This window comes from Vombatus ursinus, unplaced genomic scaffold (genome assembly GCF_900497805.2).
Source record: "Vombatus ursinus unplaced genomic scaffold, bare-nosed wombat genome assembly UNPS02010548.1, whole genome shotgun sequence".
Taxonomy (NCBI): Eukaryota; Metazoa; Chordata; class Mammalia; order Diprotodontia; family Vombatidae; genus Vombatus; species Vombatus ursinus.
In genome coordinates this window covers 3763504-3835592 of record NW_020950326.1, presented here as the reverse complement: position 1 = coordinate 3835592, position 72089 = coordinate 3763504, and the positions used below count along the sequence as shown (strand labels likewise).

General features: G+C 38.8%; 2 protein-coding genes across 2 annotated transcripts in view; both read right to left on the bottom strand.

Moving 5' to 3' along the window:
- Nucleotides 1-3728, bottom strand: part of LOC114037772 (5-hydroxytryptamine receptor 5B-like) — a 20671-nt gene extending 16943 nt beyond the window's left edge. Inside the window, exon 1 of the mRNA XM_027854724.1 lies at nt 2943-3728. Coding sequence (XP_027710525.1) covers nt 2943-3728 — 786 coding nt within the window. The remainder of the gene's footprint in view (nt 1-2942) is intronic.
- Nucleotides 3729-29755: 26027 nt separating this feature from the next.
- On the bottom strand, nt 29756-54518 carry DDX18 (DEAD-box helicase 18). Its single transcript, XM_027854714.1, has 14 exons — nt 54327-54518; nt 50736-50933; nt 46712-46846; nt 44882-45017; nt 44234-44334; nt 43884-44083; nt 43676-43790; nt 42105-42244; nt 39202-39363; nt 38107-38259; nt 36935-37048; nt 31916-31972; nt 31465-31642; nt 29756-30368 (listed from the first exon to the last, which is right to left on the bottom strand). The coding sequence occupies exons 1-14, from the start codon at nt 54415-54417 to the stop codon at nt 30223-30225; spliced, it is 1926 nt and encodes a 641-aa protein (XP_027710515.1). The 5' UTR covers nt 54418-54518; the 3' UTR covers nt 29756-30222.
- Nucleotides 54519-72089: the final 17571 nt, after the last annotated feature.

Genomic DNA, 72089 nt, shown 5'->3' with positions numbered 1-72089 from the left:
AAGTCTGAGCACTGTTGGTTACCCTCAATCTGATTTAACCCATATGCTGAAACAGTTTACTGGGGTGTGGCCATTAGACATGCTACAGCTTCTTGGAGCTACAGGCGAGGATTGGGTGAATCAGATGGGCATCCAAGGTGGATGAACAGCCCTGAAAAGAGCTCAGTAAGCCCTCATACCAGAGGTGCTAGTTCTTCCTAACCATTCCATACAGCCTGGAACTACAAGTGATCCTTATGTTACCTGAAAATAGAGACAGGATCAGAGGATTTCCACAGCACAGTGGAAAGAGCATTGGAGTTGCAATAGGGAGACCTGGGCTGTAGTTCCCAGCTGAGTCACTATTTAAGGTATGTGGCTTTGGTCAAGTCTCAGTCACTTTGAGCCTCAGCTTCCTCATTTGTAAAGTGAAAACAATAATATCCTCCGTCTCTCCCTCAGAGTAATGAAATTAAGTAAGATAATGTGAAAGTGCTATCTATTGAAACTGCAAAGTGACACACAAACACCATAGGATCATAGATCTAAGAATGGAAGGGATCTTTGAGGCAGATGAGAAAAATGAGGCATGGAGGCAGGACTCCCAGTCTAGTACCTTATCCAGTGAGCCATGCTACCACTCTTATGGACAGTGAGGAGATTGAGGCCTAGAGAGGCTAAGTCAATTGCCTAAGATCACATAGGTAAGTTATGTTTGTAATTGTGGATGTTTATTTGTGTTGTAGTTTAGTCAATCAGTCATGTCTGACTCTTCATAACCCCATTTGAGGTTTTCTTGGCAAAAATACTGAAGTGGTTTGCCATTTCCTTCCCCAGCTCATTTTACAGATGAGGAAACTGAGGCAAACAGGGTTAAGTGACTTATCCAGAGTCACACCATTAGTGTCTGAGGTTGGATTTGAACTCAGGTCCTCTAGACTCTAAGGATACCACTCTACACACTGTGTCACCTAGCTGTCCATGTTGGATAATGTTGCCTATTTGTTAAAAATTTCTGCTTCTTGTAACAGCTCAAGTGTCTATAGCCTTTGAAAGTTTACAAAACTCTTTGACACACGTTTTCTCATTTGAACTCATTTGAACCTTCATTAAGAACTCTGTGAGTTGGGTAAGCACATGTTGGCAGACCATTTCACAGATGAGGAAACTGAGGCTCAGAGAAATTAAGTGACTTGCTCAAGGTCACTCAGCTACTAAGTGGTAGAGCCAGAGGTCAAATCCAGGTCTTCTGAACTACAGCATCCTACTTCTAAGGAGTTTTTTTTTCCACAAGGCTTTGAGAGATTTAGGCTCACAGAGGGTCACACAGTCTAAGTCAGACTCAGAACTTGAGTCTTTCCATTCCAGATATGGCACTCTATTTATTACACTACAGTTCAGCATAAAACCACTACAGCTGCAGGTGGGGAAATGCCATATTTCCAAGTTTGTTGAGTAGGTATTTAGGCTAAGCATAAAATGAGGGATAAATGGAGTGAGAAGAATGGAGGAGAGAAAGTAATTCAGGCATCTCTTGACGTAAGTTACTTATTCTCTTAATATTTAATCTAAAAAATTACCTGAGAAATTATCTGGTCCAAACTCATTTTATAATTGAGAAAAATAAAGCCCAGAGGTTTCAGTAATTTGCTGAATTTCAAATGGCTAGCTAGTTAAGAGTGGAGCTTTCTTTCAGACCACACTGCTACTTCGGATTTGGTTTTGTTTTGGCCAAGGTCCAGTTTCAAGAAAAACAGCTCCCAGTCTCTAAAAATCAGTTTTCTCTGTGCAGGTTCACCACCATTACTCTTCTGCCTACCAGGCTGGAATCCAAAATGATTCTTCTCAGATCACAAATAAAAATCTATACAAATCCTTAGCAAGTCTCTGCTCTGGGGGTTTACTTCTCAGCATTTTCTTTGGGTGATGGATGGGAGTTTTGCTTCTTATACTATCTCCCTGGAAAGCTATATCTGCCCCAAGTAATACCAAGAGACTTTTCAAAGAGTATGATTAATTCTGAATAAGGTACCCTCACAAACAGTTAGCAATTATCTATGGTCCACATCCTCTGCAACTGAATAAAAAAAAATCAGAGTATTTACATTACATTGGTGCTCCCCTTCCCTGCTCCTCCATCACACCTGGCCATTAAACTCCTAAATAAAAACTTTCAAACGAATTCTTCTCCTCTTCCTTATAACAGAGTTTTCCTCTGGCATGTTTCAGGGGTGTGTTAAGAATCATCTTCGTTGGCCTACATTATTTTAAACTCTGGCTGGGTCTTGTTAATAAGAAACTTTGAAATCTCCCCAAGGGGACTGCTTTGAGTTACAGCCTGGAGATGACTGTGGTTTAAAGGGGGGGGATACCCCTTAAAGCTGAGAGGATGAGAATACAGATCACTGACCATGACCAGTGCACCCTGAAGACCATGCCCTGGTCCTAACCTTCCCGTTTCAGGGAAGACAGGAAAGAACTGTCCCACATGAAGACAAAAGTGTCTAGCCCAGGACACTGGCATACACCTGTACCTCCCCTGCCCAATAGGGATAGATAGTTTAAAGGAAAACAGTAGTTGAGAAGGGACTAAAGCAAAAATTAATCTAAAAAGTGAGGCCAGTTGCAGAATTTGGAGATGGTAGAAGTGGAGAGAGAAAATGAGGGGAATGTGAAAAATAAAGCACCTACACGTCTGAGATCCCAAATATCACCAGACCTCCTGGCAGTTAGACTCATCCTACTCTAGAAATAGCTTAATCCTTCCTCTATCACCTCTGTATCAGCCCAGATGTGAAGGCTGGTGTTTTCTTATCTCGTACAGGGCAGTGTGCAAATCTCCTCTATCTCGTTCTCCCCGCCCCCCCCCCCCCCCGTGTTTTTCCCACTTCCCAAAAGCCAATTGCTTTCCTACACCTTCCAAAAGTCCCTGGTGACTCAAGCGTCTTTTTCCTTCTCTTTACCTGAACTGTCTCAGGCAGAGGCAAGACTGCAACTCGACGTTTCCCGATACGAAATTTGGCCGCCTTATAGATCTTCCAGTAGACGAAAAGTACTACTCCGAGGGGGACGTAGAAGGCGCCACAGGTGGAGAAAACAGCGTAGGAGGGCTCCTGGCTCACCTGGCAGCGCTGGAGCTCAGCACTATACACCTCACCCCAGCCAAATAGCAAGGGAGCAAAGGCTATCAGAGCAGACAGGGCCCAGGTGAGGACGATCATGAGGTTGGAGGCGCGGCTGCGGGTGCGCAGGGTGTACTGGATGTGGCGAGTGATGGTCCAGTAGCGGTCCAGCGCGATGGCCGCCACGTTCCAGATGCTGGCAGTGCAGCAGAGGACGTCGAAAGAGATCCAGACGTGGCACAGGGCGCGCCCCAGCCGCCATCGCTTCCCGGTAGATACCTCGCTCACCAGGCTAAGGGGCATGACCAGCGCCGCCACAAGGACGTCGGATACAGCAGTCGAAGCCACCAGATTGTGGGGGACACGGTGGAAGGCGCGCACCCTTAGGATGGTGGCCAGGACCAGCAGGTTCCAGAGGAAGGTGGCCACAATGAGGAGTACTAACAGCGTCAAGATTAACACAGTGAAAATGGAGAAGGGGGACTCCTTGCTGTGCAAGGTGCCCGCACTCTCCCCGACGTCGCCCTGATCTCCAGCAGCTTCGAGGGTGCTGGGGCTACAATTGTAATCCTCAGGCACCGACGTGAAGGTGAGGGCTGAAGGGGTGGATACGTTGCTGCTCTCCATAGTGCGCTCCTCGCCTTCCTTTGCCTCCCAGACTCTGGGCACCCAAACTCAAGCTTTCAATTGCATAGGCACGAAGCCGACGGGGAGAGTAGGATGGTGGGAATGGGCAAGAGGAGTATGCGGGGGAAGAAGAAAACGAGAAAGGTAGAAACCGCCCAGCCTACTGAGCTGGAGCAGCGCTACTGGTATTGCTCGCCCCCACTGAGCTGGAGAATGGAGCTGTTTTCTCGTGGCTAAACTCGACCCCGGAGATTGTGGCGGGGGAAGAGGCAATCAGGGAGAAGGGCAGAATCGGACTTTCTCCACAAATGCGTCTCGGTCTTCTCTCCAAATCTTCTCTTCATCCCGAAGATGGTCGGGCAGCAGGAGACACGCGAGGCTGCTGGAGTGCAGCGAGGTCTGTTCGCTGGTTGAAGCAACTGGAACAGCAGCGAGCATGGATGGGCGCCTTCCCTCTTTGCCTAGGGGTTAAGGGCAGCGGGGAGGGGGGAATGTGGCGCACCAACCAATGGGAGTCCAGCACACTCCCCTCCCTCAGCTTGTTTCCAAGCGTTAGTCCCTCTCTGTGTGGTATTATCAAGTCTGCTGGTGTTCTTTTTGGAGAAGAATGTGCTACCATGGGCTAATTCTGAACCCTTCGCATTTGCAGATCCTGTAAACGGGTCGTGACTTTTGGCTGTATATTTGGAAGTTGGTGGAACAGGTACTTTTCATTTATTTATTTGTTTGTTTGTTGCCCCATCCCGGATCTCTCTTGGAGACCCAGCTGATGGCTCTCGGCCCAGCATGAAGTGGGAGAACAAAGGGTTCAGGTGCCTTCTGGATTTGAAATGAAAAACTCAAGATTACTGCCTCATTCCCTCACCCCAAGCACCCTTGCGCTATGAGAAGAAAAATTAGGTCGAATAAATTGGACTTGCCTGAGAAGGCCTTGAGAAATCTGATAATTCGCGCACACTCCCACCTGAACTCCGAGGCACATTCATTCCGCTCTTCCCAGGCCCCATGAAGACAGTATCCTGCCCTTCTGAGATTACCTTTCTTTTTACAACGTATACATCTTGTGTGTACATAGATATTTGCATGTCTTCTCTCCCATTACAATGTGAGTTTCTTAAATGTGAGGACTGGGGGTTTTTTTTGTTGTTGTTGTTGTTTATTTTTGCCCTTTTTTAAAATTCCCAAGCACATTGAACGTGTTTAGTTAATAAATAATTGTTGGGCCAGGTAGGTGGCGCAGTGGATAGAGCACGGGCCCTGGATTCAGGAGGACCTGAGTTCAAATTCGACCTCAGACACATAACACTTACTAGCTGCGTGACCCTGGGCAAGTCACTTAACCCTGTCTAACCAAAAACAAACAAACAAAAAATAAAGACTTGTTGACTTGACTGTTGAATGAAATTCCCAATCCCCACCCCCATTCCCAACTTCTAACATTCAGGTCTAGAAATTTGAGAGGGAGGAATGGTAGGATTAGTGCTTTTAGATCCAAAAGGGACATTAGAGACCATTGATGCCAATCCCTCTCATTTTACAAGTGAGGAATTTGAGATCCAGAGAGTTTAAATGGCTTGCCCAAAGTCTCATTGATAGGTAAGTGGCAGCTGCAGGATTCAAACCTGGATCCTCTGATTTCAAATCCAGCACACTTTCCACAGATTCCGCAGTATTCTTTGACATCTCATCCAGCTAGGTTATTTTTAAAATGTGAAAACAGATGCTGAAAGTTCAAGACTTGCCCAAGGTCACACAGATAGTATCCAAGTTGGTACTAGAACTAGTTGTTTGGAATCCCAGTCCAGTGAAGAATCAATGTTGAGTAACTCAGATGTTAAAAGCAAAACACCTTGAAACTCATTCATTAAGAAACAGAATTTGAACTCAACTCTTTTGTCTCCAGCATCAGTGCACCTTCCACTATGTTGTGCTTAGTTAATAACTCACAGATAATTATTTGAGATGTGTAGATAGAAACAGTCCTGTGGACCACATCACTAGTAAGGCAAGTTTTGAAACCAGGTCTTTCTGACTCTAAGTCAAGCACCCCATCCACTAAGACATGCTGCATGGGAAATGAAAAAAGGCAAAAATATTAAACTTGAGTGTACTATTGTTTGTTGTTGTTTGTCTCTCATTTTCAAAGAGTTTTCAACTATAATCACGGGGTGATGTCTTGACTTGTGAATAGGGTGGATTTAAGTGAGATAGAGTGTGAAAAGTCATCAGCCTTACTCTCTCTTCCAGAGTCATGGAAGTCCAGTGCCAAGACAAAAGTCAGAATTGCTGGTAATGGCCCAGGATGTAGTGGATGACCTTGGTGTCTTTGATGTCTGACCAAGCTCTTGAATATACTATTTTCTTTCTTGAAATGTAAGGGAAGGGAGCAGAATAAGCATTTATATGATATCCATTATGTACAAGGTACTGTGTTAAGTACTTTATGAATATTACTATACTAGCCATCATTATGACTGGCAAATCAACAAGTATTATTCAGCCCTTACTATGTGCCTGGCATTGTGCACTGGATTACAGTATACAAGCAAAACAAACAAACAAAAACACAACACAACCCCAGCTTGTGAACATTAAATTCAATTATTTGTATTACTCCAAATTTCATTTTGCATTTTGTTATAAATTTTGTAAACAGTCCTCAGTCTTCACAGTCTCATGTTTCCCTCAAGAATAAAAGAAAGGTCTTTATCACTGCCTTCCCACTGGGACTGTGGTTCTAGGGAGCCGTTTTCTCCACCATATACTGGTTGCTGGACTTACCTGTATTCTTAACTGTATCACACATGCTGCATTACTTAGACTTACCTATCTATGAGCAAAGAAAACTTTAAAATTAAAAAAAATCAACCCCACAGACCACAAACTATATAAAGCTATATATTATGCCTGAGCGTTTTTAATTTGGGTCCCAGTGGCTATCACAGAGAAATTAATTAAAGCTCTGTCTATTTTTTATATAAGAAAAGAACCCTAATGTATGTTGCAGCCACCTTGAACATCTCAATAAAGAGCACCACATGCTGCGGACCACCTAAAAATAAATAAATAAATGTATATGTATAGGTAGCTGATTTCACACAGCTATAAATAACGTATATCTTTGAGAGAATCTAATCCAATCCATAAAGGGCCTGAAGACACTTGAAGTGATTTTTCATAAGGGTCTGAGTACAATGAAGGGAGATTTATCTTTTTCTTCCCTTGTAGCCCAAATCTGCCCTCCTCATTCTCTACCATCAGAATACCATCAGTCCATTCTCCACTTTAAGGAGAGAATTCATGATTTTACATGAAGAAGTTTTACTAAAAGAAGGGAGAAAAAAAAACCAAATCCATAAATGAGCAACTTTTCATTACAAAGAGTTATCTAAATAAATCTATAGCATGTTTTAGTCCCCCTTGTCTCTTTATCTTCTTCTCTCTCTGTCTTTCTCTACTTCTCTCCCTCTTTCTCTTTTCTCTCTCTTCTCTGTCTCTCTTCCCTTCACTTTCTATTAGTTTTCAATCTCTCCCATAACCATTAGTATCTTAGGCTAGATTCATTTTATCTTCCCAGTTACCCAAATGGCAACCAATTTCATTTGTGTGTGGTATTGGTGCTGGCCATGTTCAATGCCTTCAAGTGAAAGTATTTATAATATATAAAAAAAAAGATATGAGGTTTCTAAGTAGTGTATGAACCTTTGTCCTCATTCATATGATAAACCATAATCAGAACCTTCAAAGTACTTTTTGACAACCAACCTTTGCATCAAAGTCAGTGACATCATAGCAGTGCTAACTTGGTCTGAAGGTTCTTCATAGAATTTCTATGAAGTTCTTGGTCAAGTTCTTCATAGAATTTCTATGCCTCATCTTTTGTGACAGATATTGGTACATAAGCTGCAAGTACTTTGGTGCTACTTACATCATGAACACGGAAATATGAGCTAATCAAGTGGCTCATAAGAGGGTTTCTTAATGTCTTCAGCACATAACAAACCGATAATACCAGCTTTTGTTTGCTTCTCCAGGGAAAACTGTTAACCCATTGCAACTATTATCTTCTCTTTAACCTTGGAATGCTTCCATATTTCTCTATATCTGTTTTATTCATGTCAGTTTTTTTGTTGATATTTTCTTTCTTACATCACCACAATATCCCATCTATTCTTCTCCCTCTCTTATCCCCTCTCCAAAGCCATCCAGTATGACAAATGGTATTTTTTTTTAGAGAGGAAAAGCACAATTGATCAATGCATTGAAGAAGTCAGAAAGCATGTGCAATGTCTAACGTCTGTGGACTTCTTACCTCCATAAAGCGGCAGTTTGTCAGTGTCTTCTCATCTCTCTTCATTGAAGTCCTACTTGATCTTTCTAATTTTATTACATTTACTTTTGATTTGTGTATGTGAGACTGTCCTTTCCATTTACATTGTTGTAGTCACTGTGCATATTGTCTTTTTGGCTCTGCTTACTTCACTCTGCATTAGTTCATATATATTGTATGCTTCTCTGTAGTCATCACACGCATAATTTCTTACAGCACAGTAATAATCCACTAAATTTATATACCACAATTTGTTTAGCTATTCCCCAATTGATGGACATTTGCTTTGCTTTCAAATTCTAAGCTGTCACAAAAAGTGCTGCTGTAAATATTTTGGAGTATATGGGCCTTTTTTTTTCTTATTGATGTCTTCCTTGGTGTATAAACCCAGTAATGGAGTCTCTGGTTCAAAGGGTATAGATATTTCAGTCATTTTATTTGCATAATTCCAAATTGCTTTCCAAAATCATTGTACCACTTCACAGCTCCATGATGTATTAATGTCCCTATCTACACACCTCTCCAGCATTGACTGTTGACATTTTTTGTCATTTTTGCTAATTTGCAGAATGCGAGGTGAACCCTGAGGATTGTTTTGATTTGCATTTCTCTTATTAGTGATCTGGAGCACTTTTTCATGTGTTCGTGAATATTTTGCAGTTCTTTTGCAAACTGTTCATATCCTTTAAATATTTATCTATTGGGGAAAGACTATTAGCGATAGGTTCATTTATTATTTCTATATCTTGGATACTAAGCCATTATCAGAGAAATGTGATACAAATTTTTTCTAATTCAACCACTTCTTTTTATCCTAGAAGCATTAATGTTGTCTGGGCAGAAGCTTTTCAGTTTCAAGTAATCAGAGTTATCTATTTTAGTCTTCTGTAATTGCCTCTATCTCTTGTTGGGTTAATAATACAACTATGCATAGCTATGAGAGGTATACAATCTGTTTTTCTTCTGATTTTTTTAATAGTATGATCTTTAATATGGAATTGTGGTGTGTGGTATAAGGTGTTGGTCTAAGCCTATTTTCTGCCAGACTGCTTTCCAATTTTCCCAGCAGTTTTTATCGAGTAGGGAGATCCTTATTTCTGCTGAGAGCAGCACCATCCTTCCGGTCACCTAAGTTTATAACATCAAAATCAGTTATGTTCCTATATCATCTCTTGGATCTGCCTCATTCTCTGTTCTCTCATAGCTACTACACTAATCTATATCTTTCATCACATTTCATCTGGACTATTGCAAAAGTCTTCTAATTGATCTCTCTGATTCCATTCTCTCACCTTTCTAATTGGTCCTACACATAGTTGCTTACATTAGAGGTGTCTAATATGCTGCCCTATCTGTAGCCCTCGACACTTCTAAATATGACTCAAACCAGATTAAGATGTATTTGGAAAATATTTAACAAAGTAAATGTGAATACAATAAAACTTAGATAATGTTAAGTTTTGGTTTTCTAAGTCAATATGTAGCCAACAGAAATTGTTATGTACGTTTTAGTGGCCTCTGTTTTATTGAGTTTGACACCCCTGGCCTACATAATAACTTAGTGTTATAGTGAGAGTACTCTCTGTAACTCCCTAGTGTTAATTATCTCCACAATTGATTTTGTTTTTTCCCTTCTCACATATTCTTGGAAATAGTATGACTCAGGGGAAAGAGTATAGGCCATAGAACAAAGGACCTGGGTTCTAATTCCAGCTTTGCTACTTATATCCATGGGCATCCTTCACCTGTCTGGGCCTTAGTCAGTTAGTCTACTAGAATTTATTAGGGTTTTACTATGTGCCAGGCACTATGCTCGGTGCTAGGGATAAAAAGGAAGGCCAAACACATTTCCTGCTCTTAAGGAGCTCACAGTCTAATGGGGGAGAAGAAAACACACAAACAAAAATGTACAAACAATACCCAATTTTCTCATCTGTAAAAGGAAGAGATTGTACTTAGATAATGGAGGTGCTGGACTACCTCTAAATCTATGATCCTAGAGCATTTTTGTTCTCTCTTGTATCTCATCCCTCACCTCTTTTAACACTTATCTGTGCATGTGTCATATTTTGTGTTCTTGCTCCCAGTAGAATATAAGGTCTTTAAAGGCAGAAAGTGTTAGTTTTTTTGTCTTTATACCCAAGGTTCTTAGCACAGTGCCTGACATGTGGTGGGAGCTTAATAAATGTGTTGAATTGAATTCCAATCTGTGTCTTCTCCAGGTTTGTATTTATTAAAATGACATTTCAAAATTAAATTTGCATGTGTCTTTAAAGTACTTCTCTCTCTTTTCCCTTCACCATCCCAAGTTGGTATCAAGGGGCCTAACTTGGGGGCCTTACTTCTGATGCTGTAGCTGTGGCCATCAACTTCTTTTCCACTCTGTCTACATGTAAAGGCAGATCTTTGATCTGGGGCTGCAGCCACTGTCTGCTGAGTCTAAAGGTTTGTGACCTTCTCTCAGAGTCACAGTCATCAGAGACCTCTTCTCAAAATAAGCAACTGGCATGTTTCCAAATCAAAATCAAAGCAACATTAATGATCAGATGGTGATGGCAGGGAGGAACAGAATGTGCTCAGGAAAATATGGAGGGGTAATTGGCATTTAGTTTTTAAATATGGAGAGATTTGAAGCTAATTTGTTTGTAGGAAGGAAAGGGGTGAGGGGAGCTTTAGAGTGGTATGAATTAGAGTAATTGGGAACTAAAAATCTCTTGCCCTTCCTCCTGCTGTTCTTGGTGTCTTAATGAGGCAGGCAGGCACTGTATTTCATAGCTGATTTCCTTTATGTAGCCAAAGAGAGAGAGAATAGTTTTTCATTTGCACATGGCTCCATCCATCACACCTAAAAAATATTCTACTTGCTTATCCCTGGGTGCTACAGAAGGTCCAGAGCTGCAAAAGATCACCTCTCCCAACCTTCACAGTGAAATAAGAAAAAAAATCATAGTAAATAAAATATCATCTCTGCTCTCACCACCCACTGAGTCCTACTCGATGCAAAGCATTTCACTCTTTGGTGTAGGGGAGTAGGAGAAGGTAGGTTAGTTCTTTGGGATTTCTTATGGCCTTAGACTTCTCTCCTCTCACTTTCCTTCCCATTTGGGCCATTTTATTACTGGTTGGTCACCTTGGTGGTCAAAGGAAGGAAGGAAGGAAGGGATGGGGAAAGTGAAAGAAATCATTTTGCTGCAGCTTAGCCCATTGAACACAAGGCAGGTTTGCCAAGGAGGTAGAAAGCAAAAATTTGGGCAGTCACTGGTACTAGGAATATGCAAAGAAAGCCATTTACTCAGACCAGAGTGACAGGTAAGTATAGCACAATGAGAGGTGCTTTTCAATATTTTTATAAGTTTTTTAAAATTTTTAATGCTAGAAAATGGAGTATAGCTATTTATTTAGTGATAGACAATGATAGAAAGACATTTATTAAATAAATATGTAATGCTTACTATCTACCAAGAAGGATTTTTAAAATAAAAAAAATATACAAAAACAAAACCAAAACCAAAAATAAACACCATCTCCAGAAGCTAAAAATGAAATAGTAGAGATGGCATGAACACAACTAGCAATAGTATGAGGCAGAGTTTGGAAAGGTTATATGGTGACAAGATTCCTGGCTTTGGAGTCAGAGGTTCTGGGTTCAATTTCCTCCTAATACTCATTTCCTTTGTAACCCTCCCCAAGTCATTTAATTTTTCTGGGCCTTAGTTTCCTCATCTATAAAATGAGGGAGTTGGACTAAATGATGTCTGAGGATCCATAACTGGCTGTATGATCTCTTGATTCTGTGGAATTCTGGATTAGGCTGCTAACACACTGTGTAACTTTGGGAAGAGTCAATATCTCTTGGGCCTTGGTTTTCTGAGGGGGAAAATGAGGAGGTCAGACTAGATGATTTCTAAGGTTCCTTCTAGCTCCAACCCCTCCTCTGCTCTGTGATATATCATAAGGGAAGTCCAAGAAAATTGTTATGGAAACAAGGAAGAGGAGGAAAGATCATATCTGGCTGATGGAAATCATGGAAGGCTTCATGAAAGAAGTAGCATTTGAAGAGATTCTTTAATGTTGTTGTTGCTGTTTGTCCTTTGTTCTGGAAGAGGACCATGACTTTAGGGAGGTGATGCCATGATTTGCAAGTGAATTGGATTTCAGTGAGGGAGGGCTGTGCAAAGTCACCAGCCTCACTTTCTCCTCCAGAGCCATCTGGGTCCAGTGGCAAGATATCAATCCGGACGACTGGAGGTGGCCCCACTAAAGGACTAATAAGATTTCACCAGATGGAGATGGAAGGGAAGGGCATTCCAGGTAAAGTGAATGCACATACACACTCAGGCATGAATATTTGGAACCAGAAAGAATATACAAATGAAAATGCAACTGCAAAAACAAAGTCTCAATTTAGTCTCAATTTAAATGAGGTGGGAGTGACTGTGGGGTTTTTTTAGCCTCACAGGGTGGAGAAGCAGTAGCGCGCACACACACACACACACACACACACACACACACACACACACACACTGTAAATGTTCTTTAAACAGACCCTTCCTTCCTGATTACCTGATCACTGCTTACATTCCTTTAACCTACTAATATGCATCATTGATAAGAAAATTAATAGATACTTCCCCCCATCTAATGGTTTACCTAACCCAGGCTACTGTCTCCATTAGGGATGCCTAGCAGATCAGTAGTCTATAATCTGACCAAATGAGAAATTGTGCTTTTGGTCCCAAGACTGAATAAATGTCAGAGGCTTTACGACCACTGCTTTTGGTATGCTAAAGAAAGAAAACCTAGAAAGGACAAAGTATTATTTTAAAATCAAAAGTTTCTAAACAGGCACATTCTACTGACTTGCTGGCTGTTGGTGAACATAGCCAGAGATAGTTAGGCCATTCATTAAAAACTCTTTTTTAAATGCCCTAAGTGCTTAGAGCTTTAAGAAGCTTTAGAGGTAATCTAGTAGCCCCCCCCCCCCATGTCATCCCTATTTTACAAGTGAGAACACCCAGGCCCAGGGAGATGTAGTGAGTTGCCTAAAATGTGAAATTATTGCTGAGTAAAGATTTGAACCCAGGTCCTTAGGATCTGAAGTCAGAGGATTTAGGTCCAAATCCTGATCCTGTCTCTTATTTTAAATTTATGGTCTTGGAAAAATCACTTAACCTTCCTGTACCAAAGTTCCCTTATCTTTAAAATGGGAGGGGTTGGCCCTGATAACCTCTTTCATTCTTCCAGCCCTAAATCCATGAACCTTTGATCCTATGAAGGTTCAGTGGGTAAAGAGCTAGGTCGGGGTGGGGGTGAGGTCCTCAGTTGAAATCTAGCCTCACACACTACTAGACCCTGATCAATTTATTTAACTACTGCCTGCCTCAGTTTCCTCAAATGTAAAATGGGGATAATAATAGCACCTGCTTCCTAAGATCATTGTGAAGACCAAATATTAATTCATAAAATGAGATATTTGTAAAACACTTAGCACAGTGCCTGGCATGAAGCAGGTGCTTAATAAATGCTTATTTCTTTCCTCTCCTTTTTTTCAAGGATCTGATGACTCCATTCCCAGTGTTTTTTTTTTTTCCATTATGTTACCTTGCCTGTCATTATAAATCCATTAAACAAGTAATAGGATCGGAGACATTGAGATTATCAGCAGTGAAAAGAAAGATCCATATCAGGGTCTGTCACTCTTTGAAGAAGCTAGCCAAAATACAGGTTCTAAGACCAACCCTTCTTTCGTCATCCTCCCCGTCTATCTGAGATGGTGTTAGACCAAGCGAGGTTAATAGATATCTGGCCAGTCACAAACCCAGTCATTGACCCAGTCAGAGGAAAAATGAGGCTGTTGAAGGTTTTTCTGAGGGGTGAAGTCCAGAGAATGAGACCAAGAAACCAGAGCCAGAGAGTCATAGCAGAAGTAGCAGAATTAAAACTTGAATGCAAGTGTCCTCATGCTTCCAGATTGAATTTGCAGGCCCAAAGCTGCATGGGCCATAGGCAGCTTTTATAGATACTGAAGCCCTGGTCTATCAGACAGTCCTTGGCATCTGAAACTCCCCTAGAATTCCTAATGAAATACCTGATTCTCTCCCACCATCCCCTGGAGCCACAAGTGTTCTGATTTGGCAGAGTACTGGGTATTCCTCCTTTGTTGATCTCAACCAGATAATCCACTTGCATTTATTGCTGGATGTTGCAGTGGATAGATCATTGGACCTGGAGTCAGGAAGACCTGAGTTCAAATCCTGCCTCTGATTCTTACTCACTGTGTGACCATGGGCAAAGTCATTTAACCACTGTCTGACTCAGTTTCCTCATCTGCAAAATGAGGATAATAATAGCACCTATCTCCCAGGGTTGTTGTAAAGATGAATTGAGATAGTACGTGTAAAGAACTTTGTGAACCTCAAAGTACTATATAAATGTATATAAATATATAACTATTGTTACTATAATTACTGTTATTATTAGTTAAGTGTGTGGCATTGTTCTAAAAGTTACAAATATAAAGACAAATATGAAAAAGTCCTTGCCCTCAAGAAGCTTAGATTCTAAAAGGGGAAGTGATATGTCAGTGCTAATTCTTGGGTGGCCATGAAAGGTCTGATGATTCGGCGGTTCTGAAATGTCCCTCATAAGTGACAGAATTAATTCTACTTTCATATAATTTACAGTATGCTTAGCTTGGCCTCTGTTTTCCTCATGTTATCTGTGGTTTTGATCTTTCCTTCCATTGAAATATGGCTTTTTGGCAGGATACCAAGGACAAACTTCTTCTCAGAAGGCACTTTGACGTTAGGATTTTATTTTTTTCTTTTTTCCGTTTTTGTTTCTGTCCAATCCATGCATATTCTTTTATTTCAGCAAGTCTATACTTCCATATCTATGGTTTTTAGGAACTCTAACCCCCAATTACTATTTGAAACATAATAAACTTTGCATGGAAAAACATCGTTCATGCTCTAAAACTTGTACCAGGAGATTTCCTTTCAATCTTAAAAATTAAACAAAAAAATAAAAAATAGAAGAGCAACACTCAGGATGTCTTCCCTCACTTCATCTTTCATAGCATCACTCTATCCAGCCTTCTACCTCAGACAAATCCTTTCCCCTTTCTGGGCCATGAGTTTCCTCATCTGTAAAAATCAAAACCTTTTGGATTCAATCAAACTTGACACAAATATCTACTAGTCATGTGACTCTGGTTAAGTTACATGACCTTTCTGAGCCTCAGTTTTTTCTCATTTGTGAAATGAAAGGGTTAGACTCGATGTCTATCATACCTTCTAGCTCTGAATCTATTATCTCATAAACTAAATTTGACTTAAAAAATTAAGTTATTCAAAATTTGGTTGCTTTCTCATTCATATTTGTCTCTCCATAAGTCTCAAAATGTGCTGCCTTCTCTTGCCAGGCCCCTTTTTACACAATCCTTCAAAAACCTCATATTGTTTGAGATGTCCTTCCTTCGTTTCTCTCCTAACCAAACTGTACCATCTTCAAAGTCCAGTTGTCCTATGAAGCTTTTCCTGAGCATTGAAGACCACAATGATCTCCTCCTTCTGGGTATTTATTTTGGCAGTTGAAGACACAGTGCCTTGTATTGTTGTTTAACCACTTAATGTGTATATGAGTGTATCTTATCTCCCCAGAGAGCTTATTAGTTTCTAGAGGCCAATGACTGTGTTTTACATACCTTCTATAATTCCCAGTAATACTTTCCTCTTTATGCCCTTAATGCCAAGGAAAATAGTAGACTGTTAGAGATGAAGACATAGCAGACATTCAGTAGATATTTGTTTTAATGAATGTGTTTGTTTTTCCCACTTCTTGGCTGTCAGAGAGGACACGAGGTAGGTGTGTTGCCATAGTTGGAAATCCCACTGTTCTGGGAGAGGAGGAACAGGGACATTCTACTCCAACCTAGGTTTTCTGACTCCAAGTGAGTGCTGTGATTTGGAACCATGTTCTATATGTCTGTGGCCTTTATGGACATCGAGTTTATCTCGATGCCTGAAAAGTCTCTTTGGAATAAAACTCACAAAGGAATCAGTAGAATGCAACAGAACAGAACTTCTGATGGGTTGCCATAAAGCCATTCACAAACTTTATCCAGGCCCCTGGAGATGGTCCTTGGGATTAGAATTTTAAAGTCTGTCCCCAGGACTGAAATATGGGCAGCTAGGTGGCTCAGTGCTTATTCTGCTGGGTCTGAAGTCAGAAGACTCATCTTTCTGAGTTCAAATCTAGCCTTAGATACTTACTAGCTAGGTGACCCTGGGCAAGTCACTTAATCTTGTTTGCCTTAATTTCCTCATCTATAACATGAACTGGAGAAGGAAATGGCAAACCACTCCAATATGTTTGGCAAGACAACCCCAAATGAGGTCATTAAGAGTTGGACATGACTGAAAAATGACTAAACAATAAAAGGACTGAGGTACAGTCTGAGGCTTTGGATCAGGGATTCCTTCAATTTGAAATTAACTGACCCATACTTAGGGTTTGTTTGTTTGCTTTGGGTTGAAAAGAAGTGGGGACAGAAATCTTGGTCTTATCACAAATTTGCCAGAGGATTAGGATTAAGTCATTTTGAAGAGGTTCAGATATTGTAGTATGCTATTCTCATTTCCAAACTTTCCACAGCTTCCTAGAGAGTTTCATCGGGGAGTCTTTCCTTCTCTGCCTTTAAAAAATACTTTTAACTTTCAAGAGGGTTTTTATATTTATGAGCTTATCTGATGCTTACAAGACCCTTGCGTGTTAGACTTGGCATACATTATCAATACCATTTTACATATAAGGAAACAAGAAATTAAGTGGTTTGACCAAAGTCATAGAGATGGCTAGTGGCGGAGCCAAGATTACAACTCAGGTATCATGACTCCCAAACCTATGCACTTTCTGTTGCATGACAATGACTTTCATAATTGAGACTCTTCTTTAAGGAAATACATTTCAACCTTTTCCCTTTCTTGGTGTTAGATTGAGGGCCACTCAAGACCAGCCCAGTGGTAAGACCTGGAAAAAGACCAGGAAGACTAAGAATAATCAGATCAATAACAGCAGAACACCAGATGCCTTGTTTTATTTCCTTCCTGAATATGGCAGCCTGGCACATGGATCACTTGAGGGAAGGATTGTTTACCACATTTACAGCCAAAGTGCTACAATAATTCTATTGCCCTCTACTTTTAAAGAAATCTTTTGTTTTCCTCTCTTTTCTCTGTAGCTTTTCCCCTAATAAAGTTTACAACTCTAGTTCTGTGTTAGAATTTCATTCAAGTACAGAATCATAGTTCTTAGAGCTGGAAGGAATCTCAAGACATCAGATGTTCCTGCACCCTCACTAGCCAGCTAAGGCATTGTTATCCCCATTTTATAGGCAGGACAATTGAGGCTCAAAGGGGTTAAGAAATTATGGTCAAATCACATCACTAGTGTAACTAATAGTCATTGTCTCCAAGCCTTACTTTCCACGCCTCTAGATATAGGCAATAGCATAATTAGGTAGAGACTTGGACATCATTTGATTACTAGATCCAAGTAGTGCATGTTAATAGGCAAATGTGAGCTTGGAAGGAGGTTTCTAGAAGAGTCTCAAAAGATATATGAAATGAAAGTGATAAATGACATGACCTCTAATGTCCCTTCCAGTTCTAGAGTGATATAACTATGATCTTGATAGTCTAGAATGGAAGGCTGAATCTGAGATGAAATTTAATCAGGATCAACATAAAGTTCTAAACTTGTATTCAAATCAATCAATTTGTCCATAAATATTTATTAAGCACCTACTATGTGCCAGGCACTATGCCAAGTTCTGGAGGTACAAAGAAAGGTAAAAGATAGTTCCTGCCCTCAAGGATCTCACAGTCTAATGGAGAAGATAATACATTAAAAGATCTGAAAAGGGAGAAAGAAGGGTAGGAATGCAACTGGGTGGGAAATGAAGAGATGACTGCCCTGGACACCTTCCTTAAATGGAGGATCTGGGAGGACTTCTCCAGTCCCTCTAAAGAGAGGAAGGTGGGGAGGGGGCAGCAGGTAGGGGTTACTGACAATGTGAGTTTGAATCCTAGCTCTGCCATGTAGCATGTTAACTAGCCTTCCCAGCTTATGCAAATTCGACAAACATCAATGACTTTTTGGCCTACATCCAAGTTATTGATGCAAACACAGAACAGCCCAGGGTCAAGGACAGATTTCTAGGGGACTCTTCTAGAAACCTCCTTCCAAGCTCACATTTATCCATTAGCTTGCACTACTTGGATTTAGTCATTAAATGTCGAACATTTACCTAATTATACTATTGTCTGTATATAGAAGTGTGGAAACTAAGCCTTGGAGATGACTATTAATACCACCAGTGATGTTATCTTCCAGGATGATGAGATTTTGGAGAGTGCTGATGAAGTACAGAGGAATGCAGCCAGGTGGGAAATGATCAAACACCATGAGAAAAAGAATAGGGGGAGGGGGAGAGGCATGGTTGGACAACAGCTAGTGTAAAAAAGATCTGGGGGTTTTTCAGTTGTTTTTCAGTCCTGTCAGACTCTTTGTGACTCCACTTTGGGGTTTCTTGGCAGAGATACTGGAGTGGTTTGCCATTTCCATCTCCAGCTGATTTTACAGAGGAGGAAACTGAGGCACATGGGGTTAAGTGACTTGCCTAGGGTCACCTAGCTACTAAGTATCGGAGGCTTGATTTGAACTCAGGAAGATGAGTCTTCCTGACTTCAGGCCCTGCAGTGCTGAGGGTTTTAGTGAACTGCAGATTCAAAACACGTCAGCAATGTCCAAAAAGTCCTTGTTATCCTGGGCTTCATTAAGAGAGGCAGCATCCAGAAAGAGGGAAGTGATGGTTATTCCATGCTCTGTTCTAATCAGACTACTTCTGAAAAATAATGTTCAGTTCATGGCCAATATGTTGATTTATTTTGCTTGACTGTATGTATTTGTTACAAGGGATAAAATCTTTGGGAGGGGAGGTCATGTATAGTAACAGATATGCCAAAGAAGCATCAATGAAACATTTTTTTTAATGCATAGAAGAAAACAAAAAGTACAGAAGGGTACACCAATTTTGTTACTACCTTATTAAACTATATATAATATAACTTTTAAAAACTATGTAACGGGTTCATAGTTCTTTCTTCTACTTTGTGTATATCTAGCATGGATGTGGGATTTTAAGGTTTGCAAAGCTCTTTCTGTGTTATCTGTCAGACAGTTAATAAACATTGAATGAGTGTTTACAATTTGTCAGGCATGTGCTAAGTGCTAGGGATATAAAGATAAGCAAAATATAGTCCTTGCCTTCAAAGAGCTTATAATTTAATGGGGAAAGGAAACACAGAAAAGAAAGCTAGAGAGCTGGGAAGGGGAGAAGGGAAAGGTACCCAGTGCTGGGGCATGATGGAGAAATCCAGAGGAATGCCGCCAGATGGAAAATGAAGACCTGTGGGGCCTTATAGTACTCCTTAAATAGAGGTTTTGGGAGGAGGTTTCTATGATCCGGTCAGAAGGAAGGAGGGAGGGGTTCCATGCAAAAGGGTACTTGAGTTCTGGGGCTGAAGCGATCTTGTAGGCTGATGAGATCCCCTGGGGCACAATGGAAAAAGGGGAGGAACTCAATTGAATGAGAAATGAAGATCCTTACAACCACCGTAGGAGGTCAGACCTATATTGACATGTTTGTGCTTGCTGATGATTCTGAGTTCACAATTTTTTGTTTGTTTTTGACTTGGTCAGTGAGGATGCTTCTGGTGAGGAACTATAGACTGGCTCCTTCTCTGTAACATACCCTTAGAGAGGTGCTCTGGATACAGAGAGGTTAAGTGACTTATTCAGGTTACACAGACAATAAATGTCAGTAGGAGGATTTGAACTCAGGTCTTCCTGACACCACAACCATCACACTGTCTCTCACAATAAAAAAAAAATTATAATAATAAATGATTATGTTTAATTCTGAACACCATGGTGGCAAAATGGAGGGCATTCAGAGGAGGGAGACCAGTATGGGATGTAGTCTGGAGGCCATGCCTTATGAAGATCAATGGAAAGGTTTAAGGAGTAGGGATTTATGGGGAGGGTGTGTTGGTTGTCTTTCAGTATTTGAAGTGCTGTCCTGTTATATGTCTTGTTGGCACATATTTCTTTGCATGTTGCCTCTCCCCTTCAAATTCAAGGTCTTTGAGGGTAGGGACTGTCTTCTGCTTTTCTTTGTATCTCTAGCTCTTTGCACAGTGACTAGAAAATAGAAAATACTTAATAAATGCTAGTTGACTTGATTTGACTTTGGCAGAGGACAAGGCTTATTCTGCTTGGATCAAAAAGGCAGATAAGAAATGAGCAGAAGTTATAAAAAGCAGATTCTAGATTGATATATGGAAAAACTGTCTAGTGATTAGATGTATCTAGTGATTAGTGGATCCTTCATCACTGGAGGTCTTCAAGTTGAGGCTTAAGCTGTCAAAGGTATTATTGAAGGGATTGCTGTTCAGGTGTCAGGTGAATGAATGTTGGATCAACATGCAACAAATATTTGTTGAATACCTTACTGTGTGCCATACACTGCTAGGTTATGCATGAAACATTTCCATAGGAACTAGAAAAAATTCTAAGAACTCGTCTAAGTCATCTCCCTACCTCAAGGCAGGATTGTCACTCATCTCTGATTGGCTGTTGCTCCATTGAAGTCTCCTACTTCCCCTAGGCCCTAGTGGTAGGGGAGATTTCACTGGGTAATTCTTGAAAAGAGAGAGGCATTCGTCATAAAGCCATGTGGAGTGGGAGAGGGAGGGAGACTGTCAGCAGTTGGCATCAGCTCATCCTTAATTAAGTTAAATGTGAAAGGAGACAAGGATAGGAGCAGCTCCTTATCTTTCTCAACAGGACAGAAATGTCACTCAGGAAGGACAGCAGGGTCTACTTGTATTTTCTGACTAGATGGGTTTCAACTGTCAAATTGCATACACTGCTGAAAGATCTCTGCTAGGGACACACACAGCTAATGGAAGACATAGACAGACAGTTGAGACAGTATTGGGTAAGCACCCAGGTTAATTAGCTGAATGAAACAAATATTGAGCAAACATCAACAAAATGACCCAGGCAGGGAAGAATGATAAGCAAATTAATGAATAAGGGTAATACTTTTGTTGTTGAGAATGTTCTTAGACCTGATCAGTTTTACTTCTTTGACTAATTAAGGCTATTAGTAGTGACCGTGAATAAATGAAAGTATGTTTGATTTTCCACAAGTTTATTTGAATCTCGCTATCTTTGAGTTTCCCAGCAGACACAGACTCCAGTATTTAAATGTGCTGAGTCCAACAACAAAAGTACGAGGCTGTCCTTAGTGCCGACAAATGGCAGTAGATATTTTCACAGACTTGTCCAACTGATCTCAGCTTCTTCACTACCAAAGATCGTTGGCAGTTGTGAATTTTGCTTTGTGGCACATCAGTCTGGATGATGTTGGAATGTTTTCCTATAACATTTGATAATTTAATTTTTTTGTTGTTTCTGCATATTCTTTCCCCATTATCGTCAAAGGATTATGAAGGAAGTCTGAAAAATTTCATCCTACCTTGGCTTAAAATACATCAACAAGTATTTATTAAGCACCTACTATGTGTCAGACACTATGCTAGTCTGCTGGAGATGCTGGAGATTATTTAGTCCAGGGATTCTTAAACTTTGTGTCAAAGTCTGGTGAAACCTATGAATCCCTATATATGATTACAAAGAAAACTGGTTATATTAAAATACAGATATATACATATACATACATACACATATATATGTGTGCAAGTTCACAGATTATAAGCTGAGAACTCATGATCCAGTTCTTTTCCCTCATTTTACAGGGAACAGACTGGAGTAAAAATAACTCTTAAAGTCAAACAGCAAATTAGTAGCCAAGTTTCCTGCCTCTTAATGAACATGTCTCTTGCTGCTGAGTCCAATGTTCTTTCCTCTAGGCCACTGTGCCTTTTATGAGGAAAGAATGTAAGCTTTTTGAGAGCAGGGGTTGTTTTATTTTTGTCTTTGCATCCTCAGCATCTAGCATACTGCCTGGCTTATATTAAGCAGATGCTTACTACATTCTTGTTGATTTGAACAGCATACATGAATGAATGAATGACAGACAAAAGCATTTATTAAGCACTTCCTCTGAGCCAAGTGCCATTTTCAGTTGTGTTCGACTCTTTGTCACCCCTTTTAGGGTTTTCTTAGCAGAACTACTAGAATAGTTTGCCATTTTCTTCTCCAGCTCATTCTACAGATAAGGAAACTGAGGTAAACAGGGTAAAGTGACTTGCTCAGGACCACAAAGCTAGTAAATGTCTGAGGCAGGATTTAAACTTAGGTCTTCCTGTCTCCAAGTCCAGCTGTCTATCCATTGTACCACCTAGCAGTGCCACTGAGCTAGGTGATTGGGATAAAATTAAAAAGTTAGACAGCTCCTGCCCTCTAGGGATTTACTTTCTATTGTGAATACCTTGAAGACAAGGGAGGTAAAGTCAGAAACTCAAAGAGAGGTTTTAAAAAGGCAATGCCTAAATGTTTTGAAGTAACTGCTAGTTAGGCTTCCTTGCCTTTAACTCAACATCTATGTGTCAGAGACTTAGCCTCCAAATTGTGCATTCTGCACCTGGAGCTTTGTGAGGTACAGCTGACTGTTAGTAATTCAGGAGTCAGTTATCTAGTCTGGGGATCATCCATTCTAAGTTTCATCTGTTTTGCTTTTTTTTTTTTTATCTGATTGTTGTCCTCAGTTGGTCAGTTCCCTAGTTGGTTATATGTACTGCATAATAGGATAAGGAAGGGAAACTCCAATCAATTCTTTTCAATAGGTAGGATACAAGAAGTTTGTGGATATTGGTATATTTGTTATCCTTGCCTTTGTTGACATTTCTGTTTTATGAATACTCAAGAATTGGTGATAGCATTTCTCTTTCATAATAAGGTTGAGTCCGTTCCCACTTGCCCAGCTTTACAGAATGATTGGAGTGGTGGGACCTTCTCTGTATGTTATCAATTATTTTTCTCCAAGCTATATCAGTGAAATATATAGTTGACCTCTTGCTCAAGGAAGACTTCTATGGTAACTAATCATAGTATTTAAAGAAACCATGGATACTCGGGAGAAAAGTTTGAAGGACATAAAGACATTTAATCACCATACATAGCTAAAAGACAATGGAAATATCCACAAATGTGAGAACCATTGTGCTTTTATTTATTTATCAGAAAAGGTCTGTTGAATGAATGAATAAGCATTGTTTACTATGTGCCAAGCACTGGTCTAAGTGGTGGTGTTACAGATAGGAAAGCAAGAAGTCCCTACTCTCAAGGAGTTTGAATTGTAATTAGGGTGATAGCACATAGAACAGGGGTTCCCAACCTTTCATAGTTCCCTTCCCTTGGCTTTCAGTAAACCTTCCCAAACCCCCTATTCAACATGAAAAGAAGTAAATTCTAGAGTATACCATTTATTTGCACATAAGAAATAAAAGTGGAATAATTTTTCATAAAGAAATTTTTACTTGGTACACAATATTTTTCACTGACACTGTACTTTTGGAATATTTGGAATAGTTAACATGGTTATTTACTAAAGGTTTCTTGTACCCATCTGACAAGCTTTGCATATTCCCTTGGGGTATGTCTAGCACAGGTTGGGAACTCCTTACATATAGGATGATTCATCAAGGCAAATGGAAAGGCCCAGTGGTCCTTAGGGTTCAGCAACAAGTCAGATAGTAATATATCATGATCATCTTTAGTGTCATTTCCACCGATAAGACCCATATCTCCTTCTGATGCTGAACAATTTGACACTGTCAAGGACATTAAAGGCAAGAAGGTATTATTTCCTGGGTTTATTAACTCTGGCTGCTTGAGGAGCCTGCGGTTATATCCCCAAAGGCAACTAGTTTACAGGTCCTATCTCCTCAAGAGTTGCCCCTCTAGGTGATGAGCCAGGCTGGAAGTAGGGATGATGGCCTAGAGAACATAGGTATTCCTAGGGTTCTTGGGTGTAAGATCCTGGGATGCCTCCACCAATGGCAGAGGGGAGGTGGTGGTTGATGTGGTAGTCTGGTGGTTTGGCCTATCTAGCACATGTTTGTTTATCGCTCTACATACCTCATCATAATATGAAGGTGACCCTGGGTTCTTGAAGGTCATGCTCAAGGAAAACAGGTTCTGTCAGGTCTGGCCAAACTAAAATAGTTTTGAGCATGAATTTTACAATGGATTTGTGTATCTGTCATCACTAGGTGGAATGAATTTAAATAAATTTAGTTAAATTTGGAGAGGTCAATGACTATAATGCTGGCCACAATGAGAGCGGTAGAAAGGACAAAGAGTTACTCAACACTAATTCTTCATGGGGCTAGGAATCCAAAGACCTGAGTTCTAATCCCAGTTTGGTTACTAACTTGCTGTGTCACTTGGGTAAATCTTGAACTCTTGGAGCATTGGTTTCCCCACTTTATAATGTGTAAGATGGAAGAGATGATAAAGAACATGGCATTTACAAGATGGCACATTAGAAAGGAGATAGATCAGAAACTGAATTCTTATTTTTTTTTTTTTGGCTAGGCAATGGGGTTAAGTGACTTGCCCAGGGTCACACAGTTAGTATTTTGTGTCTGAGGATCTGAACACAGGTTTTCCTGAATCCAGGGCTGGTGCTCTATCCACTTTGCCACCTAGCTGCCCCTAGAAACTGAATTCTGACTCTGCCTCTTACTACCAGTATGACCTTAGGCAAGTCACCTAACATCTCTGGGCCTCACTTTCTTCATCTGTAAAATAAAATTTTTCAAGGTGATCTCTAAGGAATGCATAAGAAACAGTTATTAAGCACTTACTTTGTGCCAGATGTTATGATAATATTAATAATAAAAATGAACATTTCTATAGTGCCTACTATGTGCCAGGCACCGTTAAATATTATCTCATTTTATCCTCACAACTCTAGGAGGTAAATGCTATTATTATCCCCATTTTACAGGTGAGGAAACTGAAGCAAATAGAGGTTTAATTGACTTGTCCGGGGTCACAAAACTAGTAAGTTTCTGAGGCTGAATTTGAACTTGGTTCTTCCTAACTCTAGGCCTAGTACTATGGTGCCACCCAGCTGCCCTAGGAATACAAGTATAAGCAAGCGAGAAAGTTCCTATCTTCAAGGAGCTTACATTCTAATAAAGAAAGTCAACTTATATAAGTGAGGGGAAGTCAGAAAGGTATATTTTGGATAGGAAAGTTACAGGGACAGTGATTCAAGTCACAGGGTATTTAATTGATACATCCTTCCACGGAATGGTAGTGTTCATTTGATTACTGTTTATAGAGCTGGGAGTGAGGGGTGGGGAGGTGAGAAAGGAAGTAACATAATAGGGCCTAGGTCTGGGCTCATTATGGTGAATGCTCATTAGTCAGAAGCTCAGGTTCCCACTGTGGGAACATGAGTTTCAGGCTAGAGGTAGACATTGCAACTATGGCAGTTTCCAACTCTGAATCTATGATCCTAGGATCCTGTCACCTCTAGGGTCCTTTCCAGATCCAAATTTCTGATCCATTGATCTGTATGGGGGCTTTGACTTTCGACATTCTGATTCTCTGAACTACTTAGTGAGAATGAGCACTTCTCACTGGCAGGTGAGAAGTAACTAGTAGACCTCCTCTAGCTTGCCATAGTGATGCTGCCTAAATGGCTCTGTTTAGAAACTGTATGAAGCAGAGAAGATGAACCATACATTCACCTGGCTGATTTCGATGCCTTTGGAGCTTTAGCACAGTACATCAAGTTTCATGCTTCATATCTAAACACCCCAATCTAAGGCTACAAGCATCAATCAATTAATCTGAGATGATTCACCTTCCCATTAGCTTGTTGAATAACAAATGATCCTCATAAGCACCATTTTCTTGCAACACAAACATTCAGAGAATCAATCAGCTTCCAGTGCTTTTTAAGAAATCAGTATTTGGGTAGACCTTTTTTTCTGGGTAAGCAATCTGACCTGGGGGCTCAATTGATACTTGTTGATATAATGCTCTCATTCAATGGGGGTGATTTTAGAATCTTTGAAATGGAACTGACCTAAGAGCTGAAACAATTCAATCCCTACTTGAGTCAAGACCCTTTTATATAATTAACCATCCAGTTTCAACTTGAAAATCTCTAGTGATGGGGAAACCCGTTTACCCTGAAAGCAACTCAGTTCATTTTGGGATAGCTCTAATTGTTGGCAGATTCTTCTTCACAATGAGATGAATCTTCTTACTGTTAATTTCCACTACGGGTCCTTTTTTCTACCCTCTGAGCCAAAGCAGAATAAATCCAATCTCTCTTCCCAGATGCAGGTCCTCAGTACCTCATAACTGGACTACTGTGACAGGAGACCGATTGATCTCCCTGAAGAACTGAGGAAGAACTGAGTCCATATCCAACTTCAGACATTTAGTAGCCATGTGACCCTGGGCAAATCACTTAACCCTGTTTGCCTCATTTGTAAAATGAACTGGAGAAGGAAATAGCAAACCACTCCAGTATCTTTGCCAAGAAAATCCCAAATACGTCATGAAGAGTTGGACACAACTAATTGACTAAACACGTGAACCTATGAGCAATAGCATCATACTTGGGCTCAGCAAGGAATATGGATATATTCCTTCTCTGTCAAAGCTGGGGAAACCACTTTTTCTAGTCTTCAGAGCTACCCGTTGAATCAGGCTTTCCTGTGGATAGGGGTGGGTATGGAGATGAGTCTTTGCTCATCTACCCCACCTCCTCCTTCTTGTAGGGTAGCTGACTGGATCATGAAGGCCAATAATTCATAATTAGTACTGAGTTCAGAAGATGATCATCTATCTTCTATTTCTCTCTGTTCCCCAATTTGCAAGGTCCTCTGGTGGGGAAGAGAGTGAATAGCAGAGTCATTTTAATTGTTGCTTTAGAAATATATTGGAAACTTAGGCTCCTTGGGCTGGACCACAAGGGACCTTGGAGATCACCTGTATGCTTTCTCATTTTACAGATGAAACTGAGACCCAGAGAAGGGAAATGGCTTGCTCAGTGTCACAGGACCAATTAATAAAAGAGTAGGGGATCAATTCCTTCCCACTATACTGCCTACTTGGAAAGATGTTTGTCTAGAGATGCCCTGTAGTTCCCCTTTCTACTTGTTCTTTACTTTGTGGAACACAAGTTACTCCAGTGAGAGGGAAGTGTGGGGACTTCATGTCCCAGGAACCTCTTCATCCTGCAAGGGCATTTCATCCCTGGACTCACATTTCATCAGTACCCTCTGCTTCTGGGGCCCCATCCTCTTACTGGAGGGTGAGGAGGTTCTTCCAGAGCTTCCATTTAAGGAGGGCATCCAGGCCAACCACCTATTAATTTCTGCATTCTGTTGGACTTCTTTCTCCATGAAGCTTCATGGTTACCTTCCCACCCCCTCTGTCAGCTTCCTTTTGTGCAGTGTCTCCCTCCCTTAGAATGTAAGCTCCTTGGGGGCAGGTTCTATCTTTTGGCTTTCTTTGTTTCCCCAATGCTTAGTGCAGTCCCTGGCAGTTAGTAGGGATTTAATGTTTCTTGACCAACTACTCTTGATAGACCAATTTAGACTCCCCCTAAGAGCTTTGCAAACATTAAAACGATATAAATGTAATTTTTCACCTTAGAAATTTAAGTTTGTGTTTACTCAGGGCTTCTATGTGACTTTGACCAGGCACAACTTTTTATGCAGATCATGGGAGAAGGTGAGATGTGGTGGGAGAGGTGATTAAAAATGAGTCTTTTTGCCTCCTTAAATTCCTTGCTTAACCTAGACAACACACTGACTCATGAAGGGATTGCATGTACTTTTTAAAAAAACAACAAAGCAGTGTCTAACCTGGTTAATTTGAGATGACTGCTTGCTTCAGTCCCTCTTGGCTTCCATAAGATGCACCACAGAATAGATATTAAGTATTTTACTCTTCTGCATGTTACATGCTGCATGTTTTCTTGGAAATCGTGCAAGGGGCTCCTCCCTAACCCTGATTTTGTCTTCTGTCATTGCTCTCATTGGATCCAGACGAACACCTGGGGAGGAGGTACGGTTTCTGAGGCCTATCCCCTATCATAGCACCAATATGTATATCCATGATACACAGAATTATTTAATTATGAAGAGAAAAGCTTGCCTCCCTTGTGTTCTCACATAAGCAGTACAATGCCTTGTGATGCAAGGGCAAGACTGTTTACCTTCTGTTCAAGAAAGGTGCCGAGTTCATAGAAAATATCTTATCACATTGTCTGACACAAAAAAAACCATCTAGTGAAAAAGTCTATTCTTAAGTTTTTTATGCTTGACATTAATTTCTCCCATTTTCACCCCCAAACTCCTTTCAACTTTATGCAACTATGACACAGGTAATTTTCCTTCCAGAAATTAGCAATACTTGGAATTCAGCGTTTTATGGTTGTGAGCCCATGAATAACTTGCCTTTTTTTGTTTTAAAAATATCGCTTTTATTGAAATGTTGTTTTCATATCCCCTATATTTCTAAATCTATCCCTCCCAATCTCTACCACTGAGCTATCCCCTGTAACAAAAGATTTTTAAAAAAGATTTAAGTAGTTCAGTAACCAGCCCCTCACCCCCCCCCCGCCCATACACTCCCTAGGCCTTCACTCTGCATGTCTCTATAATTACAGCGTTCACATTTCCCCCTCTTTTCCATGTTGTCGTCATACATTTTGCTTCTCTTGTTCTGCTTATTAGGATCAGTTCACATATAACTTCCTGTGGTTCTGAGGTTTTCATATTTGTCATTTCTTATGGTGCAGTTAATATTTATTACATCCATTTAGCACCATTTGTTTAGCTATTTCCCAAGTGAAGAGCATTTATTTTGTTTCCGGTTCTCTTGAATTTGCTTTTCAAGGAACCTAAAGTAAGTGTGCTGATCTTACTAAAATTTAAAAAAATTTGTGTTGACTGACTGATGCAAACATTGGAGGCTTTTACAAACAAGGTTTTGTTAAATAGAAGCACAATATTAACAGCTGATATTTATACAGAATCTTAAGATTGTCAAGTACTTCACCTATATTATTTCAGTTGATGCTCACAGAGGAAACTGAGGTTCAGAGACGTTATGTGACTTGCTCAGGGTCCAATAAGAATCTGAGGTCCAAATGGAGCCCAGGTTTCCATAGAGCACCCCAGTTTAAGCCTTGGTATAAACTTTATGATGATTTGTTTGTGGGGCATATTTTATTTTCACAGAGTACCATAGATCTGTATAGCAGTGGAAAGAAATGGATACATTATAGACGCTTCTAATGAATCAGGTCAAAAGTAAAGAAGCTGAAATATCTTCTTCACATTATCTATTACTATGGTAATAAGTGCAAACAGTCTCTAATTTATGAAATTTGTTAACAAGTTCCTATAGGATCATGTTTTGGGCTAGAAGAGAACTTGGAAGCCCTTCATTTTATAGATAAGGAAACTGAGGCCAAGAGAGCTTAAGGGGACAAAGCTTACAGAGAAGTAGTCTGGATTTGAATTTTGGTCTTCTGACAGCAAATCCAAAACCAAAATGTTATGGATCCTTTGATTTTGCAGACAATATTAAGAATGGATAAAGACAATTTGTATTATCCAAGAAATAAGCAGAACAGACTGAGGCCTTTATTTGTATAGCTAGCCAAGAAGACCCTCATGTCCCTGAATATGTTATAAGATCATTAATATTGCAATCTAAGCCACAGAGTTCTAAAAATACAATGGTAAGGAATGATTGGATATAAGACCAAGACAAATGCTCTTAAGAGAAATGGAACTGTTTACACTTTGAAAATATAAGTTCTTTGAAAAAATATAATTTACAGTTAAAATTTTGTTTTTGTTATGTCCACTGAAAAGAAAATGTCATTTACCTTTTAGAAGCCAAGATAAACTTAGCTTCATCTCACTGTTTTTTAGTAAGAAAAACTGGTCGAAGCCACTGCACTTAAGTGTGGTAAATGAGATTGTAATCCAAATCCTGAAGATTGTAAATATTCCACGGTTAGTGCAATGAAGACAAGTCTTTTATCTGAGGACAAAATTATTGAAGATTAGAAAAGTTGCTGCCTCAGTGAGAGAACTGCCTGCCATCAGATTTCTTCTTGCTAATGTGTTTGAAGATTTTGGACTTGTGGACGTTCTTGGGCTTCTGGTAGCCAAAACCACCACCACCACCTCTTTTCTGCAACCTCTTCCCCTGGCTGCTGTTCAGATCTGAAAAGTGAATGTTAAGGAAAGCAGACAATAGAAAAGTACATGACTTCCAATCTAACATTTACTAGGTAATAGTAATAACCAGTTGCTCCAAACCACAATTTTGTGGTCTTTCATTATGGATGTGATCTTATGAATCATTTAATGTAGCCTCTGAAACAGGTGCAAAGAGGATAAGGGATCTACCTATCCAGGAGGTAAATAGCAGAATGCACATTACAAACAGGGTTTTTTTTTTTTTAAACTCCAACTCCACTGTTTATTTAACTAAACCACGCTACTTTTCTTGCTCCAAATACGACAAAGCGAATAAATACAAATAATTTACATACGTACAAGACTATGCATAATAGCATACCAATGATAACTTGCGACTTTGAGCCCAGCACACCTGCTGATATTTCCACTACTTACAAAAATTTACTGTTAAAACTACTCTCCTTAAGTCCTGGGATAAACAGCTGAAGTGTGCTGACATATATTCAAATAGCCTCAATTTGCAGATAGGTGGTTGTTTCTGTTTCTCATGGGGGGGATTAATTCAGAACACACAGTCACATAAAGAAGCAATTCTTTTCCATGTATCATCTCCCCCCAATTGCACCAAAAGTTAGTTAGATGGTGTCCTCATCTGAGCTGGCTGAGATGACACAGTTCAAGGAGGCTGGTGCACCAAATTCCTTTCACTTAACAACTGTGATAGTGATAGAAAGACCTCCTTTTCCTATCATAAATACTACACAATGCTAGCTTGTGTGGTTCCTCCTTCTGCAAACTTAATGATCTTCTTAAGAAAGTAGCTGGAAGAATTGACTCTGTCCTTTCTCTTATGTCCAAACCCCTTGATATTACATAATCTCCTTTAAGTTATCTTTCCCATGTGTGTAGCACAGGACATGACAGGTCACATGAATGGCATCCATACTCAGTAGTATAAACACCCCAAGCAGAAAAAGACTGGTGATTTAATACTTACCCAGAAAGCACCCAAACCCAACTATTAGGACCAAAACACACGAACTTGCCAGTTGAGCCTAGCAGAGTTTCATGCACAAACTAAGATTTCAGGTTGCTGACATAACACAGCAAAGGATACTTAGGTCAACAAACGGAGGTACTTTGAAACCAAATGATAAAGCGACTTGAGGTAAATTTAAGCTGTTCACATTGTAGATTTGCTTCAGAGAATGGGAATCATATGCTCGAACATAGGATTTATATGCCTCCTGTGCCGATTTATGAAGGAAGTAGTTCTTCTCAATTAGTTTTTCCAACTGAAATTTTAAGAAGCAAAACACTTTGTAATATCCTAGGATGCTACTTTTCTCAAATACACAAATTTCAGTATGTATGCAGTGATACTATCTTGCCCAACCCTCATCCATTCAAATTTGCCAAATAACTCCAAATATCCAAAAAGACTTTCAAACATGTTATCACAAAGACCAAAGGTTTTTAAAGACAAGTTCAATGCAGAAGATGGATATCCAGGGGATATAGGAACTGGGCATATAAAAAATACTTATTGACATTTAAAAATGAAATACCTGAGACTGAATGTCAGAAATTTTTGACCAGGAAAATTCAAATTCACTTAATGGTACCTAGAAAGAGGGGGAAAAAAGCCAATACTAGTAAACCAAAATAAATCAAAGACTTAAGTTTAAGATAACGGTGAATAATACTTTGGTATGTTCCTGTGGGGTTGCAAACCCCATGGGTTTTTGAATGTTTTGGGTTGGATCACAAAATGTTAGCCCTAGAAAGGACTTAAAGAGTTCATCCCATCTATCCTCTTTCATTTCCTATGTGAGGCAAATGAGGCATGGAGAAAGGAAGTAATTGACTCAAAGCCATCTAGCTAGTGAATGGAAGCACTGGGATTAGAATCCAGGTGTTCTGGCTCTGGGTCCATTGCTCTTTCAACTACACTATGCTGACTTTCAGGAGAAGATCACTTGTCCTTAAGTGCTGCTATGAAAGCTGAGGAAAGAAAAGGGGCAGAGAAAGACAGGAACATGTGGAGATCGTGTATATGGTTTACTTTACAGGCTCAACTTGGCCAAATTTTTTTAATAGGAAGTCTGATCTACATTACATTATCTTCTGGAGACATAAAATAAACTTTTCTGTAACTAGTGCTCCAAACTACATGAAACATCTGCTTATTGGTCTGAGCTGAGATAACTTGTCTTGACCAGAACCTAACCAAATCCTTTGTAGGGGACCAAAGTCACAATGTCTTCCATACTTTAGGGAGGGAAAACTTCTTGTCTGAGCCACAGAAGTAATGAGCTCAATCTCGTGAAGAAAGGAAAGCAGATAAAGCCCTTCCCAAATAAACATCCATGATAACTCATAGGCTATTCTAATATAGGTTTATGTGCCAGGCATTTGATGAGGGGTGGTAATTAGCACCAATTCTAACTTATAGTGATAATAAACTCCTGCCTGGAGGGCAGGTTTTGTCATTGGATAACCACTTTGTGAAGTTACGGCACAACCCTATGCATAACTTAACTATACATAACTCCTCTTATTAGAAACCTGAGTCTCCCCACCTCTGTTCCTGAGACATTGCTAAAATCAGCATCCTTTTACACTTTGTGTATGCTTTATCTCAGGCCTGGCCAGGTGGAATGTGGTGGAAAAGCATTTTAAAGATGGAATTGAGATTCTAGAGAAATATGGAAACTTGAGTAAACTATAGAGCATTGGACAGTTCTGAAAAACAGATGAAAATATGGCATACAACTAAATCGCAGCCTAAGTTTAAAAGGGTTTACATGACCCTCTCCAAAGAGGTCTTGATTGCTAGCCATAAAAACATCTGTTGGGGCAGCTAGGTGGCGCAGTGGATAGAGCACCGGTTCTGAAGCCAGGAGGACCTGAGTTCAAATCCAGCCTCAGACCAAACACTTGACACTTACTAGCTGTGTGACCCTGGGCAAGTCACTTAACCCCAATTGCAAAAAAACAAAAACAAACCAAAAAACAAAAAACAAACAAACAAAAATCTGTCACCATCATAGACCTAAATGTATTAGGCGTAGGGTAGCCCTGGCTCCCCCTGAGGGGCTGAGCTTTCAACAGGGTCCTGCTAGCTGCCACTGCCACCTGCAGATACACAGTCTGCTTGATCCTCCTGGAGCCCATCATCACTAGCAGAAAAATGAGCCCCAACTCTCTCCACAGGCCCAGGCAGGTAAGGGCCACCATCACCACGGATGTAGACTGTTATCTTTACCACCTTCTCCATATGACCCTTTGAGACTTCTTACTGATCATGTTATACTAGAACCGCCTCGCCCCTTTCCCTTGATGCTAGTTCTGATCTATGGCTGGCAAATTCCTACCTCCTGTTTTCTTAATCCTTGTGACTCACAGAAAAAGTCCACCAAGACAAACCCCTCCTTTCCCTACTATCTCTTCTTGTACATTTATCTCATTCCAGCTCATATGTTATAACCCCCTTTCACTATACCCTATGGATCCCTTGTTCTACTTTTAACAAACTCCCTTTCACCATCATTTGTACAGATTTCGTATTTGCTTTTATGCATATATTATTTTCCCCAGTACAAAATAAGCTCTCTGAGGGGAAGTTCTGTGGTTTTTTATTTTTTGGGACTCCATCCAGTGTCTTATCAGTCCTTGTCAAATAGTAGGTGCTTAATAAATGCTTGTTGAATTAATGAATTTGATTTAGTTTTCTCACACTTCTTTCATCTTACGCTCATGAAAACCTGGAATTCCCTGGAAAAGACCTCATCTTTGGCCCTCCTTTCTAGGCTTCCTTGTTCTGTCATTGCCCTAACACTTAACCCCAAGAGTGCCACTCTTCTTGCTCCTCTATGACTGCTTCCAGATATTCTACCTGCTGATATCACTCAGAAACTTCTCCTTTGTGGTTCATTCCATTTGGTTATTATCTACAGGGCTATTAGCTTAACTTTACCTGAATTACTTTAAGTAATTCAATACCTGGCTTATATTTTTCCTGTCCATCCCAACTCCTGACCTTATTCTTGGAGACTTCAACATTCAGGTTGATGTCACCTCGAATACCAAGGCCTCCCAATTCATCAACCTCAATTCTCATGACCTAAATCTCTCTATTCCAGTCACTTACTGGGGTGAGTCACACCTCTTACTTCACCAAGACTCAAAAGTACATACCACTACTATCTTGAATTCTGAAATGTTCCTCTTTGTGCTGTGTCCTTTAATGTCCTACCATCTTTCCTCCTAACTCAAGCTTCCTAAATCTATTGTTTTTCACCATTATCTCTAGTCCTTCAATTGTTCCCTGTTTTTTCTAGTCTATCACATCTGCTCTGGCTTCATTTTACTACCTCAACAATCATGATCTCCTATATGATTAACAATGCATTTACTTCACTCTTGATTCGTTTTTTCCACTGTTTGTTCCCTGCCAGCCATCAACCCTGTGTTACTTCCCCTTCATCCATGCTTTCCACTCCTTACTTCTGAAATGCTGAAATGTTGCTGGAAGAAGTAAATAATCACGTGGACTGATTCTCACATTTCATAGCAGTCTTTCAAATCATACACTGGCTAAAATCCTCCCCCGATCACCTATTCCAATGCCACTTTGCCCCAGTGAGAATATCAATGTAATGTGTCATGAATTCCCTTCCATTTCCCCTATGCCATACCTCACAACTCTATTCTATTTTCATCTATCTTTTCTTCCTTTGCTCTAAACTCTGAGGAAGAGTTGCACTTTCTCTTTTCCAAAGCCAACATATTTACTTATATTTCTATTTGATCCCCCTGTCTCTTCAAGGAGTTTACCCCATTGATCATTCCTTCTTTTTAATTGTCAGCCTTTTCTAATCTATGGGCTCCTTCTCTACTGCCTGATCACCTCCCACCCTTATTAACCTTGCCACCTGTGTCTTGGGCCCTTTTTCCTTCTCTACATTTTCTTCTTCAGTGATCTCATTCATCAATGTGAGTTTGATTGTAATCTTTGTACAAATGACACCGAATTCTGTGTATCTTGGCCCCAACCGTGCTTTTTAACTCTAATTCTACATTACCAATTACTTGCTGACTATCTCCACCAGGATGCCTTGTTTGCATCTTGAATTCAAATGACTCTGACAAGCCTGCAAATGATCTGACTCCTCCTCCGTCACCCCTAAACCCCACTCTAAACAGTTTCTGAATATATCTATCAGATTTGTAACCTTGGTATCATTGTTGAATCTTGCTTCTCTCTATCCCAACATATCATATTACCCGCCAAAATCTTATCACTTCTGCCTCCATGAAATCTCTTGCACTTATCACTTTTATTTACTTCACAAGAGAACAATCCTAGTTCAGACCCTCATTACCTCTTGCTAGACTATTCCAAAAGCCTCCCAATACATCTCCCTGCCTCTAGCTTCTCCATCTTCTTAAATCTTATTCTACACACTGCTGCCAAAATAATCTCCTTAAGGTAAAGGTCTGCCCATGTCACCCCTCTGTTCAAAATCCTTCAGTGACTCTACGATATGATATAAACCACTTGGCCTGGCATGTTAGGCCTTGGACTATCTGCATTCATTATCTTTCTAACTTTATTTCACATTATTCCCTTTCTCCCTCTGTGTTCCAAACTGGATTACGAGCTGTTCCCTGCATATAACATTCCAGCTACTACACACCTGTATATCTGCATAAGTAATAACTGGAATGCATTACTGTTTCATTTCTATTTCTCAGTAGTTAAAGGCTGGATCCTCCCAAACCTCTTTTCTTCCTTCATAAGTTAACTTGCATTATATTTGTGAGCAGTGGAATGTAAGCTCTGAGGACAGGGACTACTTGGTTTCTGCACCTCTAGCACCTAGCAGAGTAGATGCTTCATGTGAACGAACTGGATGAATCTCTACTTTTAGACAACACACTTATAGAAAGCAGAAACAAGACCATTTACTTTTCCTCTCCAATAGTATTCAGTAGAGTTTTGTGTCAACAACCAGCACTAGTTAAATGGTCACATAAGGATTTTTTATGATAGGCAATATTCTGATAAACTCTGTGGGGTTCAATAAAATTACAATGTTACAGATTTGTTTGAAAAGATTAAAAAATGTTTTTAGATATAATAAACTGCTTTAATAACAACTTATTTTTACATAAAACTTTCTGGTTTACAAAGCATTTTCTCCTAACAACCTTTCATGGTAAACATTCCAAGTATTCTCATCCCAATTTATGGGTAAAGAAAGTAGCTCACAGCAGCGGCGCCAAGAAAACACTGTCTGTAAGTACTGCATCTATGACTGGAACCCAGGCCACTGAGTCCCACGCCAGCACTTTCCAATTACCTCCCACAGCTCTATAGACATGTTGGACTCTTCACATCCCCACAGTCTACATATTCTTTGATATATGCAGGTTAATTTAGACTTTTCCTAATTTAAGATTTTCCAAGCAAAGTGCCTTTACTCCTCTTGGGCCTCAGCTTCTTCACTTGTAAGAATAAGTTATAACAGATAATCGATAATCTCTAAGGCCTCCTCCAGGTCTAAAATATGTTTCCTTACCTTGGCTTGCTTCAGGTAACGAAGAAAACCCAACTCTTCTGGTCGTAAAATAAGCAAAGCATGACCTCTTCCATTTATGCCTCTGGCTGTTCTTCCTACACGATGAATATATTCCTTAAATGGAAAAAGGAAATGTGATTTAAAATGTGGCCCCCATGTAAAAATATGCTGGCAATTTATGTTAGTTTCCAAGAATCTGTTAATGGTGGCACATCATCTGCACTCTTTATTTGTATGGATGGTATATTTGTTCTCAATTTCATTTTTTGTATAAAATAGGATTAACAGGATTACGAGAGTAACAACCTTTAGCATAAAAATCAGTAACAGCTACCTTTTTTCAGTGTCCTATTTATGTCAAAAGAACATAATGTAAATACCAAGACAAAAGAAGAGAGAACACCACAAGCCTTAGGAGGTCCAAATGACATGATGGCCTAGAAAAATGAAAACATTGTGACTTTTCCTAAAGTTGCAGTCTGTGACTTCTTATGGGTAGGAAGGTTTCTGGTGGAAAAACTCTCTATCAATGCTGACTGGTGACTCCTGGGCAACTTCTAGTCTAGTAGAGCTGCCTGGGGCACTAAGAGACCAAGGGCCTTGCCCAGTGTTATTGAGCCAAGACATGTCACAGGGAGGACTTGAATACACTTCTCCTTGATTCTGAGGCCGCTTCTCCATCCATTGTACCATGCTGCCTCTGCAAACTTGCTTGATACCAATTTTTCATGTTTAGGATATCATGTAATTTACAATCCATCAAATTTAGAGCATCTACATGAAATATATGGTATTGGCGCAAAGTTTCATGTACTCTCTTAATAAAGTTTTTGTTTCTTCCTAGTACACCTTCCATAGTGCCACCTTAATCCCTGTGAGCAATGTGTCTTCCAAAAAACAAGAGTACATATCGGCACAAATCTAACACTGTGGAATTACTTCACTGTTTAACATTAATCAAAAAACCCAGGGAAAAGATATTTGTTATGAAATGTTGTCAGTCATTTCCAGCTGTACTGGACACTATAGCATTTGTTAGGATATTATTTGTAAAAAATTTATCTTACAAAGAAGAAAAATAAACAATTCAGAAAATTAATCAGCACACTGACTGTGTGTGGAAGCAATCACCCACATAAGATAGTATCTGGAAGAGAAAGGATGACAGTTACCTTTGGATCATCTGGAGGGTCATACTGGACAATCCAATCTACTTCTGGGATATCTAGCCCCCTGGCAGCCACATCTGTACACAGCAAAATTCCAGAATCTGCATTGCAGAACTGAAAGAATGTAGTTGTCCGTTTATTTTGCTTCTGTTTGCCCTAGATTGAAAAAGAAATATATTACTGACCCACACTGTGAGCAGTTAAATATACTGCAATCACTAGGAGGATTCAAATCTCAAAAAGAAAGCTAAATCTGAGAACTCAAATCTAAAAAAAAAAATTAGGATTATTTTATAACATTCAAATAAAACTCCAAGACACAGCAAAAGGCACCAAATTACATTGAGACAGACAATAATGGGACAAACCACATAATACTCAACCCTTCAAGGATCTGAATCCCCAAGACTTACTTTTTCAGCCAGGTTATAGAAGCAGTAACTCAAAACCAAAGCACATAGTATCAAAACACTCAAAGTTCATTGAAAGGGTAGTGAGGTCATGTCACCTTCAGTGGTTTGGGATCCCATGCATCTCAATGGAGCTTTCAGTGATCTTTCTCCTTCTAAATTATTTCCTTTAACTTAGAATCCAAGGAATCTCCACAATCTGGCCCCAGTCTCCCTTTCCAGCCTCTTATTTACTATCCGAGATAAACTATGTCTGTAAGTCACACCTATTTACTCCCAGTTTCCCAAACATACAATGTGAATTCCCATCCCTAAAGGTTCAGCTCAAGTCCCATGTCTTCAGTGAAATCTTCCTTAGTCCTCAGTGATCTCTCTCTTCATCAGAAATAACACAAGCCTTATGATCTGTTACATTAATCTGGCATTTATAAGCTGTGCTGTACTGACAGTTATGCTCTCCACCATCAGGGCAGGGACTGTGCTTCATACCTCTTTGTTTTCCCAGAAACAAATAGCACAGTCTTTGAATACAAGAGCTGAGAACTAAATGTTTGCTGATCAACTTTAACGATGAGTTCACAGATTAGATTGGGAGCTTCAGATTGAACCCTTAGTCTGTAACATCACAAATATAAGATTTAAAAAAAAAAAAAAAAAAGGCAAAAAAGTCCTCGAACAGAACACTTACGTGAATGGCCATGACAGGTAAATCAATGTAGTTCAGAAGCTCATAGTGGTATTTCACTGACATACATGAAGAAAAAAATACCATCAACTTCTTCTTCCGGTTCTTCTTGAGGAATGTAAAGAGTAGAAGGAACCTTTTCTCAGATGGACAAACAACATATCCCTAAAAATAATTCAAGGGAACAATTACGTACCTCAACACTAGAAGAATCAGGTGCGTCAACTGACATAAAATTTTTTATTACAATTATACTTTAAAATAAAATTTTCACCTTATTTTCTTTGCCTTATTATGGATTAAAAAAATTACACTGAGTCAACTGATGCAGCTTGGTTCTTTCAGTACTTCTAATGTTAACCTTATGGCTTTTTTAAATAAAATGGTGATCACAAGAAGAACAAAAAAACTATTCAAAGATAAGGGCAATCTTTAGGCACCTATTTCCACACTGATGTATTCCAACCATTGGAATGAGAGCACTAGTAACACACACCCAATGTACTCATTTTTACAACCTACATTTAGAGAAGAATATTACATTGATAGTAACAATGATTTCCCAAAATAATCTAAGTGACCTTTTCATTTTAGTTATAGTTTTAAGTACTCTCTAACTACAAATAATTTCCTGCTGTAACCACTAGATATTTTATGCCCTTGATATTTTTAAAAGGGTTACTCATCCATGGTTTGGTTCCAATTCTGGATGGGATGAATAAACTGTAATATATGAAAACCTCAACTTACATGGATTTTTGTTCATTACTATATTCCATTTTTAGAAGAAAAAGGCAAATGACAAGAAAACAAACTTGAGAATTGAAAAAAATTTATACATATACATACATGGAACTGATGTTCAATCTAACAGCATAAGACATTACAATCTTCAAAAATAAGTCAATAAGAGTTAAAGGGTCACTGGTTTTTGATCTAAAGTCAGTTCACCAGAAAACCTAATTAACCATAAGACAATTTAACCTAGGCCCCATCACCTTATACCTAGATTATAATAGCCACATAGTTGGTTGCACTGATTTTTGACTTTGCACCTTATATTTTTTCTAGCTAACCCTTCCAAAATTATAGCTTTCCTCACAACTACTATTCAAGAACCTACTACTGTAGATCTTTGTTTTTATTCTTAAAATCTAACTCTTCTTCTTAGCATTCAAAACCTGTCAAAATATGAATCCATTCTACTTACCCAGATTTATGACCTCTGCTCATCAACACCCACACACCAACACCTTCTCCACTCACACTATTCTCACACTTGGCTTGGTGAAACTTTTTTACCTTGTTCAGAATGACCTTCCCCTTCTTTCTAATGTATCTAAATGCTTCTCTATACTTCAAAGATTAGCTCAGATTCTTAAATGTGGGTTCCTGAAAATACTTAATATTTTTGACAAGTGTATTTCAATATATTGATCTTCTTTGTAATCCTATGTGTTTTACTTAGGCACTTGAAAACATCATTATTCTCATAAGTGGTTCACAGGTTTCCCCAGACTGCCAATGGAGATGACACAAAAATGACAATAACACAAAAAGAGGTCAATGATCAATGTGGGTCCCACCCCTCCATATGCAACCTTTTCAAAGTGTTTCAGACCACACTGATGTAGCCTTTCTCTGAACTCTTCTTCTAATTCTTATTCTGTAATACACACCACACAGTTTAACTTCTTTATTTGTATTCTATTTATATTTGTATTGTATTTAATTGTATTCTAGTTGTTTCAAGAATCTTACACATGTTTCGCCAAGGGGAATGTGAGCCCAATGAAACACCTGTTGATTGATGTTCTTGAATTCAAACTGCACATTCCAACTGAAGGCTTACATCTATGACCAAGGACATGCCACTTAACCTATGGGCTCTAGTTCGCTCATTTGTACAATGAGGGTTTGGATTAGATTATCTCAAAGGTTCCTTCCCGCTCTGAATCCTATGATATTAATCCCCATGAACTTATAAATCAGGGACCACAAGATCACAACTGCTGGATGAAAGTTACCAACACATGTTAATACTGATATAATAAGCAAAGACAAAAACAACTAATGCAAGTAAATTTTGTGACAAGCAGAAAAAAATTAAACAACCACTTTTAAATATTAATATGGGTGAAATACTGTGTTAGGGGATAAACATTTATATATATATATTTTTAAAGTTTACCAAGTGATTCATGTCATTTTCTCATTTGGGCTTCCCAACAACCCAGTGACATATATACTACAGATATCATTATCCTGGTACCTCTAAATTACATGTTCTCAGAATCCTAGACAAGTTAATCCACTGGTCTTTGAAACTTCTTCCAGAGGATCCAGCTACCTTGGTGACTGAGTTAAGTTCAAAATTAGCCAGCGATATCTGCTAGCTGGCCCCAGCCCCCAGTACCCACACCACCTGACTGCCCCTGACTGTAACCCTCTTCCTCTGCTCTTTCCACCTCTTGCTCTGTGCACACTAATCAAATCAAAAGTAATAGTACCATTGCTCCTAGATGAAGAGTTTGTCAAATGACTGCCCTATGCATCAACTTACCATGGTACCATGGAAAGAATACTGGTTCTAGAGTCAGAGGATATGGGTTTGAATCCTACTTCTGATTGCTTGGCACCTGTGTGACCTTGGGAAAGCTGCTCGACCTCCTTAGGTCTCAGTTTCTTTATTTGCAAAAGCTGGACTGAGGGACTGACTTTAAGGTCCATCTCTTCGAGTATTAGTACTACCATGCAATGATCCATCCTTTGGTGCCCAGACCAAAATGCCCTTCCGAAGCCACCATGTCCTTACACAATGTAGTTTTTCCTTGTAAGACTGAAAGCCTCTTGAGGTCAGGGACTGTCTTTCCCTATACATGTCCCCAAATATTGGCAAAAGTTACCTGTTCAAGACCATCTACTGTTGCGGTATCTTTATCATCATCAACACCAACATATAATGGTTCCTTTTTAAGGGAAATCTTTGCCAGATCTTCCACCTTACGAGTTTGCGTGGCAGAAAAGAGCATTGTTTGTCTGCGTTCTAAAACAAAGATGGTATACAAATAGTGTAATCCTTTCAGAGAATTCCAACTATTTTACACTTGAATGAAACTTTCCCATAAAAAAAGTGTTAATGACTATCTCATAAAACATATATGCTTTGCAAATTCATTCATTTTTCTCTATACATGCAAAGAACAACATTCAAACAAAAAATCAATGCATGGAATGTTACACAAATGAAAGCCTTTATTATCCTTCATATCTATAGCCTTATTTCTATTTTCTGTCCTCCCCATTTTTGGTAACCTGGACATTTGTTAATAGTTTTGCTTTCTGACCCAGCTGTCAAATTTAACATCTTTCAATATACAAGCTTCAAAAAAGCAGAGAGCACAGTTCAGCACTGAGATGAGCTGCAAGGACTTGACCTTGGGACAAAATCACTAAAATTTCATTTTTCCCAAACAAAGGTAACCTTAACTGAGTGTCAGTGGGGTACAGTACAAAAGGCCCTAGATTTGGAGTCAGAGGATCTTGTTTTGAATCTCCTCTCTGTGACTGACAGATCACTTAAGTTCTCTGAGCCTGTTTCCTCATGTATAAAATGAGAGGCTGGATTAGATGTCCTTTGAGGTCCTTTCCAGCTCTAAGATCTATTATCCAAAACATTCATAATGTCAGTCAAAGTAATTTATTAAAATGGATAAACACTATTTTTATTTATTTTTTTGGGAGGCGATTGGGGTTAAGTGACTTGACCAGGGTCATACTAGTAGTAAGTGTCTGAGGCCAGATTTGAACTCAGGTCCTCCTGCCTCCCGGGCCAGTGCTCTATTCACTGTGCCACCTAGCTGCCCCTACACACTACCTTTTAAGCAATTGCTGTATTTCAGAAATGGCTAATAAGCTCGATCCATAAGTCTACATTTAAAATCTACAACTGTAAATGTCAAATTAGCAAAATAAATTCCCTCTTCAAAATGAAATACTCTAAATTTATAAATGGGATTGTTGTCTTTATAAAAGCAATAAGAAGACCAGAGTTTTATTGGCATTTTTGTCTTTGTTTTGGGAAAGTAGACATAACTGTCTATTTTATAACTTGAATACATGGGAAGTACTAGGTGGATGGGGAGATAACTTGATTGGGGGAGGGAACGAGACAGTTTGTGCCTTTTATCTTAGATATTAACCTCTTGGATGTCTGTGAAATAGCTTTATACAGCTTTATACATCTATGTATCACATCTAGGTAAGTGGCTTAATGTTTTGAATTTTTTTTTTATTTGTGCCTTCAATGATATTTTGGAAAAAAAAATCCACATTGAGAAGTTAACTTTAGGATTTGACCCCACCCAGAATTTCATTATTATTAACACAAGATTTTCTTAACGGCAACATCATTTGCCACCTCCACACAGCCCCAAACACAATGAGTGTGCTTAAACTATATGCAGAGTTGACTCACTTGGCAGAAGTTTGATGATCTGCTTCATTTCTTCCTCAAACCCAACCTCAAGAATTCGGTCAGCCTCATCAATAACAAGACACTGCAGGTTTTTAAACATAAATCCTGGGGTATTCTATAAAATAAAGAAGCAGAAAGAAGCCTGTTATCTACATGTTTATTCTTTAGGGGGAAGGGAAAAATAAAGGACAAGCTGCATGAGATTTACCTGCATGTGGTCCAGAAGTCGGCCAGGTGTAGCCACAATAATGTTGATCCCATTTGCAAGTTTCTGTGCCTCTGCAGATCTGTTACTGCCCCCCATGATCAAACCATAGGTATGTACATGGTGAGACATTAGTTCCTTAAGCACACCGAAGGTTTGCATAGCCAGCTCCCGAGTAGGTGAGAGGATAAGGACCCCTGTTCCTAAAAAAACAAAAAAACAACCAAAAAACAAACCCCAAAGCCCAACCCCACTTAGAAAATAATGACAAAATCAAACAAACAGTCTTAAGTCACAAGAGTAAAAATAAGTTATATTTTAAAAGAGACATAAATAAGAAATTGAGAGCTTACCATTCCTAGGCATGAACTTTAACTTAACAATGAGTTCTATGGAAGGGATGAGGAATGCTAGGGTTTTGCCACTGCCTGTTTTTGCAGCTGCTAGAATATCCCTATTATTTTAAAAACAAAAGAACATGTTTAGTCTAGTATACTAACAATGCTGGAATGAAAAAAAATGTGTCTCATTCTAGAAAAGTACCAAACCAAACCAAAAATGTATCATCTACAAGGTAACACATCTATTACTCTTTTTCCCTAACTGGTTAATTCTCAGTATTTTTTGGTGCTTTACATAAAAACAAATTAAAATACCACGTAAATATTTATCAAGGTAGACAGATACTTTAATTCATCTTGTACCAAATGAAGATACCATATTGCCTTAGCGACAATAACAATGATAACTACCATTTATATAACACTTGATATTTTGCAAAGCATTTTACAACTATTATCACATTTTTAGCCTGAAAACCATCCTGGGAGGCAGGTGCTATCATTACCCCCATATTACAGGATGAGGAAAGTGAGGCAGACAGAGAAAAGTGATGTGACCACATAGCTAGTAAGTGTAGTTCATACTTGCACTCAGGTCTTCCTGAGTCCTAGTCTATCTGTACTGTGCCACCTCATAATACATACCAACGTTCACTTTACCTGCCTTCTAGAAGTGGTCTGATACTTTTATGCTGAATCTCAGTCATGTTAGTAAAGCCCATTTCTGCTATTGCCTTCAGAGTGTTTTCATTGACAATATTACTAAGTGAAGTGAATGAAGTATCCTCAAAGGACCCTAGACAGAAATAGTTGACCATTAGCAAACTTTATCTTTTAAGATGAACATTACCAGTTAACTAAATGCTTCATGTTGATGATTTTAGTTTTATTAAACTAGGAGACTAGCTTAGGAAAACCTTTTAAAATAAAGTCATGATTTGATCATTATTTCTGCATGACGGCAGCTGGAAAGAGACATTAGTTTCTTTACTTCTAACCATAAGTAGTTGTGAAGTTAGGAGTTAGGAATCAAGAGAGATGCTGTCATCAAGGTGAAAAAAGGGTGACTAAAGATAAATGCTTTCCTTACAACATTTCCATTTTGCCAATGAGAAAAGAGAAGTTCAGAGAAGTTACAGGAACTTTCACTGGTCACGTGATTAATAAGCATTAGAGTTCCAACATATGCCCAGGTGTTCTGACTCTAAGTCTAGTCTTTTTTTTTACTATATGATCCTGCCACTCAGATCAGAGGGCACCAGTGTGAAGGACTGGAGGAACTGGAAATTGATAGAACAAAAGGGATATGAGGCTGCAGAGTGACAAAGTGGACAAAAAAGGGAAAATGACAAATGTTGGAGGGGATGTGGGTAAACAGGCACATTGATGCATTGTTTGGATGAGATGTGAAGTGGTATAGATATTCTGGAAAGCAGCCTGGAATTGTGTATCCCCTTTGGCCCAGTGATACCATATATTTTTCCAAACAGGAAAAAGTGTTAAATGTATAAAAATACGTATAGCACCTCTTTTTGTAGTGGCAAAGCTGGAAATAAGGGGTCATCCATCAATGCAGAATAGCTGAACAAACTGTTACATGAATGTATGGAATACTATTATGCTATAAGAAACGATGAAGGCGATGGCCTCAGCATTATATGGGAAGATGTCTATGAACAGAGTAGAACCAAAAATAATACTTTGTAAACAACTGTAAAATAACATTGCAAATCAACAATTCTGAAAGATATAAGAACTCTGATCAAAGCAATGATCAACCATGATTCCACAGGACAAATTATGAAGCACGCTACCCATCTCCAAGTGATGACTTAATATGCAGAATGGGACACATTTTTTAGTATGTGGCCCCTATGTGGCTTGACTGTACATATCTGTTACAAAGGTTTTGTTTTTCTTCTCCCCCCCTGCCCCCACAATGGAGGGGAGAAAAAAAAAGCTTGATAAATTGAAAAAAAAATTGCAAATTTAAAAAAATGAAAAGAAGTGTTTGGACTGATCAAATCAAAGGGATTTTGGATGTTTAAGAAATCAGAAGCAGAAAAAAGAGGGACACTCATTCAACATTACATAAGAAGCAGAAAAAGTTAAAAGGAAAAAAATGAGAATTTAGAGGTCCTTAGAATGTAAAAATAATAGCTAGTATTTGTAAAGTCTTTTAAAGGTGCTTTACATATATCATCCCATTTGATATGAGCTGGGTTCCATTCCATTTTACAGATAAGGAAAGTGAAGCTGAGAGGGGTTAAGTGAATTGCTCAGGATAACAAAGCTATTAAATGCCTCAGTCAGGATTTGAACTCAGGTCTCCCTGACTCCAAGTCCAGCATTCTATCTACTATACCACCAACCTGGTTCCAATTAGATATATCAAAGTAGCTCATGTTAAAGAAAGAGATAGAAAGTGGGAGGGAAGAAGAGAGGGCAAAGGAGAGGAGGTTTACATTCAGAAAGCATACTGAAAATTACCTGTTAGACCATGAGGAAGGCTGGGCATTTCTGCATCTTCTTTTTGATCCTCCATGGAGTTTTCTTTTATTTTGGGATCTTTCTCATTTTCATCATCAGATGCCTCTTGGTCTTCTGTTTTTGCTTTTTTGTTTTCTGGTAAAAGAAAAACACCACACCACCCCAACTCCAATGAGAAAATTTCTCAAAATAGACAAAACTAATGAGATACTCTCTTAGAATTCACAGGAAGAAGACATGTAACAAACCTAGGAAACAAATTTCAAAAATTCAAAAAACTGATTTCAATTTGCTAATCATTTTTAATTCTCTAAATCACTATTTATATCAAGTTTCAATCAGAGTAATTTATGAGGTCACTTTACTGGAAATAGTTTTGAAATCCCACTCATGCTTGAAGGTCTGATTCAAATTCCATCTTCTCCATTAAGTCTTCTCTGACTGCTCGATGAGATTTTTTTCTCTCCTTTGAATTCTCACAACACTTTCTACTTGTCATGTATTTTTATATTTGAATTCATGTCTTATCCCTTAGCACTAGATTCCTTTTCTCCCTTAAGCTTCAGTCTTGCTCGTCACTTGTTCGTCACCTTGCAGTCACTTGCTTGTCTATTAAACATTTCAAACTGTATATCCCAGAGATATCTCAAACTCAACATGACCCAAGCTGAACTCATCATCTCCCTCCCTCTATCCCACAACTCATTTGAAAAAACCTCCTTATGAGTGTGGAAAACACCACCATCCTTCCAATCTCCCAAGTCTGTACCCTCAGGATTATCCTGGACACCTGTCTTCTTGACCCCACATGTCTAATCAGTTGTCAAATCTTTTTGTTTCTACCTCACAACATTTCTCATCTTCCTTTCCACTCTATTAAGGTAAAATTTATTAAGGGCTTTCTATATACTAAGCAATGAGGAAGATACAAAGGGGAATAAAGTTATCTTCCTTACCCTGAGTCAATCAATCAAGGATCTGTTAAGCATGTACTATGTACCAGGCATCCTGGTATCTTGCTCAGTATACAGAAAATTATTCTTATGTAATCAATTAGGTAATACAATCAGCTGAAAAGCCCTAATTGGATTTGCTTTAAAATTTATTTTGCCTCTACACATATTATCAAAACCAAAGCAAGCTAAGGACATCAATTATGCATGGTTTCAAGAGTCCTCAATGTAATGCTGAATTTTGTTAGTATAATGTGTTAAAGAATGTGCTGCATTTGCTTTTCCATGCTCATTTATAAACTAGGATTTTGCCCCCTATACAAATGAAATCCGAAAATTTCTGTAAAGTCTTTTTTGCAAAATGAGAGGAAAAATCTACTAGCCAGGGAAAAGAAGAGATGGTAAATCTCAAAAAGAAGTACATTAAGAATCTTCTGAAAAAGAGCCTTTTGAGGGAGATCAAATACAAAAATTGCTGTTATTTTTAAGCTCACCTTCCCTCTATCTGGCCTCAAGTTCCATTTCTGGTTGTTATCTCCAACTTCTGATTTTCCCCAGTCTATGTTGACTGGTTTATAAACAAATGAAACTGAAGCCCATTGGGACTCTTACAGATCATCTAATTTAACCCCTTCACTTTAAAGGTAAGGAAATGGGAAGCCCTGAGACTGACTTGTCCATGGTTTACCCTCTGAGTTTGTCACTTTGGCCATAAGCTGAGCCAACAAAATCATCTCAAGACCATGGAAACGTGAACTCATCTGCACACTGTCTTTGCCTGACCTCTCATTTTCCCAAGAAAAGCTCTCAAACAAGAGAACTAACTTTCTCAAGCCAATTGTTCAGCACCTGAAAATACACCCCAAACACAAACCTTTGCTATATTCACTTCAGTGACAGAAAAGCAGGGTCACAGTTAGTTTATACTAAAACTGGAAGGCCCGATCATATTCCTCTTTCACTTGAATTTGTGTTTATTCACGCAATTTCTTTCTAAACATACACAAATAATAGGTTTTATTCAGCGGGGAAAAAATAATCTTGGAAATCTCAATCTGCCTTGAACAGAAAGACTACCTAGGGGAGTTTCTTAGCAATAATCTTTTAAGTATTAAGTGTCCTTGTATTCAGAAAACAAGAACAGATTACTCATTTTTCTGCTCCCTGTGCATTTCTGATATACAACTACTTATGTATCAACTGGCAAAAAGTATAGAAAAATCAATGGAATTTTAATCAAGTTCAATTTATTTTCTAAATAGAATCATACCTCTTTGAGAGGAAGAGGGAAAAAATTCCTATTTTTCTTGCAAGGCTCAGGCCAAACTTCAGCTCCTGAAGTTTTGCTCACCCCCAAATTAAGAGTCAGATCAAAGAGACCTCACTTCAATATCCCTTCACAGATCACTCCTGCCTAGTCATCTCTCTTCTCTGAACACCTGCAATGCTCACAGTGTCTATCACCCACTGAAAAAAAGTCATGTACTTAATTCCTCAGAGACAGAAGTATGGAATTGGACTAGACAACCTCTAAGGTTTTAAGTTCTATGGGGCTATTTCAAAAGATCTACAATCTCACAACCACAGTTACTCCCTCTGTCCACTGATGTAGAATCCAACTCTTCCATGCCTTAGCAGATGTTTTCTTGAGCCACTGTGGCTAAAAAAATGGAAACATGTTTTGGTGATTAATCACTGCAAATTAGCTAGTCCTCACATGACAGACACAATTCAGCACTGGGCCCATGCTTTAAGGTTTTCTGATTCAGGAGTACATGCTTTGGTTTATGTTCTACCAGAAGAATCTTTAAGAACTCAACATTTAAATTAAAACCTAAAAAATTTATATGTATGTGTTAGTTTGGGGATAAATTAAAAAACAAGATACTATCTCAATGCATAGTCATCTGATCCACAAGTGGTTGGAAGTTAAGCTCTCCTGGGATTTTAAGTATCTTTAGTGTTGACAATGCCACCATAACTCTTTTGAAGTCAGAAGTACAAGGGACCTTACAACACAGATTACTTACTGGGGGATTTCCTTGCCCAGCACAGCTCTAATTGTCTCTAATGTTTAGTCACAGTCCTTATTGCTCACTATGCCATTCCAACTGTCTTTCCTCTACCCCTAAACCCATAATGCTGGTACAGATCTAAGAGACCATCAAGTCTAACTCCCTCATTTTACAGAGGAGAAAACTGAGGCTCAGACAAGTGAGATAACCTGTCCAAGGTCACTTCATACATAACCACTCGTAGCCTCAAAGGCCACCATCCATGCCTATTTCAAAACAGTAACTTGGTATATAGTAGGAATAATCATTCCACACACAATATGATTCGAAGAATAAAGATAAGCAACAAGGATGTTCCCTACCCTCAAACAATTTACACTTGGCTTAGGGAAACAAACCGATGAAAATTTTAAAATAAAATAGGATGTCACAAGACAGTACCTGACAGTAAGTGCCAAATATGTGGCAAAGACAATACTGAAGTTTAGTGAGGGAAGAGATCACTGTGCACTAGAGTGCTTAGGGGAGAGCTTGTGAAGACTTCACTTTGACAGGACTTTTTTTTCCAGCTATTTAGTTTGACAGAAAAAGTCCAATTAGGGATAAAGAAAAGATGATATCTAGAATTCAAATATGACTTTTTATTGTGAGTTTTTCTTCAAGGTTATTAAGTCTATTTAACTCAATTTCTGGCATAATTTTTTTTTAAGGTTAAACACAATTATACAAAAGCAAATAGCTCTACAATGGCCAGTGTAGACAGTTTAGGGGCCCTCACCCACTAAACTATCTAAACGATATCCCCTTGAGGAGAGGGGGAATATAGCAGGTGGTACTGACATTTCTGTGAAGACACAGGTGGGTATACCTGGAGGCAAGATGGATGGAGTGACACAGCACTTAAGGACCTCAGAAATTTTTGGACCTCTGCTGGGTAGGGAAATGCATTGTCCTCCTCAGTAAATCTATAGTGTTTTAGTCATTTGGGCAAATGAATAGTTCCAATGACAAAAAGATGGCTTCTAAAGAATCCAGGAAAAAAAAGAGGTGACCTACCAGGTCCTGCATCAGCTGTTATTTTTCGCTTCTTCTTCTTTTTCTTTTTTAATTCAGAACTGGGGAGCTGTGCAGTTGATTCTTCACTGGCTGCTAATACTGTAGATTTCTTGGGAGATTTTTCCACTTTTATTTCTTCTACTATTTCTTCTGATACATGCTCATCTTGGGCTTCTGCTATATTGGCCCTCAAGGCCTCTGTCAAAAAAAACAAAAACAAAAACAAAAAAACAAAGACAAAGTTGTATGCCTCTAAAATTCTGTAAGTCAATAATTTAAATAATTTAGCTGCTAAAGAATTAACCTATGACTGCTATCCAAAATTACAATACTTTATTTTTTTCACTTGTACTTTATGTGGCATTCATACAGCTCTAACCCATTTTTACCATACAGATATTTTGTGTGGCTCAATAACCTGAGAGCTTGGCAATATTTCCTTCCTTCAGATAAAGAGCAGAGAAAATAGTGAAGCTCTCATTGATTCTATTCCCCCCGACACATAACCAAGTGGCATTTTAATAAGAACTTATTATAATAGTTTAGTAGGCACCACAAAGAACTAGTTAAAATATATCCTTGGCATTCTAAAAGAACAATAATTATCGTAATTAGCAGGTAAAAGAATACAATTATCCCAGACCCCCCCAATACCGAAATTGTAGAAGCTCAATAAATATTAAGCGCAGCCATGTGGTGTGGTAGATAGAGAGATGGGCCTAGAGTCAGGAAGATCTGAGTTCAAATCCAGCCTCAGATACTTACTAGCTTATGTGACCCTGTAACCCTCTTTGCCTCAGTTCCCTCATCTGTAAAATGAGCTGGAGAAGGAAAAGGCAAATCACTCCAGTATCTTTGCCAAGAAAACTCCAAATAGGGTCACGAAGAGTCAGATATGACTGAAATGAATGAATAACAACAAAACAAATATTTGCCTGATAGGTTGAATGTGGCTTTCATTCATCACATCACGTTCTGATTCTCCTAAAGTCACCGTTAAGCCATTTCTACAACCACTACATAAAGTCTTAAGTGTTCCAAATTCTCCCATAAAATTATCAACTGATGATACCACTCATTTAGCTAATATTTACCTTTAGTATAATCCTATTTTATATGCTCTTCCTTATCCAAATGAAAAACCAAAATGCTTATTACCCTTATATAATTCAAATCACAATTTGTATACTGTAGTCTGTCTCTGAAACTTACTTCCCATAGGCCCTTTTGAAAAGTTAACCTTTCTGTGTCTCAGTTTCCCCATCTGTAAAATGAAGGAGCAGAACTAAAATATCTCTAATGTCCCTTTAAATTCTATATCCATGAATTTTTTTTTAAACATGATTCTTTTGTAGTAAGAAAAGCAGGCAAGGCACTCAATACATTATTTCTGGGAACCTCACACTGTTTCTCAGGACATCTGTCAATCAACATTTAATGACCTCATATTATCTTCAAAGCATAATTCTAACAGATTTGTTCTTCGGTTGTTCAAAGCCCACCTTGACTGAGATTATAAAGAGTTACAGGCTACTCCTGTCTAGCTTTGCTGTCACAAGTCAAGCACAGCTATGGCAGAAGGCAAAAGCTGATATTCCAAGTAGCCTTTACATACTTTTGATTACAAACAAAAATGGGGAGAATAGGGACATGCTTGCTGCAAGTGATGCCTATTTCAACACATGCAGCAATTCACTGATTCATTTACACAACCAATATTTACTGAGCTCCTACAAAACAATCTGCTAGGTGCTAACATAATCAATAAATTCAAGGATCCTGCAGAATAGCTCAGAAGGAAGATTAGGATATTTAACAACTACATAAGTGCCATGTGTGAAGTACCTATAATCACTTTGAACTTAATAGTATATGCAGAAGGTTTCATAAAGGTGTTAGTTGGATTGGGCCTTGGAAAATAATTAGGATTTTTACAGGTTGAGAAAATGGAGAGGATATTCTAGATAGAAGGAATAGCATGAGAATAAACACAGAGGCTAGTAAAAATCATGTTTGGGGAAGGGACTATGAGTGGTCCCACTAGGATATATAGAGTGTTTATAGGGGAGTAGTGGGGGAGGGGTTGGAAAGGTAGGTTAGAACTAGACTGTGGAAGCTATTAAGGGAAGGCTAAGAGGTACAGATTTTATTTAATAGGCAAAAGGGAGTCACTAAATATTTTTAATCAAAGGTTTGAAATAACTATTAATAACCATAACTAAGTGCATTATCAAGTATAACTTGACAGTGGTATGTGGGATGCTTGGAATGGGGAAAGGAAGAGATGTAAGTTAGGAACAACTGGTAGTAAAACTCATTTAGTCTGACCTCTCAAGTTAGGAAGTAGCAGGTCCAAGGTTTCAAAGCTACTTAGTAGCAGCACTGAGATAAGAACACCTATCTCTTGATTTTTATTTCAGTCTTTTCTATTAAGCCACACTTACATAGCCCTTAACAAATTAATAAATAACAATATAAAAGTTTATATTCTGTATATTAATAACAAGGACTTGGTGCTATATTGTACTACATATATCCAACACTTAAGTGCTGAGGAGGTAGGATATATGTAGATATTGAAGAAAGCATTTTTTTAAAAAAAAGTTTAAATCCCTGTCCTCGAGGAACTTACAACATCTTATGGCACGGATTCTTAACTTAGGAGCCACAGACCCAGGGATCCCACTTCAGGAAGGTCTGTGCCCCTGGATGATAAAACAAAAAAAAAAACATGTTTATTTCAATATAATTAGTTTCATTTACAATTTTTAACATTTAAAAATATTCCAAGAAGTCTCCACCAGACTACCTAAGAGGTCCAAGAAACAAAAAAGGTCTAACACCCCATGTTTTAGATGAAAACATACAATACAAGCTGAGAATACAATCTACCATATAGGACGAGGCAAAGTGTTTATAGGTATTCCGAGAAGGGAGAAGTCAAAGTGGATGGGCTGGCTTGGGAAGGCCAACCTTTTAGCCAGAACCCTAGAATACACTGACAAGGCAGAAGAGAAATGCATCAGGCCCTAGCTCAGGATCCAGGCAGGGATTACCTGGCCACTGTTACTCATAAAAAGATTACAGGTGGATTTTGGTTCAGGATCAAAAAGAACCTCAATCACAAAAATACAAACAGTGAAACGAGGTTCTTGTTTTCACAGTTAAGACAGTGACAGCAAGGGCTTTTTTTCCGGGCCTTAGCGAAGGCCTGCAGACCGTCTGAAGAGGCGGCTGTTATGTCTCTGGGAAAGGTCCGCCCGGGGCTGGACGCTGGAAGCAGGGCTTCGCGCGGAGGATCACTGCGGAGGGCCCAGTGGTGTGGGAGCCTCCGGGGGCAGGGCCTTGCCTCAGGCTGAGGTGCACGCCGCGTCGTCCCCTGCAGTCCAGCCCCGGATGCACCGGCGGGCCCTCAGAGCCTGGACAGTCTCCGCCACCAGTTTGGAAACATCTTAAGAAAGGAGGGGTCGGGCTTTTCGGACCATCCGACGCCTCCCCAGGGCACCCCCAGAGCGTCTGGAAGCCCGGCCTGAGCCTGGCCGGCCACCATAGCGGCCCCGCGGTCCGGACCCCGCCCCAGCCAGGCCTCACCTTTCTGCTTCAGCCGCTGGTTCCTCTGACGCAGCTTCTCGTTGCGCTTCTCGATCTTCTTGCGCAGCAACTTCATCGGAAGGTGCGACATTTTGCCTGCTGGCCTCGTTCTTCTCCTCCGTCACTTAACGTGTCTTGTTCCTGTCGCCGCTTCCTCACTCTTCTTTCTCGGACCACACGTGGGAGCACGTCGGAAGCCGGAAATACATAGAAGACCACTTAGCACACAGCACAAATGCTTCCGGGGCAGGTGGAGGAGGCAGGCGGTGAGACGGTAACCTCTGGCAGCCAGGACCTGACGAGCGTCCCCTGCGGGAGAGGAGGTCGCATTGCTTCTGCTGATATCTTTACTCCGACACAGACGGGAGGGTTTTAAGCCCAAACCTCCAGGACCTGAGCGTGGGGAGATCGCTTTCATGTTTCACCCTTTACTCGCGATACGGATGAGACGGCGAAAGTTCTTGATTCCAGCAATTCTGGCCTGGTCCTGTGCCTTGAAATTAATTAAAAATAATGAACTGGGAGTCAGAGTAGGGAAAGGGGTGGGAAGGAAAGGGAGGGGAGGAGAGAGGAGATATTGCCTTCCTTTCCCTTTCAATCCAACAAATAATAGACTTAAAAAAAATTTTTAAATTATTCCCCCAATTACACATTAAAACAATTTTAAAACTTTATTTTTTTTTAAGTTTTGAGTTACAAATTCTATCCCTCCTTCCCCTCTCCCCTCCCTGAGACAATAAGCGATCCGATTTAGGTTATACATGTGCAATCATGTAAAGCATTTCCGTATTAGTCATTTAGTACAAAAATACTATAACAAAAAGTTTTAAAATACTTAAAATACTATGTGCAAAGTACTGTGGATTAAAAAATGAAAGTCCTCACTATATCTCTGCCCTCAGAGGGCATAATAGACTCTGTCATTCATGGGATGATCCCTGTTTGGAAGTTTCATTAGCAATTTTTCACAAAGTGGTCTTCCTAAACCTGAAAAGGAGTGGAGGAAGGTGTTTTCTCATATATCTTTGTTGAGGCCACCATCCTTTTAAATCTAATTCTTTCAATTAAAAATATATTTTCTCTCCCTCCCTCCCCACCACTAAAAAACAAAAACAAAAGGTATCTTACATCTTTTTTATTTCTTCTTGAATTGTTGTTTTTGTTTCAAAAGGAAAGCAGTTCTGTCTTGTCTAGCCAGCCATGCCTGGGGAAAGGATACTCACTTCTCTGATATTTCAGGGCCACTAATGTTCTCTGGTGATGTTATTACATGACTGTGTTTGGCTTGTTTTCCTGTAACTTAGCTGCTCCCCAGTAAATTGTTGCATCTGATTGTCTTCCTTTGCCTGGCTCTTCTTAACTCTTGCCATCTTCTGGGTCAGCTGTAGTCTTCCACATGAGATTAGGAGTGAGCTCTGCTATCTCTCTCTTTCTTTTTAACATGTATTCCAGACATTAAACTTGGGCCCTCTTTAGAGGGAAAGGAAAGCCCTCACGTATCTGTGTGTCAGACTAGGGAAAAGCAGATTTCTTTCTGTCAGCTCCTATCATAAAACCATCCATTTTCTGACTGTGCTTTTTCACTGGCTGTCCCCCGTGTCAGGAGGGCTCTTCTTCTTCCTTATCTTTGCTTCTTGGCTTTCCTGACTTCCTAAAGGACTCAAGTCAAGTACTACCTTTTGCAGGAGACCTTTTCCAGTGTTCCCTCCCCCAATACTAGCATTTTTCTTCGGAGATTATGTATTTTCCATTGACATGGTTCATATATCTTGTATGTATAATTTTTTTCTTGTCATCTCCTCCATTAGAATGTGCAGGAACCTTAGTTTGGCCTTTCCTTTTTTAAAAAATTAATTTATTTTTAGTTTTTGACATTCACTTTTATAAGATTTTGAGTTCTAAATTTTTTCTCCCTCCCCTTCCCCCCCAAAACGGCATGCAATCTGATATAGACTATACATGTACAATCATATTAAACATATTTCCACATTAGTAATGCTGTGAAAGAAGAATCAGAACAAAAACAAGAAAAATCACGAAAAATAAAAAACAACAAAAAAACCCCAATAAAAAAAGAGAAAATAGTATGCTTCGATTTGCATTCAGACTCCATAGTTCTTTCTTTGGATTATGCACATCCAGATAGCACTTTCCATTATAAGTCTTTTGGGATTATCTTAGATCATTGCATTGCTGAGAAGGGTTAAGTTTATCAATATTAGTCATTGCACAACATAGCTATTATTGCATACAATGTTCTCCTGATTCTCTGCTCACTTCACTCGGCATCAGACCATACAAGTCTTTCCAGGCTTTTCTGAAATCAGCCTGCTCATCATTTCTTATGGAACAATAGTATTGCATTACATTCAGGTAAACTATTCCTTGCTCTCCTAGTTTGCTTTATATCTAAATCATGTACCCATTTTGACTTGATCTTGGTATATGGTGTAAGGTGTTGGTCTATGCCTAGTTTCTGCCATAATATTTTCCAGTTTGCCTAGCAGTTTTTGTTACATAGTAAGTTCTTATCCCAGAAGTTGGAGTTTTGAGTTTATCAAACAATAGATTACTATAGTCATCACAACTTGTTCAGCCATTCCTCAAATAATGGGCATCCCTTCAATTTCCAATCCTTGGCCACAACAAAAAGAGCTGCTATAAATATTTTTTTACATGTGGATCCTTTCCCCATTTTTATGATCTCTTTTGGAATATACACGTAGAAGTGATATTGCTGGGGCAAAGGGTATGGACAATTTTATAGCTCTTTGGTCGTAATTCCAAATTGCTCTCCAGAATGGTTGGATCAGTTCACAACTCCAATAATGCCTTAGTGTTCCATTTTTCTCAAATCTTCTCCAACATTTATCATTTTCCTGTTTTGTCATATTAGCCAATCTGATCAGTGTCATGTGGTACGTGAGAGTTGTTTTGATTTGCATTTCTCTAATCAATAGTGATTTAGAGCATTTTTTTCATATGACTATAGATAGGTTTTTTGTTTGTTTTATTTTATTTTATTTTTTTTTGTGAGAAAATCAGGGTTAAGTGACTTGCCCAGGGTCACACAGCTAATAAGTGTCAAGTGTCTGAGGCCAGATTTGAATTCAAGGCCTCCTGACTCCAAGGCCGGAACTCTATCCACTGTGCCACCAAGCTGTTCCAACTATAGATAGTTTTAATTTCTTCATCTGATAGTTTAATTTCTTCATCATATCCTTTGACCATTTATCAATTGGGGAATGACTTGTATTCTTATAAATTTGACTCAGTTCTCTATGTATTTTAGACATGAGGCTTTTATCAGAGACACTGGTTGTAAACATTCTTGCACAGTTTTCTGCTTCCCTTCTAACCTTGTTTGCACTGGCTTTGTGCAAAAACTTTTCAATTTAATGTAATCAAAATTATTCATTTTGTATTTCATAATGTTCTTTATCTCTTATTTGGTCATAAATTCTTCCATTCTCCATAAATCTGATAGGTAAACTATTCCTTGCTCTGCTAGTTTGCTTTATATCTAAATCATATACCCATTTTGACTTGATCTTGGTATATGGTGTAAGGTGTTGGTCTATGCCTAGTTTCTGCCATAATATTTTCCAGTTTGCCTAGCAATTTTTGTTAAATAGTAAGTTCTTATCCCAGAAGTTGGAGTTTTGAGTTTATCAAACAATAGATTGTTTATCAAACAATACTTTAGTCATTGATTACTGTGTCTTGTGTCCCTAACCTATTCCACTGATCCACCAGTCTATTTCTTAGCCAGTACCAAGTAGCTTTGATGATTGCTGCTTTATAATACAATTTAAAATCTAGTACAGCTAGGCTACCTTCCCTTGCATTTCTTTTCATGAATTCCCTTAATATTCTGGACCTTTTGTTCTTCCAGATGAATTTTATTTTTTCTAACTCTATAAAATGATTTTTTGGTAGTTTGATTGGTATGGCACTGAAAAGTAAATTAATTTAGGTAGAATTGTCATTTTTATTATATTAGCTCAGCCTACTCATGAGCAATTGATATTTTTCCACTTATTTAGATCTGACTTTATTTGTGTGAAAAGCGTTTTGTAATTGTGTTTATATAGTTCTTGGATTTGTCTTGGCAGACAGACTCCCAAATATTTTATATTGTCTATAGTGACTTTAAATGGAATTTCTCTATCTCTTGCTGCTGGGCTTTGTTAGTAACATATAGAAATGATAATGATTTATGTGGGTTTATTTTATATCCTACAACTTTGCTAAAGCTATTAATTATTTCAAGTAGTTTTTTAGTTGATTCTCTAGGATTCTCTAAGTATACCATCATATCACATGCAGAGAGTGATGGCTTTATTTCTTCATTGCCTATTCAAATTGCTTCAATTTATTTTTCTTCTCATTGCTGAATCTAACATTTCTAGTACAATATTGAATAACAGTGGTGATAATATACATTCTTGTTTCACTTATGATCTTATTGGAAATGCTTCTACCTTATCCCTATTACTTATAATGCTTGCTGTTGGTTTTAGGTAGATGCTACTTATTATTTTAAGGAAAACTCCATTTATTCCTATACTCTCTAGTGTTTTTAATAGAAATGGATGCTGTATTTTGTCAAAAGCTTTTTCTGGATCTATTGAGATAATGTTATGATTTATGTTAATTTTGTTATTGATGTGGTCAATTATGTTGATAGTTTTCCTAATATTGAACCAGCCCTGCATTCCTGGTATAAATCTCATCTGGTCATAGTGTATTATCCTTGTGATAAGTTGCTATAATCTCTTTGCTAATATTTTATTTAAAAAATTTTGCATCAATATTCATTAGGGAAATTGGTTTATAGTTTTCTTTTTCTGTTTTGGTAGGACTCCTTCTTCACCTAGTTTCCTAAATAGTTATATAATATTGGAATTAATTGTTCTTTAAATGTTTGGTGGAATTCACTTGTATATCCATCTGGCCCTGGAGATTTTTTTCTTAGGGAGTTCATTGATGGCTTGCTCAATTTCTTTTTTCTGAAATGGGGTTATTTAAGTATTTTATTTCCTCTTCTGTTAATCTGGGCAATTTATATTTTTGTAAATATTTATCCATTTCACTTAGATTGTCAGATATATTGGCATACAGTTGGGCAAAATAGCTCCTAATTATTGTTTTAATTTCTCCTCATTGGTGGTGAATTCACCTTTTTCATTTTTTATACTATTAATTTAGTTTTCTTCTTTCTTTTTTTAAAATCAAATTAACCTGGTATTTATCTATTTTGTTGGTTTTTTTGTGAAACCAGCTTTTAGTGTTATTTATTAGTTCAATAGTTTACTTAATTTTGATTTTATTAATCTCTCCATTGACTTTCAGAATTTCTAATTTGATATTTAGTTGGGGATTTCTAATTTGTTCTTTTTCTAGCTTTTTTAATTGCATGCCCAATTCATTGATGTCCTCTTTCTCTATTTTATTGATGTAAGCATTTAGAGATATAAAATTTCCTGTAAGAACCACTTTGTCTGCATCCCATAAGTTCTGGTATGTTGTATCATTATTGTCATTGTTTTTGAGGAAGTTATTAATTATTTCTGTGATTTGTTGTTTGACCCACTCATTCTTTAGTATTAGATTATTTAGTTTCCAATTAATTTTTAGTCCATCTTTCCATGGCCCTTTATTACATGTAATTTTTATTGCATCATGATCTGAAAAGGATGCATTTAATATTTCTGAATTTTTGCATTGGATTGTGAGGTTTTTATGCCCTAGTACATGGTCAATTTCTGTGTAGGTGCCATGTACCACCAAGAAAAAATTATATTCCTTTCTATCCCCATTCAATTTTCTCTGGAGGTCTACCATATCTAACTTTTCTAATGTTCTATTCCCCTCCTTCTTTCTTGTTTATTTTGTGGTTAGATTTATCTAGTTCTGAGAAGGGGAGGTTAAGATCTTCTACTAGTATAGTTTTGCTGTTTATTTCTTCCTGTAACTCACTTAACTTCTCCTCTAAGAATCTGGATGCTATATCACTTGGTACATATACGTTTAGTATTGATATTATTTCATTGTCTATGGTACCTTTTAGTAGGATGAACTTCCTTTCCTCATCTCTTTTAATTAGATCTATTTTTGCTTTTGCTTTGTGTGAGATAAGGATTGCTACCACTGCTTTTTTTTTTTTACTTCAGCTGAAGCATAATGTAGTCTGCTCCAGCTTTTACTTTACTCTTTGTATATCTCCCTGCTTCAAATGTGTTTCTTGTAAACAACTTATTGTAGGATTATGGTATCTGCTATCTGCTTCTGTTTTATGGGAGAGTTCATCCCATCCACATTCACAGTTATGATTACTAACTTTGTCTTTCTCTCCATCCTATTTTCCATCCTTTTTTTACTTTTCTCTCTCCTTTCACCCTTTTCCTCCTCATCAGTGTTTTGCTTTTGACCGCAGCTTCCCTTAATCTGCCCTCCCTTCTATCAGCTCCCCTCCCTTTTCTTTCCTCTTTCCCCTCATACTTCCTATATCATAGATAGATTTCTATTCCTGAGTCTGTATGTTATTCCCTCTTTGAGCCAAATACAATGAGAGTAAGGTTCAAACAATGCTTACCTCCTTCCTTCTTTCTCTCTACTGTAATAGGTCTTTGTGCCTCTTCATGTGATATAATTCACCCTTTTCTCCCTCCTCCTTTCCTCTTTTCCCAGTACAATCCTTTTTTTACCCCTTAATTAATTTTTTTATCATCACTTCAAAGTCAACTTATACCCACACCCTCTATCTATGTATACCCCTTCTAAATGTTGCAATAAATATACAGTTCCAAGAGTTACAAGTATCATCTTCCCATGTAGTGATATAAACAGTTTAACCTTATTGAATAACATTTTTTTTCTTTCCTGTTTACCTTTTTATGCTTTGCTTGAGCCTTGTATTTGAAGATAGAATTTTCTGTTGAGCTCTGGTCTTTTCATCAGGAATGATTGAAAGTCCCCTATTTCATTGAATGTCGAGCTTTTGCACTGAAAGTTTATGCTCGGTAATTGATTCTTGGTTGTAATCCAAGTTCCTTTGCCTTCTAAAATATCATATTCCAAGCCCTCTGATCCTTTGATGTAGAAGCTGCTAAATCCTGCATAATTCTGACTGTCATTCCATGATATTTAAATTATTTCTTTCTGACTGCTTGCAGTATTTTCTCCTTGACCTGATAATTCTGGAATTTGGCTACAATATTCCTTGGATTTTTTATTTTGGATCTCTTTCAGGTGGTGATTGGTGGATTCTTTCAGTGACTCAGGGCAGTTTTCCTTGGTGATTTCTTGAAAGATGCTGGCCAGGCTCTTTTTTTGATCATGGCTTTCAGGTAGATCAATAATTCTTAAATGATCTCTCCTGGATCTATTTTCCATGTCAGTTGTTTTTCCAATGAAGTATTTTACATTTTCTTCTAATTTTTCATTCTTTTGATTTTGTTTGACTGTTTCTTGATGTCTTATAGAGTCATTAGCTTCCACTTGTCCAATTCTAATTTTTAGGTAATTGCTTTCTTCACTTAGGTATAAAAATACCTCCTTTTCCATTTGTCCAATTCTACTTTTTAAGGAATTCTCTTCAGTGAATTTTTGTATATCATTTTCCATTTGTCCAATTCTACTTTTTAAGGAGTTGTTTGCTTCAGTGGAGTTTTTTTCATTTGGCCAATTGTATTTTTTAATTGTATTTTTCAGTCAATTTTTGTTCTATTGATTCTCTCTTGCATACCTTTCATTTCTTTTCCAGTTTTTCTTCTACCTCTCTTATTTGACTTTTAAAATCCTTCTTCAGCTCTTCCAAAAAGGCTTTTTGGGTTGAAACCAATTCATATTCCTCTTTGAGGTTTTGGATGTAGGTATATCGACAATATTGTCCTCTTCTGAGTTTGTATTTTGATCTCCTCTGTCACCATAGTAATTTTCTTGGTCAATATTTGTTTTTGCTTCTTGCTCATCTTGTTTGCCTATTTCCTGGCTTTTAAAGTTGAATTCTCCTACTGGAGCACAGGGGACACTGTCCCAAGCTTCTTATGTTGGAGGCCAGGGGCCTAGTCACTGGTTTTATGTTCTGGGGCCTCAGGTGCTGGTAGCTAGAGGCTGTAGGGGTCTGGCAGGTTACCTGGTGCTGAGCTGAGATCCTAGTGGTGGTGTCTGGTGTGTTCTGAACTCAGGTGGGGTTTTTTCCCTGAGACTACATTGAAGCACGTGGAGGTCTAGTCCCTGGAGGATGCCTGTCAGCTGAGGGCCCATGGAGTGGGGAGGGAGACTGATGTTGGCATTTACCTTCTCCACCACACTGGAGCTTAGGGTCTCCTGCTGGTTTGCTGAGGTGGGGCTTGCTGGGACACTTTCTGTCCTAGAATACACTCTCCTTTTACCCCAGTGAGATGGACCTTTCTTGCCCATCACCTAAATTTCTCGGATTAAAAGACTGCTCCCTTCTGTCTTTTTGCTGGTTTTGCTGTTACAGGATTTTTTCCTGTATAGCATAATATAATAGTGTCAAACTCAAATAGAAACCAATCCCTGTGGTCCCCATATTGACTTAGAAAATCACGTATTAACATTGTCTATGTTCTATTGCATTTTTATTTATTTCTCGTAAACATTTCCCAGTGACATTTTAATCTGATTTGGTAGTACCAGGGGAGCTTTGCAATCTTGAGGTTTGACTTCTATATATTTGATTCCCTGGAAGTTTGATCAATTCAATCAGATGTCTAAAATGGGTGTTTTTCATGTGTATTTTCCCTTCAGAGAGTCAACTTGGAGTAGGCAGGAAGATGATACCTCTGGCATCCTGTTGTTTAGAGGTCAATATGAGAGAGCAACATTGATTTACTGCTTACTTGGTTATCTTGGCTCCTGGCTTGGCCTTTCTTTGTATACCCTTTACTTAGCACAGTACCTGGCATATAATAAGTATTTAATAAATACTTGTTGACTATCAAGATCCCAAGTCTCTTTATGCCTTATGGTTAGAAAGTTGCCTTTAACTAATGTCAATTTTTGATTGTCTACTTAAATTCCCCTTCTGTCATTTCAGGGGACTTCATTTGAACAAACCTAAGAGGACTGTATTGGTTTGGAACACAATAGCTTTCCTTGCCCCCACCAAGATCCAGTCTAAGTCTGTCATGCCAGTGAAATAACATGATATGGAAGAATGCAAAGCCAAAAAGCATGGCCCCTTCTTTGAAGCTACTAATTCACCTTCTTAAATACTTTGTTCTAAACCCCTACCTTTCAGAATGTACAAATGTGTCTAGATATAAACCACTAGTTTTAGACCCAAGCTTGAGGCAGCCAGGTGGCCCAGTGGATAAAATGCTGGGCTAGGGGTTAGAAAGACCAGAGTTCTCATTTGCCGTTAGACATTTATTAGCTGGGTACCCTGGGCAAGAAATTTTACCACTGTCTGCCTTAATTTCCTCAACTGCAAAATGAAGATAATAATAGCGCTTGCCTCTCAGGGTTGTTGTGAGGGTCAAATGAGATAGTATTTGTAAAGCACTTAATACAATGCCTGGCACATAGTAGGCCCTACATAAATAATTATTCCCTCCTTTCGTTCTTGGAGCCTTCTTACAGGTGAAAATAGAAACCATTTTTATAAGGGAATAAAGATTGGTCTAGGTGAGAGGAAGTGGAGGGATAAAACTACTTAGCAACCAACACAGGGTAGAAAAGAAATGAGATGTCATTTTTTTAGGGGGTGTGGAAACTAGACCTATGATTTCATTGGTGTTGAAAAATTCCAGGGATTTGTAACTTGTGCTAGAGAATCATTGGAATTAGAGACCCTCCATTCATATCTAGGCTTTGTCACCCACTACCTGTGTGTCCTCAGGTAAGTTAACTTCTTTGGTCCTTAGTTTTCTCATCAATAAAGTACAGGGGTCAGACTATATGGTCTCTGAGGATCTTTCAAGCCGTTTCTATGACCCTATGATCCCAGAGTCAGGTATCCAACATGGGACAGAGGCAGTCTTGTACTTATGCCTTTTCAACTCCAAGCTAGCCCCTCTATCCAGTATGCCAGAGGTATCATCTTCCTGCCTGCTCCAAGTTGACTCTCTGAAGGGAAAACACACATGAAAAACACCCATTTTAGACATCTGATTGAATTGATCAAACCTCCAGGGAATCAATTATATAGAAGTCAAACCTCAAGATTGCAAAGCTCCCCTGGTACTACTAAACCAGATTAAAATGTCACTGGGAAACATTTAAGAGAAATAAATAAAAATGCAATAGAACACAGACAATATTAATATGTGATTTTCTAAGTCAATATGGGGCCCACAGGGATTGGTTTCTATTTGAGTTTGACACTATTATATTATGCTATACTGCCAAAGTTTCATATTTGAAAGAAATAATAAAGTCAAGTGAAAGATGCAAACCCCATCTCACCCTCCTGCTCCCCCATCCAATCAAGGTAGACATGTTCAGTCTATGTTTCATGGTCCAAACTGAGTAAAACTTTTAAAAGAATTTTGAAGTAGTTACATAAGATCATAGCCAAAGAGAAGGTGCCATTAAAAGAGAATAGAATGGAGATAGGTAAAAGAGAGAGAGGGGGAGAGAGAGAGAGACAGACAGACAGAGAGAGAGACAGAAGAGAGACAGAGAAAGAGAGAGAGAAAAGAAGAGAGGAGAGGAGAGGAGAGGAAAGAATAAGAGAATTTCTTACACTGACCAATTTTTGTCATGGAAGCTTAGTGGTAACAAGGAACCCCATTTCCTATACCCTTCATTTTTATATTAAATATTCACAACATATGTAGGGGAAAATTGTAAGCTCTTCCCCAGAACACAAAATATCAATATAATATTACTTCTACAACCTACCCTACAAGGTTGTTGGGAGGAAAGTACATTGTAAATGTTAATTCTCTGTACCATTTTTCAAAATAAATATATGGAAGAGAACAGAATGAAGTTCAGAAAGAAGTATAGACAAGCAAGAAAATTTTAAAAGGAACAAGCAGAATTTAGTATGTACTTAAAAAAACTAACTGGTACAAAATAGAGACAGTTTCTTTGTGTTCTGTGTATATGGAAATGCTCTTTTTTGTTATTTAAGTTCAGAATAAAAATTTAAAGCAATGTGAATTGTTATTAGGATCAATTTGTACGTTCTGGTTCTAATCTACTGGTTGGAGATGATTCATCTATAGATTTTAGCCTCTCTTGACCACCCCAAAACTGAGGTTCCACCAACTTACAAGCAACAATGAAAGCTACAGAGTGATAGCTGATTACTAGCATGGGAACCCAGGAAAATTTTGGCTCATCTTTACAAGAATGTCAAAGCATAACTTCAGTTGACAGAAGAAGGAAGCCTCAAGATGGGAAAGGAGATTTATTTAAGGTTATATAATGAAGCAATGCAGCTTATCAAGCAGAAGCTAGATTTAACTTCAGTAGCTTCCTATTGCCTCTGGATTAAAATATAAACTCCTCTATTTATTTTTCAAAGCCCTATACAACCACCTCAAACTTTCTTTCCAACCTTATTGGACATTATTCCCTCTCCACAGCCAGCAGTTTAGACAAACTGTCCTCTGTTCAACACTTGATTGGTTAAAGAGCAGAAGTTATAGAGCCCAGAGATCCTAGGGTAGTAAGTGAAACATTCTGACCATGGAGTCAAGGTTGGATATGGACCCAAGTAAAGCCAAAGGGAGGGAGATGGGATGGAAAAGTATGGATGTATCAATGAATTGAAGGTCACAGTAAGAGGGAATAGTAAGTTTAGTGAGTAAAAGAGTAGGAAAGGTCATAGGGTAGGAATTGAGATTAGAATGGAATTTTGACAATTTAGAGAGATAGTAATCTCTAATATATGACCATGTTGGTGTGATTGAAGTAGAGTTGAGAAGAAGGTCACTGAAGCTGAAGAGGTTGAGGTATTGCATGGTTAGGTGAGTGGTTATTGACAGAAACTGGTAGGACTCCACCTGGATTCCTAGGTGGTGCTAGGTGGCAATGGATAAGTGATGAGCCTAGAGTCAGGATGACCTGAGTTCAAATCTGGCTTTAGACATTTATTAGCTGTGTGATCCTGGGCAAGTATGCCTCAATTTCCTTAACTGTAAAATGGGAGTAATAATAGCATCTATCTCTCAAGCACCCATCTTGTTATGAGGATTAAATGATATTTGTAAAGTGCCTGGCATATAGTAGGTGCACAATAAATGTTTTTTATGTTTTTTCCTTCCTTCCTTCCTTCTTTTCTTCCTTTCTTCCTTTGCAGTTGGTTGTAAGGGATATGGCCAGTGAAAAGGAAGTCCATGAACCAGATATTAAGGTTACTGAAAAAACAGGGAGAATGACTAACCGTTGATGGAGTAAAGTAATGAGAATGGAGAGAGGGTGGCATAAGTGAATTGAATGGCTTTTGAAAGAAAAAAGGTCAGTCAAGGTAGAGAAATGATCTGTACATAAGCAGTATGTCCATTGTACCTCCTGACTCACAGAGTCAGCAAAAGTGGGAGAATAAGTCATCTTCCATGAAGAGGGTGTCGGGATAAAAATATCCTTTCTTTGGTGGCTATTTTATGCAAAGCATTGTGCTATATGTAGGTAAGAGAGGAAAGAAAGTAGCTTCTTTCCATTTTCCTACACAATAGTATTTAAATATTAATTGACATACTTTTGTTTGGTGTTCTTTAAATTTTTATCTGCAGCCTTCCAGTCTCATAGAAGTATTAGTAAAATAAAATCTAATTTGTATATATATGCTTTTCATTCAAATACAAAAGTTCCACTTCACTGGGGTGTGGGTGAGGGGAGAGAAATCAGTTTTTATTTTTGTGAATAATAATATAGAGGTATGAGTCAGGTACAGCTGAGTCAAACATGCTCCCTCTCTTTCTTCTATCCTCTCCAAGCTCTGCATTAGAATATTTTAAAATTTTTTTACCAATAACTTCTAAACTCCCATAAAGATCAACTCCACCCACTCTAAGTATTTTCAGAAGTGCTATATCACTATAAATAAACATGGAGTGAGTCATTCCCTTCAATTTGATTCATCTCATTTATGGCATGCTTGAGTTCTTTGTATTCCTAGAAGTAAGAAAGCAGGATACGAGAAACCATGGCCACAACTCAACTCAATTCACAAAGTATTTATTGATCCCTATGTCCTAAGTGCTAGAGGTGATACAAAGGAAAATACAGTCCCTATTTTCTTGGGGAGACAAGACGTAACATAAACTAAAGCCAATATAGGACAATACAGGCAGGATGGCACAGTGGAAAGATTCATGGACTTAGGAGATGGAGCTTCTAGTTCTGGCTCTGCCACTGATTTTTTTCATGGCACTTACCATGTGTTGTCTTTCTTTGTATTCTTAGTGGTTACTTAGCACAGCACTCAACATATAGTAAGCCCTTAATAAATGCCTGTTGGTTGATTGACTATATTATGGTTCTGATACATAAATCTTATATTCTCAGTTAGATCATAAACTCCTTCTGGCCAAGGAAAACTTTTCAATTATCTTGGCGTCCTCCACAATTTCCTGAATATATTAGGTTTTCAGTAAACATATGTAGGATGAATGACTGACTAGCTGTGTGACCACAAGCAAGTTATTTTCTTTCTCTATCTCTCTGTTTCCTTATCTATAAAAGAAGAAATTGACCTAGGTGATCTCTAAGCTTCCCTGCCTTTTGTGACTGTGATTCTAGGTGCCAAATAGTGTGTTATAGATAGTAAGTGTTATAGGAATTCAGAGAAAAAACTCAGTGTGACTTGGAGCATCGAAGGATAGCTTTACGAAAGAGTCAATTTTTGAACTGGACCTTGAAGGAAGGGTAGTACTTGGATAGGCAGAGAGCAAAGGATAGCTTCCCCTACCCCCATGAACATACTGAGGTTGGGGAATGTTAAAGAGATTAGAATAATTGGAGAAGATTCCTGTTGGGACGTAGTGGGAGAAAAGTTTGGATAAGTAAAGTGGGACCACTTCTTGCAGCACCTTAAATATGAGGCTGCCAAATTAAGACTTAATCTAGTCTATAAGGAGGTTCTCAAACAAGAGAGTGAAATGAGGAAAGTGGTGTGTTAGAAAAAGTAGTCTGGACTTTAAGAAAGTGGGGAGAGGCTATAGAACAGTTCAGGAAGTTAGAGAGACAAGTTAGAAAGCTATTGGGGTGATCTATTTGTGAAGTGGTAAAGAGATTCGCTAGTATACATGCGAGATGAAGAGGAAGGGATAATCAGAGATGCTATGGGAAAAGAATTGATAGGATTTTGTGATTAACTATAAGGAGAAAATTAAAGGGAAGTTTCAAGTGTGGGAAGCTGGGAAGAATGATTTTGCTGTCAATAGGAATAGCAAAGTTGTCAGGGAACCAATTTAGGTAAATAGATTGTAAGTTCAGTTTTCAGCATGCCAGAATTCTTTTTGTTTTCCTTAGAAAAAATTTAGCACCCCCAAATGGTGTAACAATCTAATCACACCAGAATGAAATGGTAGGGGGCTCCCAGGAAACTAAGAAAGGACAGATGATGGAGAGCTAGGCAATACTAGTGTAATGTGGGTTGGTTCATGCCCAGACCACCTGAGACAGAGTTTCCCCAGATGGAGAGGCTGAGAATTGCTTCTATGAAAATTCATGAAGATTGGAGCATGTATGGATCTTCTGGGTGGGCTTACCACTCAATTAGGAGGAACCTTTTTCCACTGGTTGAGTAGCTAGAACTGTCCATTATTTCAAAACATCCACTGCCTGTGTCATTTGCTGCATTTGTATCTGAGGCAGTGAGGTGACTCCTTCACTAACAGTTTCCTGTGAGAAAATATTGTAGAGTGAAAAGGTCTTGAGATCTCTCCCTCCCTTCCCTAGGCCATATAGCCCCCAAAGGCCTGGCCTTTGAGTAAAGACTTCTATCCACACTAGGAGCATGAGCCATAAGGATCTGGGAGCCAAGGAAACTTGGCTGGGTGCTATAGCCAGACCAGAATTGCTGGTAGTTGCAAAGGTCCAGGACTGCAGGCCTTAACAGAATCTGGCAGCAGTGTAGCTTTGGATTTGAACTTGGAGAGATCAATGCTATGAAGGAAATGAACTAAGTTGTGAGCCACTCTACACCCCTCCCCCCACCAGAGTCTGAGGTGGTATGAGGGGATTATGTCCCTGAGGTGCTGGGAGAAGTGATTACACTTCATTCTTGCCATATATTTGAAGTAAATTTGCTTTTTAAAAGCTATCCAGTGTCAAGTTGTTAAATGGAACTGGGGGCTAGTCACTGGGCCCCTAAAATGGGGGCAGCATAGTCCAAGGAGATTCTGCAGAGGGTAGGGCAAGAGACAATCATATCATACTGGTCACTGGGGAGAAAGTCTGTGGGTAGAGTACTGGAGTTATCATCTGAGTGAAAGAATTAAGAACAATGAAATTGTCAAATAATTTGGTCTAAACAGCTTTGGGTAAATTGTATTAAATAGCATCTATATGAATACCTGATAGAAGAATCCCTATATTTTCACCAAGGAAAGTAGGGGTTAAAAAAACCAACTGTGCTCAAAAAGCATAATCTGGAAAGATGAAAATGGGCAAGGGTTATACTTGCTGTCAGCTTTCTGCCTCAAAGGAAAGAGAATGCATTAGCCAGCCATCTAGGGTTATGATTTCTGAGAAGAGGTTTTCTTGAAGTATTACACTGAAATCTGATGCTGTATATCAATTTTTAAGGTACCAAAAAATGCAGTTCTTCTATGTTGAAAACAGTACCTTATTAGGGTATTGTTGAGGTAATAGCCTTCGACTAGAAATTTCGAATTTGAATATAACAGAAGATATTAAATGTAAAATAATTGGTTTGATCCTCTAACCAATGGGCTAAGAACTGATTGTAACAAACCTTAATAAGGGGTTTCGCATTAGATTTACACAAGAGTCAAGAAGAGAATATTCCTATTGCTTAATAAAACAGTAGGCAAGAATTCCTGCCCATGTGCCCTTTGTGTATTCTGTAGACTATTTGGTAAGAAAGAGAGACAGAGAGAGAGACAGAGAGAGAGACAGACAGAGACAAAGAGAGAGAGAGAGAGAGAGAGAGCACTAAATAGTCGGATCACTACTTCCCCTTCTCCCCCCTTAAATCCTCCCCTGCAGAACCTGGGCTAAGTATGAAGCTGACTATTTTGCATTGAGGAGCGGTATTCATGAGAGACACTTTTAAATATTATATCTGTAACTGTACGAAGTTTCCTTCAGTGAATCCCCCCACTATGCTTTTTATAAATGCAATTATTTTTTTTAATGCTAGAAAATTCCTCTCTCCATGGCATATACATATTTATTTTGTTACGTTTTTAGTCATGTTACACTGAAGGCACAAAGCCTTTGGTGGATAGTAAGTAACACACAGGGGATGTAATTTTTAAGCTGGCTGTGTGTATGTAATTTTCAAACCTTGCCCAGGGCACACTAATGCCTTGTCCTGGCTTTGCTTCCCAGAGTTAGCTTCTCTGGGTATTGTATCTACACAGCTGTGGCAGTAGCTGAGTGATTATCTGTGGGTGGTATAACATAAACCCAGTTGCCTAAAAGATCTGAGAAGGGACAAAGGGAGGCTTTTCTTAACTCCACAACTCCAAGGGGTACTGTGTGCCCTGTGGTGACAGCAGGAGGAAAAGCCCGTCCAATATTAATGAGTTCCTCTATTCTTATTTGAGTGAGCCTTTAGCAATTTTGCCCATCTTTGAGTTAAGATACTTCTTACTAGATGTGAAGAATTAAGAAGATAACTTTTTTGGGTGAGAGGAGTGGTGTCTGGATCCTGTTTTGTATTTTATTAAAAATTTAACACAAAATTTACTTCTTATACCCTTTAAGACCATTACTTAAATAATAGCTATGTAAAGTATGATATGCAATCTTCTACAGATAATACTGGTAATTACTTGGTGTCAAGTTCAGACCTTGTTTCAGGCATTCATCCAAATGTAATTTTTCCCCTTTTTTTGAAAATGGGATATTTGCTAGATATGCTATAAGTCCTTCAGGCATTAATTGCTCATTTTTGTCTGCTAGGTACTCAACTAATTGCTTGCCTTTTACTAGGTAATTATTGCAAATAATAAGATGTTATCAATTCACTATTGAATTATTATGAAACTAGCTTCAGTCTTCTACCCAAGATCTTAAAAGAGGGTCTAGGCGGGTGGAGCCAAGATGGCGGAGTCAAAGCAGTGACTTGCTTGAGCTCTCCCTCAAACCCCTCCAAATACCTATAAAAAAATAGCTCTAAACAAATTCTAAAGCAGCAGAACCCACAAAAAGACAGAGCGAAACAAATTTCCAGCCCAAGACAGCCTGGGTGATTGATCGGAAAGGTATATCGCTCCAGGCTGGGAGAGGAGCACAGTTTGGCGTGGGAGTGCAGGCTGCAGCGACCCTGGAGCAGGTCTCAGAGGACTGAATCGTGGGCAGCTGTGGTGGTTTCTAAACTTCTCAACCCAGGAATGCCAAAGACAACTTGGAAGATCAGTGGGAAAAGTCTGTCAGCGAAGAGAGAGAGAGAAGCCGGTGGTCTCAGGTCCAGTTCCCAAGCTTGGCAGGGGCAGCCGCTGCCTCCTGAGCTTCCAGCCCACAGACTGAGGGGGAATCGAGTGACTGATCAGAGGGGGATTGCAGGGATCTCTCTGCTGGTGCAGGATTCTCTTGCTTTGCCCGTGCTTGGATCTGGGTCACAATTCTGGGTGGCGGTCCTGGGAC

What these genes read in the sequence shown, in the direction of transcription:
- DDX18 (XM_027854714.1), bottom strand. Translation starts at nt 54,417, where the DNA reads ATGTCGCACCTTCCGATGAAGTTGCTGCGCAAGAAGATCGAGAAGCGC. An exon ending in AAAGTTCATGCCTAGGAATG is followed by an intron (nt 44,084 to 44,233) that starts GTAAGCTCTCAA and finishes TTGTTTTTTTAG; the next exon opens with GAACAGGGGTCCTTATCCTC. An exon ending in GTTACCTGAAGCAAGCCAAG is followed by an intron (nt 31,973 to 36,934) that starts GTAAGGAAACAT and finishes CCCTCTTTCTAG; the next exon opens with GTACCATTAAGTGAATTTGA.